The sequence below is a fragment of the Pistacia vera genome, unplaced genomic scaffold (genome assembly GCF_008641045.1).
Source record: "Pistacia vera cultivar Batoury unplaced genomic scaffold, PisVer_v2 Contig650, whole genome shotgun sequence".
NCBI lineage: Eukaryota > Viridiplantae > Streptophyta > Magnoliopsida > Sapindales > Anacardiaceae > Pistacia > Pistacia vera.
The window spans coordinates 316,831-388,919 of NW_022196502.1; the positions used below are offsets into that span (position 1 = coordinate 316,831).

At 34.9% G+C, this 72,089-nt stretch overlaps 3 protein-coding genes and 1 non-coding gene across 5 annotated transcripts in view; 1 reads left to right on the forward strand and 3 right to left on the reverse strand.

Moving 5' to 3' along the window:
* Positions 1 to 10,414: 10,414 nt before the first annotated feature.
* On the reverse strand, positions 10,415 to 11,633 carry LOC116111813 (transcription termination factor MTERF6, chloroplastic/mitochondrial-like). The gene has a single exon (XM_031397962.1). The coding sequence runs from the start codon at positions 11,489 to 11,491 to the stop codon at positions 10,415 to 10,417; it is 1,077 nt and encodes a 358-aa protein (XP_031253822.1). The 5' UTR covers positions 11,492 to 11,633.
* A 4,040-nt stretch (positions 11,634 to 15,673) lies between these two features.
* Positions 15,674 to 44,674, reverse strand: LOC116111815 (probable manganese-transporting ATPase PDR2). Its single transcript, XM_031397963.1, is given in 20 exon segments — positions 15,674 to 15,940; positions 15,942 to 16,220; positions 16,222 to 16,352; positions 16,355 to 16,751; positions 17,563 to 17,679; positions 17,760 to 17,871; positions 18,206 to 18,258; positions 18,260 to 18,358; positions 18,485 to 18,556; positions 18,832 to 18,897; positions 33,438 to 33,566; positions 34,588 to 34,696; positions 35,525 to 35,604; positions 36,914 to 37,036; positions 37,126 to 37,176; positions 37,835 to 38,017; positions 40,144 to 40,344; positions 41,452 to 41,544; positions 41,647 to 41,941; positions 44,405 to 44,674. Coding segments are annotated over 19 exon segments (2,811 nt in total). The 5' UTR covers positions 41,896 to 41,941; positions 44,405 to 44,674.
* Positions 43,999 to 44,138, reverse strand: LOC116111860. Its single transcript, XR_004125133.1, has one exon. It is a non-coding gene; the product is annotated as a small nucleolar RNA snoR143 (small nucleolar RNA).
* A 27,210-nt stretch (positions 44,675 to 71,884) lies between the features above and the next one.
* The window catches only part of LOC116111843 (probable disease resistance protein At4g27220), an 8,782-nt gene continuing 8,577 nt past the window's right edge, over positions 71,885 to 72,089 (forward strand). For both annotated transcript variants that reach the window (XM_031397990.1, XM_031397991.1), the window contains exon 1: positions 71,885 to 72,089. This exon is cut by the window's right edge and continues 2,638 nt beyond it. In XM_031397990.1, the coding sequence (XP_031253850.1) occupies positions 71,953 to 72,089 (137 nt within the window). In that variant the 5' untranslated portion in view covers positions 71,885 to 71,952.

Below are 72,089 nucleotides of genomic sequence, written 5' to 3' on the forward strand. Positions count from 1 at the left end.
ATGTTTGGGCTGCACGAGCTGCTATATTCATATTTCCTGAAGGAAAATGGTCGATACCTGATCAACCTCAGGCATGATCGTTCTCACCTGGTGACTGACCTTCAGTCAAGTGACAAGAACTAGAAGGATCGGTATTTCTTTGTGAGGGGTGAGGCAGTCTTTGGGGAGAGAGGCTAGGGCGATATTCCGAACACTTGGGGAGCCACTGGTGAGAAACCTTTTGTCTTTTGATTACTAAATCTTATTATATTTCTTCTTTACAGAACTTGAGTTTAATCGGGCCGGGTAGAGCAGAGATGGCTTGGACGTGCAGACCCAAAAGGTTCTAACCATTCCTAAGGCGAAAAGGGATTGGCGAGTGGTTTTGGAGAAGGCCAACCTCAGGACCAGCCATCTTTGGGTCGGAGTAGAAGCGATTCAGCGAGGTACTCCCTTCCCTTCGTTGAAGCAGACTTGGAATGTGCTTCTGACTTGTTATTGCAATCATACTACTTACGGTAAGTCTTGGCTAAACCTACTAACTGTTGGAGAGTTTGTTCTTGCAGTAAGGCTAATGAAGAAGCTGATCGTCCCTAGTGCGAGCGAGTCCATCTCTCGGCATTGGGAAAAGAGGAAGAGGGAATCCTTGGCCAGAGAAGAGAGAAGAGTAGAAGATGTGATGGTGACACCACCAAGCTGTCAGCCGACAGACGGAGCCGGGTCATCTCAGACAGCGGCCTTAGATGAAAAGACTGAGATGATCAGCTTCGGGATTCTGGTTTTTGCATCGACCTATTCTAACGCGACTTCAATGAGCAAATTGGCGGACTCCTTCCTGTTCCTGGCAAACGAGGCCCATTTGAACTAGATGGGCACGGTCGCGACCGCTAACTGGGGAGTATCCCGTGGTTGTATACTGATGAAATCATTTTATTATGCAGACATTCACGAGTAGTCTGCATCTGAGGAAGTCCATAGTGGCGCAGGAGAAGAGGATATAGGATGTGTCCAAGGCGAATACCAGTTTACACCAGAGAGAGGCGGCAGCCTAGAAGGCCGAGCAGGAGAGCCAGCAACGTCTGAAGCAGGCCGAGGATGAGTTGGAGAGGCTGAGGAAAGAATTGGCCGAAAAGACTACAGAGGTGGAGTCCCTCAAGAAGCAGTGCCTTACCATTGCTGATGATGCTATTATCAGGGCTCGGGGAGAGCTCATGCTTGAGTACAAGGCTGGGAACACCTCTCACTGGAATCCGAATGAGGTCAATGACTTGTCGATTTTAAGGTGAGGACCCTTCACTCAGTCTGGTTGACTGATTGTGTAGCTTCATGAACCGGACAGGGTCGGTCGAAGGTGTAGATCCATGAATCTAGCAAGGTCAATCCGAAGGTGTAAAACTGTGGATCGAGTAGGGCCGATCCGAAGGTGTAGGTCCATGGATCAGGCAGGGCCAATCCGAAGGTGTAAATCCATGGATCGAGTAGAGTCGATCAAAAGGTGTAAATTCGTTAATCAAGCAGGGTCGATTCGAAGGTGTAAAAAATTCGTGAATCGAGCAGTGTCGATCCGAAGGTGTACAAAATTCGTGAATCGAGCAGTGTCGATTCGAAGGTGTAAAAATCCGTAGATCGAGCAGGGTCGATCCGAAGGTGTACAAAATTCGTGAATCGAGCTGGATCAATCTGAAGGTGTAAATAATCGGTGAATCGAGTAGGGTCGATCCGAAGGTGTAAATCTATGAATCGAGCAAGGTCGATCTGAAGGTGTAAAAATCCGTGGATCGAGCAAGATTGATCCGAAGGTGTAAAAAATTTGTGAATCGAGCAGGGTTGATCCGAAGGTATAAAAATCTGTGGATCGAGTAAGGTCGATCCGAAGGTGTAAAAATCTGTGAATCGAGTAGGGTCGATCCAAAGGTGTAAAGATCCGTGGATCAAGCAGGGTCGATCCGAAGGTGTAAAAAAATCTTTGAATCGAGTAGGGTCGATCCGAAGGTGTAAATTTCTGAATAATACTTCATTAAATTCGGGTCATAAGGTCGACTGTCTATGGGGAGATGGATAGGTCTACTCATCCCTTCTAAATGAAAACAAAAAGAAAAACGAACATGTAGATGAGTTCACCTAAAAGTAGTAACGTTTGAGATGGACTGCATTCCAATTGTTGCTGATGTATTTGCCTTCGGGAGTCTGGAGTCAGTAGGCACCCTTTCCCGCTTCTTTGGTGATCTTGTAGGGGCCTTCCCAAGTGGGGCCGAGTTTGCCAGAGTTGATCTCCTCAGTGTTTTGGAAGACCTTGCGGAGGACCCAATTGCCAGTTTTGAAAGTCCTTCTCCTGACGTTGTGGTTGTAGTGTCGGGCGGCCTGCTGCTGGTAGACAGCGTTACGAATGCTCGCCTGCTCGCGTAGTTCATCGATGGTGTCTAAGTTTTGACACAGGTTCTGGTTGTTGGTTTCCTTGTCTGCCCATTAGAGTCTGGTGGAAGGAACTGGTACTTCGGCCGAGATAACTACTTCAGATCCGTATGTGAGGGAGAAAGGAGTCTCACCCCTGGATGAGCGAGCTATAGTTCGGTAGGCCAAAGGACTCCGGGTAGCTCATCTGCCCATGCGTCCTTCGCTTTCTGCAGTCGCTTCTTTAATGTATGCATGATGGTTTTATTCGATGACTCGGCTTGGCCGTTAGATTGGGGGTTGCGGGGGGTAGATAAGCTTAGCTTGATCCCCCACATGTCGCAGAAATCACTGAAGCCTGAATTGATAAATTGGGATCTATTGTCGGTGACGATCTCCTTCGGTATCCCGAACCTGCAGATGATATGTTTCCAGATAAAAGCTTTTACCTCTCGGTCTCTGACTTGTGTGAAAGCTTCGGCTTCGATCCACTTAGTGAAGTAATCAGTCACAGCCAACAAGAAGACTCGTTGTCTGGGTGCGGTTGGTAGCTTTTTAACTATATCCATTCCCCACTTCATGAACGGCCAAGGTGTGAGAGTGGAGTGGAGTCACTTGGGTGGGAGGTGTGAGACATGGGCGAACCTTTGACAATTGTCACACTTCGTGACATAAGTCGCCGAATCAATGTGTATGGTTGGCCAATAGTACCCAACGGTGATCACCTGGAGTGCCAGGCTACGTCCTCCTGCATGGTTTCCACACTCACCTTCATGGAGTTCGGCTAGAACACGTTTGGCCTCTTCCGGGTTTGTGCACTTGAGGTAGGGACCGAAAAATGACTTCCTAAGGAATTGGCCTTCATATATGGTAAACCTGGCGGCTCTCGCTCGTAGGCGGCATGCTTCGTTTTTGTCAGCCAGAAGCTCATTGTGTTCCAAGTACTTCACTATCGAGGTCATCCAGCAGTTAGCCAGTTTGATGTCCATTGCTTCTTTGGGCGACTTGTTTGTTGGTTGCTCTTTCCAGTTGGCTAGCCGTTGTAAGAATAACAGAGTGATGGATGACTGGGAAGAACATTGAAGGGCCGAGCCGAGGTTAGCAAGGGCGTCAGCATGAGAGTTTTCTGCTCTTGGGACTTGGGCGATGGAGAATTCTTCGAATTGGGTCTACAACTCTTTGACCAGGTTTAAGTAGGCCGTCATCTTCGAGTCGCGTGCTTGGTATGTGCCTTATAGCTGGTTGACCACGAGCTGGGAGTCAGACTTGACCTCCAGCTTCCTTACTCCGATCTCTTTGGGTAGGGAGAGCCAGCGATGAAAGTCTCATATTCGGCTTCGTTGTTTGTGCACTTGAACCCACATCGTATTGCCCACTGGATGACATCACCTGACCTTTATACTATACACATCCACAAAAAGGAAGTCCGTTACATTTGACATTGGTGCCTCTTGGTCAACAAAATCGTGATTTGAGACGAAAATTGCAATCTCAAGATCTTTTTAAGTACATTCTCCGTAGAACATTACACTAAGTTTTGATGTTCATTTCTCTTTGTCAGCAGAAGGGTAAGCACCTTAAAGGCGTTGGGGTGATTGATGTTGAGGATTTGGAAATCAACATTCTCCTCACAAGCACACAAAAAACAGCAGCTACATTCTCCTCACAAGCACACAAAAAATGCTAGGAAATTGTCCATAAAACAGCAGCTCTGCACATCCAGCAAAAAACATTGTAAAGTGGCAAATCAAGATATAAACTAAACCAATGTACATTCAATACACAAATAGTTTCAGAAAACATAAAAAATGGAAAAACTAAGAACTACACTACGAAAATTGCTGAAACAAAAGTTTAGTATCGCTCCATTACCTGCACTGATCTAAACTGGTAAGATAAATAAGTTCCTTCAAAAAAAAAAAAAAAAAAACCCAAAAGTGGTTTATAAAATTTATACCTTAGGAAAAAATTTACGTTGCTCACGCCAATGCAAAGTTTGCTATTTCTCTTCCCCTTTTCTTTCCATGAAATTCATATAACGCATCCAGAACTCAAGATAATTGGCACAAGGAATTAAGCACCTCTCATAGAGTTTAACCACCTATTGTGGACAATGGAAATAAAAAGGAAATGTTACAAATGTTAAACACATAAAAGGGGGAGAAAAAGGCAAGTCCATAACAGAACCACAGGATATAAATCATACCCAGTCAAAATCACCTTGCTTCCCACCAAAAACTAAAGCCAACTTAGAGTTAACAAGAAAAATAGACATAAGCACATAACAGAGCATGATAGATGAGAGCTCTTAAATATGTAGTTACACAGGAAATTCTACACAAGAATTACCCATGCACAATTGAAATCCAAATTCATCACTATAAAATACATAAAACCAACATCATCATGTCCTCTTCACTGAAGATCAATTAATAACATAGCTACAATACAAAAACCTGATATGTCTCCTCCTCACATAAGCATTACCACAAACAGTTAGTATGTAATCAAAATCCATTACTAAAATACACAGAACCTTTGACATCATCTACCCTTCATCCAAACATTAACACAAACATTTAAAGTCTCGTTCATGATAGCTTCTACACCCAAAGCCGCGGCCATGGCCATTGAAACCAACAAGAAATAAAGAAAAGAACAAGAGAATGGAAATGAGTGCAGATAAAATGGCCACTCACCTAACCGCTGCTTGTCTTCACCACAGTCGTTTATCGTTGCCTGTTTTGAATGGTTCAAAAACTTTCACGAACAATACGATGGTGGGGTTCTTGAATATTTCTTGCTTCTCGAAATATTTCTTCGCCTTTTCATTATCACCATGTTCTTCATTCTTCAAAGGACCTGGCTGTTGATGCTCTTCAAATGATCCAACGGGGAAACATAAAATGGAATCGAAGAATGTTGTTTTTTTTTTTTTTTTAATGTTTTGGGGAAGTTACGTGGCATTCCGATGATGTGATAGATGAGGTGACATCTGTCACATAAACTATCATATAAGTGAGTAAGAGAAGAGAGTAAGAATTTAAAATAAGGTTAACATTATTGTAAATTTACTCAAAAATAAATATTTCAAACCTCTGAATTTTTTGTTCGGTGAAAAACAAAGGGTTTTAACCCATCATAATGATTATACGAGAACTTAGCACGATTGACCACCTTTATTTTTGAAAGTTTCTCAAATAACAATGTATTTAGATCGAGTATTGTATTAACCATTCCAATGTTGAAAAGGTATTATATATAATTAATTTAAATGTTATTGTGAATAGGCAAATTGAGCTGAAAACAGCCATTCCAATGTTGAAAAGGTATTATATATAATTAATTTAAATGTTATTGTGAATAGGCAAATTGAGCTGAAAACAGTATGTACGTGGTTTAATTTAAAAATTTGTGGAAGTAAATCTTTCTCTATTTTGTCTCACATAACAATTTTAATTGTGAATTTTACGAATGGGAAGAAGGTTTCTTTCACATGATACAAAATCTCAAATTTCCCAACTAAAATTTAAACCTTAGGAGGGATAAAGTCTTTCTTTCAATCTTATGATGAAATTTACAGATGATGTTATTTATATCAAAATACTATACAAACCAAACAATGAGAAATATAGAAGGTTTTGGATGAAGAAAGATGGGAGATTGCATGCAACTAGTATAGTTTTAAAAGCCTTAGGCTCCACTCCAAGTCCTTTTCAATGTCAACTTGTTCTAGTAAATTTCCAAGCATAAGCCAACGTCAATGTACTAGCCTACAAAGTCGATGCACTCACCATGAAACTTCATCAAAACCTTCTTCAAATCTTATGAAAATTTTATAAAAAGATGTTATTTACATTTCCAAATAAAAAAAAAATTAAGATTTTTACCTTCAGATTTTAAAGTCTTAGTTCCACCATTGCAATAATTCGATTTTAAGTTTTTCCTTCCTACTGTTGTTTTATCTTTTAATTTCATTTGTGTTGATTCAAATTGATGATTAAATTAGCTTATTAACAATTGAATGACATAATTGGAAATTCAATTTGTTGACAATTTCAAAAGGAAAATTTCCTTGAATCCCACAAGTTTTGGGAGAAGTTCTTCAATCACCATATACGAGAAAATTTTGATATCTCAGCCCATCAATTAATGTACGATTAAATCTTAAATTTTTATTTTCTTTTTAACCAAACATGCTTCATGTTGTTTCACTTTCTCGTAAACCAAGCAGATCCCATTACTTTCTTTCTATTTCCCGTTAACTAAACAAATTGTTTAGAGTGTCTTGTTTTATGAATTTTGTATATTTGTTTTTTGTATTTTTGAAAATACTCAAAAAGAAAACACATTTAACATGTCTATCTGAAAATAGTATTTAAAAATGCAAAAAATGAAAATACTTCTAATATAATTGTTTAAAAACATTAAGAAAATAATGAAAAATACAAAAAATTTCTCTTAACCAGTAAAATCCATTCAAAATACTTCTTAATATGTTCGAGCTTTTCACCTTCAATATATCAATTTTTTTATTCTTGTTTCCAATTTTGTGTTAAAAATCTTCATTTAAAATGAGACTTTTGTTTTAACAGATTAAAGAAAAAAAAATAAAAGGAGAAATAGAAGAAATAATTATTTATTAAAAAATTTAAATGTTTATGGAATATATGGGCCCAAGTTTCTCGCTCCCAAAATTCATTTCTCTCATTTTCTCGATTCAAATTCAGTAAAAATGGTAACCGAACAACTTTTTTACGATTTCCAATTAAAAAACAAAGCAGACATTTTCCAATGAACAATTTGACGGAAGTAAAGCAAAATAGACATTTTTAAATGAAAAAACAAAACAGATTTTAAATTTTTTAACTGAAATCTTTATATAGTAAAAAGAATGCAAAATTACAAAGTAAAATAATGAAAAATTTAAAAACTTTATGTTCATAATTTCTTATAATTTATAAAAAAGTTCATAATTCCTTATAATGTATAAAAAAGTTCAAGAAATTTAGAAATATTTAAGAAGTTTTTGAGGATTTTATAATTTAAATATTTTTAATTTTTTTTAGAGAAAATATATAGTGATATGATTAATTATCAATACATATTTTTCACAAAGATGATATGTAATTTCTTAATACTATGAGATAATGAAATCCCAAATCCAACGAAATAGATATAATAGAATGCCATTTCAAAATAATAGTTTTGCAATAATTATAATTCTTAGATAACTTTTATTTTAATTTGTAAAAAATATATATAAATAAATAAAACAAAGAAGGGGAACAAAGTGTGGACATCTCTAATAATTATTTATTGAGAAAATCAACTTAAACCCCCAAGGTATACGCTAGATTATATAAACCCCTGTTGTTTCAGAAATAGCTCCTAAAACCCTGCTGTTTGCATTCTGATACCAGCTCTGCAATCAAATACCATTTTTACCCCTTTTTATTCTTTTTAAAAATTAATTATTAGAAAAGTACAATCTCCACCATCGTCTTCAACTTCAAGACTTCAACTACACACTGCCCGCCCAACGCAAGGCCGTCCCATCACCGACCAACCGACCTTTGATCCCACTGTAAACACCTTACCCACACAAGATACGTGAAACCTATCCCCACCACCATAGAAGTACCACTGTCACTCCACCATCAACATTAAACAAAAACCATTCACCATTATCCAGGAACAAACTCCAAACCACCAACCCAGTAACTTTTTCAGTCCTTGAGTTTGTACACTGTTTTATGTTGCCTCGACTAAACTTTGTTATTTGAAAAATCCGGGGAAGTGAGTAAAGAAAAAACCCAAGAAAATTTTCTTCTATGGCTGGGGCATTACTTTATATTTGTTCTAGCAATACTACTGAATCACTTTGTTTCCTCATTTTGCCTACTCAATTTTCATAAATGATCTATCTTTCTTTATGATGGATATCAGTTAATGAACTTCTACTCTTTAATGGTGAGATTGGAAGATTATTAATTTATTTTCAAAATATTATATTTCAACTTGCTTGTCGGTGTCATTTGTAGATAGCATCTATATCTGTTTGAATGCTAACCAGATGGTTGTTGGAACATTTCGTTGGTTTGATTAGTTTATGAATCTTGTGGTTGACAATACAGTGGAGGTGAATGGCAATGAGAAAACTGATACAGGGGTGGTAGTGAGTTTCTATCTTTTCTTGCTTTTAGCATATAATCAACTTCCAATAGAGTAATGACATTGCAACAATCTTTTCTAATTAATTTTTGTATATAAACTTTGATTTAAATCAGGTGTCACCTGGGCCATTCTTTGAGTTAAAAAGCCTTTTATTCAATTTTGAGTCATGATACTTATCATCAATGGAAATGGGTTGAGTTAATGATTTTTCCTTCTTTTGTCCACACTGGTTTTGTGTCTGCTAAGTGTGACAGATGGTTGGGTGCCGGAGATGGCCAAATTCACACCAAAACTTACACCATCTCGTTCATGTTCTTCCTTCTTGAATAACCAAACGTGAATTACAACACTTCGGAGCAATCCTCCTCTCTAAGCTGAATGTGAGAACCATTGGTCATTTGGAAAATAAGTATCCATCTTCAATCTGGTGGTACTAGAGCTTGGGAACCTTTTCCTGAAATCGAGTTATATACCTCTCAATAAATTTACCCTCCGTAAGTTTTAAGTAAGTGATTGGATAGCAGATGCTGAATAGTAAAACACCTTGGAGCAATCTCTTCTCTAAGCTGAAGAAGAGAACTTCTGGTCATTTTGAAATATCTCGCGACAGCCAACCCATTTTGTTCACTAGGAAGTCCATAGCTCTTGAAATCTTCTGCTCAGATATCAGCATACAATATGGATGCCTTCTAAAAGCAGCGAGAGTCTCTTCCTCAGACCAACCCCACCTCCTATAAACCTCAAACATAGATTCCCAAACCGATTCCCTTGAATTGGTTAAGTACCCCAACTGCCATCACAAACAGTCTAAGTGGGACTGAATCCCACTTTAGAATGTTTCGAGCATGCTGCAAGTGGATAATTAGTCACCAAATAAGAAACTCAAGATTGAGGCACACCAGTATCTTTCAAAAGAGCTATATTTGGACCAAAATTTTCACTCAAACAAATTACAAAATTTTACATAAAAGCTTTACTCTAAAAAACTGTCTTCTTTCAACAGTTAACTTCGGTTAACCATTCACTTCTCCTTACTAAGTCATTATCTGCCACATGTCCTTGTATGGTTACTGTGCCACCAGTGGATCTTCTTACTAACATGTTAATCTATAATAGGTACATAATAACTTGAACGTCACTTATTTTTTTGAATCTTCTAGGTACTCCTCTTCCTTCTTCCCAAAGATCTCCACTGACCAGTAATCTGCATATTTTTTTAACAAATATGCCCTGCAATAGAGCTAGTGAAAATAATTTGCTCCACTGCACGCAAGGCTCCATTTCCATTCTATTGAATCTATGAAGACCTATGAATTGATTCTTATAGTTCCAAGTTCGCAATCATCTCCGGCAATAAAACCAGAATTAGCTTTTGTGTTCTTTTGCAAAACATAAACTAGTACTATTATTCTCTAATAGAGCAAATAAAAGAAACTTTCTAAAAGTCATGAAGGGATCTGAATTGCCACATTTAAGTTAGCTTCTCCACGATATAATCACATGGATGTCAATAAACTTATAACTTAAGAATCCACGCTGTTAGCAAAATTTACTGAATATTTTTAGAACGTTTCTTTTGGTTCCTTTAGATGGGAATAAACAAACACATGACCAACAAAGTGTTCTAATCAATTGGGATCACTCTAGCTTAACAAATTCATTAGTTCAGATAAAACTGATAACATCACATTGTAAATCAAATTAATCAATAGCTATATGCAGAACTACTATTTTGAGATACTATTATGTTCTTTTGATCACTTATCGGTATCAAAATTGTCAAAAGTATCCTATTATATTATTAGACTATAAAACATATTTCATGCACAATCAAGTGAATGGTAATATATTTTGGAAACAGAATATATTACCATTCATATATATTCTGGAAATATTCTGGAACTTGAATAACCAAACACCTGGGAGCAATCCTCTTCTCCAAGCTGTAATTGAGAATTATTGGCATTTTGGAAATATCTCGCGACAGCCAACCCATTTTGTTTACAAGAAAGTCCATAGCTCTTGTAATCTTCTTCTCAGATAATTGCATACAATGTGGATGCCTTCTAAAAGCAGCAAGAATCTCATCCTCAGACCAACCCCACCTCCTATAAACCTCTAACTTAGATTCCCAAACTGATTCCTTCAATTGGTTGATTGCTCCAACTGCCATAACAAATACAGTTTGGGTGGGATTAAATCCCATTTCCTTAACCTTATTGACAACCTTGCAAAATTTAGAATGTTTGGAACATGCTGCGCCTGGGATGTGAGTCACCAAAAAAGAAATTCGAGATTGAGGCACGCCAATATCTTTCAAAAGAGCTATATTTGGACCAAAATTTTTACTCCTTAAGTCCAGCAAAAATACCCATAGCATGCGCTTCAAAACTTTGACAATTTTTTCGTCATGAATAACAACATTCTTGAGGAAATTGTAATTGGGGATAAGATGATTCTTTAAACTGCTAGATAACAATTTTGGACTCCTAGCTATGAAAACCGCTAGCTCATTCCTTGAAAGCCCTATTGAACGGAAAAACTCGATCTTGGGCGAAAGTGTCTTTGCGGGATCAATTGAAATGACTAGTGGGAACCCTCTCACAACTTTAGAGATCTGGGTTTTGGTGAAACCATGGTCGCTGAGAAACCTAAGGACTGAGTCCGCTCTTTCAGTGTTCTTCAATTGAATAAACTTGGAAGCAGAAACAGCAGATTTTAAAGACAACCCACATGAGTTTGTCAAGTATGAAACTGTCAAAGACTCTTTCAGTTCACTTTGTTTAGTTTCTAACGATCCCTTCTCTAAATGCGAAGATGATGAAAGCAACCTAAGGGGGAAAATTTTATTTTGTGAAAAACCCAGTTGACTAGTTGTGAGATTCAGAGCTAAATACTTCTCAGCAAATACATTTCTTGTTGTTCTACAAAGAAAACGAAACATAATGAACTTAACTTACTCAACTTTAATCTGCATTCCCTAAACTCCTTTAATTCAAACTGCCAATGCCGAGACTACGAAAGCTGAAGCTGAGTATAGAGCTTTCAACGTTCAATTCTGAACCGCCATTGTTTTGTAGTGTTACCTAGTGGGTGTGCTAAGTGCTATGAAGTACAACCCTGCCATTTTATAAAGAGTGAATAACAACTCCCACCCAAGGTTTGTTGTAATTACATTTTTCCACCCAAAAACTTTGAGAAAACAGTTTTCCAGCTATCGTTATTCGTTGAGATCCTAATGGTTGGCTGTGTCTTAACTATACTTCTGGGCCGGAGTTGTTTGCTGACCAAGGTAGTTTTTGTTCTAGATCTGGGCTCAAATTGAATGATGTTATGATGAGTGATACTTCTATTGTTTGAAAATCTTCGCCTATTGGGCAACGGTTGGGCTCCTCTCAACCAACTGGACCGATTGCTGGGAAGAGTAGTTCTCCTGGATCTGGGCAGTTTACTGGTACCCCTAATGGTGTGGGTCGGGTTTCCAACCCGGCTGAACCTTCGCATAATGCCCAAGGACAGATTGCTCCTTAGATGGTTGGTAAATCTTCTAGGGGTTCCCAGGAACGAAAACGAAGCTGGGTCAGTGTTGCTGCAGAGCGTCCGCATAGAGAGAAGATTGTGATGGAGTATCACGAACCGATTTCAGGTGGCTATACTAGGAGTTGTCATATTAAAACATTCTCATATAATCTCTTTGAGATTAAAACTCAAATCAAAGCATCAGTTTTTGTGTACTCATACGTAAACCTTTGAGAATATTGTTTTTATCATGTGTTTAAGCTTAAGAGCATCTCCAAATAACTCTTTGTATAACACAAACTCTTTAGTATAAAGAGTCTATCCATAAAAATAAGAGTTCAACAGGCTCTTTATCTTTAAAATATAAATTAGAGAGTGAGTTTGACCCTCCATATTTAGAGAGTCAAATTTCTCTCTCTATCCTAATTTTAATTAATAAAATACAAGTTTCTATACATTTTATTTATTAATTCTCTCTCCCATTAAGTCTTTTTCTTAAAAATAAAAAACGTCTTCATTAAATTTAAAGAATCTATTGAATTTGAATAAAAATTGTGTTCTTTATATTTAAAAATTAATGAAGATGCTTTTTATTTATATGAAAGATACTCTTCAAAATAAAGAGTACCATTAAAGACGCTCTAAGTTAAGAGAATTTTTCTCAAACTTCTTATCAAACACTTTATAGGCAAAATCCTATAAAGTTAGAAGCGAAATCCTGTGAAAACTAATGTAAAGGCAAAATCCGATTCTAATGAAATTTTCAAGATAGTTGCCTTCAAGAATTTGATATAAAAAGTCTGTGGATTGAGCTTAGAACCACTATAAATCTCTTAGCATTTTTTTTCTCTCAACTCATTTACTTGAAACATTATTCTCATACACATATTTATTGCTCACATTCACATATATATTTCTCATATATTGCTTATTATTGATTATTCATATTGTTTGAATCACTCTCATTCGTTGTTTAGCATCATACATATACTTGTTGATGTTGAGAACTTGAGACTTGAGCGTCATCAAAGTGCTTAGGTTGGCGATAGTTTTATTTCCGGGAATATTTTGAAAGCATCCCTCTTCTAGGACTATTTTGCCATATATGATTTTACAACCATCATGTATTCATGCTCATGACTACATGTACACACGTAGAATGCATATATGTTCAGAGCGAGGACTCTAAAAAATTAATGGATGTTACTTTTTCAAGTGTCCAAAGAGAAAAACTCATCACTCAAGCTTTATACAAGTTTTGACGAATTTTAACCACTTTATGATTATATTAAAAAAAAAAAAAAAAAAAANCGGATGATCCACCGGAGCAGCCATTGAACTGCTTGCGCCACCGGAATCTAGGATTCGAAGTGGCGTTGGGCTTCCCTTCTCATTGTCAGTGTCAGTCATGATTTTGGATTGAATTTGGTGTCAAAGTTTGCAGTTTCGATCGAAAATGTGGACTGTATCGCCGAAAATGGCACAGATTTCGTTTAGGGTTAAGGAAATCGATTTTAGGGTTCAACAAATCGATCGAAAATCGTGACTATATCACCGAAAATCGTGACTGTATTCGGTTTAGGGTTCAAGAAATTGATTTAGGGTGCAAATAAAAAAGTGTTCGATCAAAAAAAAAAAAGTCTCCCTTTCGTTCAAGAAATCGCTTTTTGAACTAATGAATTTCGATTAAGCGAGGTGAATAGTTAGTGGGGCTTGTTTTGCGAAATTTCAAATTTTAAAAACTTTCATTATTTCTGATTCGGCCCACATATGTTTTAATCTTTTAATTTTAACCCATTTTACGTGTTTAATTAATCCTAACCATACCACGTCATCTTCTCTAAATTAAAAAAAAATGATGAACAGTTTCAAGGCCATTTTCTTAAATTGAAACTTGGGATGATCGGGCAGCTAAATTTTCTCGGGAAAATCTTCTTGGAGGAAAACAAAAGAGTGGAGGGCGGAGTTTTGGAGGTGAGAAGCTGGCGGGGGAGATTAGGGAGAAATCGGGGTGGATAAACCCAAGCCTGTCGCTTTGGGCCACTGGGAATCCCTCCTTCCGCCGTGACGTCGCCTCCCTCTGCCTTTAATTGGTTTTTGTTTTTTAGATTAATTTAAACCGTTTTGCCCCTACGCTATTTACCATCCGTTTGAATGTGGAGGTATATTCAGAATTTAGTATATTAAATAAATAGGATTAATAAGGTTGAGTTGAGACTTGAGACCATAAATCCGACTCTTATTAGGTTTTATTAATAATTGCTTATTTTTTTTAAATTCAAAAGTAAATAGTATATTATTTAGCATCTGAATTTAGTCAGACATAGTTTTATTTATGAAAACTTTTTTCCTATTTTTTTATTATAATTTTATGGGTATTAATAAAAGGGAAATTAAATAAATTAGCCAAAAATAGGGGTTATATTTTCCTAACTTTTAAGCAACCAAGCATAACTCAAAATAAAAAAATCTCTTTTTCCTCGTTTTCTAACAATCTTTTTTCACAAACTTTCTCTCATAATCCAGCTCTCAATTGGTCAATTTGTAATTAATTAATAAAACTCATGCAGGACCCATGTGGGATCTATTGTGAACTAACTAATTACGAACTGTTGCATGAGAGAAAGTTTATAAGAGAGAATTGTTATAGTAGTATTATTCAATACCCACCCATCTCACAAAAAGACAACCAGCAAAAACTCAAAAGCCATCAATAAAATCCCCTAACAATTCCAAACCCATAAATAGAATCAGAAAAACTTACCCCAATAGAAGAAAAACCCATAAGCCAAGAGCTCCAAATAGATCTGCAAATAAACACTTTTTCTCTAAAATGAAAGCTGAATAAGAATCAAATTCTAGGAAATAAAGATCAGAAAGAACAGAATCTCATAAGAATAAACATAATCAAAATAATATATAATATATAAATATAAAGTTCACAACCTTCTCTTAATCTCTCTGTATCTTTCTTCTTCTTGTTTTTTTGGCAATTATGGGCAAATGGGAAGACAAAGACTTTAAAGCTGTTCTTCTTAGTTGAAAATGTTTTGAACTTACAGTGAACTTCAGTTTGTCTCTTGTAGTTTGTTTCATCTGTATTTTTTTTTTTTTTTTAATAATTAAAAATTGTTCTCAACCATTGAATTAGTTATATATTTTTTGCTAGTAAAATGTTAATATTTAATAATTAATATAATATAAGCTAATTTTTTACTGTTTTGTGCAAAGGATTTTATTAAAGATATATTTTGAGGAAAAAAAAAATGATAAAAAGCATATTTTATATTTCTCAACAGTGGTTGACTTAAAGATTTAATACAATTTGGAATAATTTAAGTAATTTTATACATTGAATAACCTACTACTACGGCTTAATTTAAGTTTTATTTATTGTACATAAACATCTGGCTGAGGGTCTCCTTGAACATGTCTACTCAATAAAAAATGTTTATATGAAAAAGCCTCCTATTTTATAGTGTACTTGAATATATATTCCAAAACAGGCTTTCTTCTACTCATTGCTCACAACATCAACACAAATTATCATGGCCTTTACCAAAGTGCTCGACACACCCGAAAATGACACATATAAGGTTATGGTTGTTCAAACATGCTTCTTATCCGAATTTGCTGCAACCACACTTTGTCGTTTCTTCCAATCTGCAACTCTACCTGGGAATGCCCTCCTCAAAAATTTCTCCCATGAATAACAGCTCAAAAACATGAGAGAAGCCCAAATCAAAAGTTTATCCCTTAATCCCCGTGGCAAAGGCACCAACTTCAACCAGTCATTTAGGTCCCTAAATAGATCAGACGTAATGACTGTGAAGAAACCAACGGAAGCAATCAGAGCGTACAAAAATGGTTTGTTTTTCAGAGATGCTCCGGTTGAAAGGACGGCCCATGTAGTTTACAGCAAAGGTGGCCACCTGGAGCATCATGCTCACCATGTATGAAACTGTATTCACAAGATTGGGATGAAAATCTGAGTCTGGTTCAATGCATTCATCCGGCATGTACTTCTCAGCCTCTTTCACAGAAGACATCAGGAAAAGCAAGTGAATTGCAAACTGTCCCATGAGAGAAAAAAAGACATATAGGCAGAAAATATTAGGATGGGGTCGTGCAGTTGACAGAGTAAAAAGAGGGGCAGGCATGTGAAATGAATAGGAAAAAGGCACCTGTAAAGACACCACTGATTGTAGCCTGGACATCACCGAGCTTGACACCATCCAAATACATAACACTCAATACATATGCTGTAGCAAGGCAATTTAGGCCAGTATTTTGAACATCTGAAGGGTTGTCACAAGAGTATTACGTCCCTGACGAATTATGTCTGTTGTTGGAGCAACTGATGCATGCTTTGCTGTAAATGATGGCGCCATAGAGGCATCCACAAGCTTGACAATTGGTGCAGAACGACCATCACCCTCCTCATTCATCTCATCCATCAGCTTCTGTCGTTGCATCTCAACAGCCGCCTGATAGCGGTTACCTGTGGTGTGGCTGGCAGAAGAGCCTTCTCCATTCTGACTGATAGGTTTGCCAGCAGCTTCTGATGCAGACTTAGATTTCTTTGATTTACCTGACTTTGTGTTTTCATCTTTAGATGTTTCTGATGATGAGGCTTTGTTTTGAGTTGGAGGCACCGCATTCAACTAAGCAACCCCTATGTGTGCCTGAACAAAGAAAGTATTAGATGTCTACTGCTGCAATCTCTTACAACAGCAAAGCAAAAAGTCAACAACACAAATCTCTGATCATCATGCCCAGAAACAACGCAAGAAAATGTGCCTTGTGCTACAATACTGACAAGTTCCATTTCAATTTCAGCAGAACCAATCAGAGAGAAAGATCCTGCCTTGGTATTATTCCATCATGTCCTCTTTATAGCATGCAGAAAAAAAAATATTTAATAACATGATTACTAGTCCTAGCCCTAAACAAGGCTGATTCAAATAAATACAGAACATTGGAGAGGAGAGGGGAGGGGAGGGGAGGGGGGCATGATGGGCCTAGGTCAATTAGCAGCTATAATTCACAGATTGGCCAAGAGAAGAGTCATCTCTGACTAAAAATGAGACTCAAAATGTTCACAGAACAAGGCAAGGCCGCATGTACCACAAGATAACTCTGAACTAAAAGAAAATATTGCTCCCGGTAGAGCAGAATGGAGCAAAAATATTTCACCTTACCCCAGCTGATGCCATTGAATTCAGATTAACACTTGGTACACCGGATTAAATAAATACTCCTATGAGATTATGCTGAAGATTGGGTTAAAATCTAGCTGGCAATGAAGTGATATTCTACTACATTAGGAAGGAAAAGCAAAATTTATATTTGGACTTTGATTCCGGTAAGTCTATAAATCCATGACATTTCAAAAGATCAATAAACTTAAATACAACACTCAAAGCACTGCACTTATCAGGATTGACAAATACAGACATTAACACAAATAAATTTACATCTTCAAAACCACATTACCTGCTTCAGAGCTCCAACATCATTAGTACCATCCCCACACATCAGTGTCATCCTTCCCACTGTTTTAAAAGTAGTCATGACTAATTCTTTTTGCTCAGGAGCAACTCTTGCAAAAACCTGTACAAATATAGCATACATATCATCCAGATGAAGCTATCATCATAACTACATTGAAACAGATAGTATCATTATAAAACCTTCACATAAGGAATGACTCGTAGAACAGCAGATGTCTGTTGTAACATTTCAATGCAGTCACTTCCAACACAGAGATCATGAGTCTCTGATAAAGCTTCAACCTCTTTCTCACTGCAATCAAATCAAGTACATTCCCACTTTCCTCAGTTGACAAAGGAAAGCTTTTTCAGTTATACTTTAATATAAAGAGCTTTAAATTAAATTTAACAAAAAAAGGTTCATTATATCAATGTTCCTGGCTTCGCCTCAATAAGAAAGTCCATAGAGAAATGTAAACGCATATTGAATCAACTATTTGAGGATAAAACAAGTTTTACAATTGTAAGTTCAAGGCTTTTTCTTTTGGAGAAATGTGTGCGTTCATTGCCATTAAAAACTAGTAAAAGATTAAAGGGTGATCTCAACAAATTGATAATGAGGTAAATAACAACAGGTGAAACTTCACCTGTATGGAATAATCTCTGTTTCATCAGACGATATCCATTCATATCCTCTTACCATTCTTCGAGGGACTAAGAATTAGTGCTGGCTTTGAAACAATATGTACTTGGCTAGCAACATAGCAAGCTGTCAATGCTTGGTCACCAGTGATCATCGCCTATCATTAAAAAATTATATCTTCAGCACGCAATATTGCACAAACTAGAGTCAGGACTCCAGATTCAAAGTTCACGACTTTCTAATATACATAATCGCAACCAAGATACACGAGCATATTACTCACCAAGTCATCGGACGAATTCTTTAATTAAGACAAAATGGTGGCCAAATCTGCTCTAATAGGGCAATTAAATACCTGAAATTTATATTACCAGCATTTACAGAACAAAATAAGAAAATGTAAGTAGTAACAAGCATTCATTAATGAATCTGGTTGAAATATCCCAGAAAAAGTGAATAATCAAAGTATGGATTCATTAAAGAATCTGGTCGAAATATCCAAGAAAAAGAGAATAATCAAAATATGCATTCATTAAAGAATCTGGTTGAAATATCCAAGAAAAAGAAAATAATAAAAATATATAAGCAAATCACAAGAAATTAAAGGAAATTAAAGTTTGCGCTAATTACCGCAAAACCAGCAAAAGTAAGGCCACTCTCCACTAAATCTCTATCCAAGCTTCTTGCTTCACTAACCTTCACGTATTTGACAGATAAAAGAAACTCTTTAGCATAAAAGTAGTAAAATAGGTCGATAAATTGACAGAAAATATTGAAGTACTGAATTTGTGTTATCTAAATAAACTATAATTAAATGTCCTAGCAAACATAATAGAGGATAGAACAAAGAGTACAATGGGCAACAAGAGCTCCTGAGCCCAGAAGATATTTGCGAATTTCAACTTAATTGAAACAACCATTGAGTAACTAACTATAATTTAAAGCCTATTGTCAATAAATAACTATAAATAGTTATATGCCTATGGAAATGTAATGCAGATGGAACATGAAAAGCAACAACATCCGCGAAAGCCATTTCTAAGATCTCTTTAGAAGCGGAGAAATTTGAGAAAAACAAATAGTCAAATTTCTTTATAATTTGTTAGCATCCATACCAAAAAAAAAAAACAATAATAATAATAATAATGGAAAGAAAAAGCAGCAGTATGGTGGCCACTTGCTACTTGTTTGTCCCACTTCACATGGTTTATAGAACATATTAATACAGGTAGCAAACATTATGGGTATTTTTGGATGAGTGAGAAGCAGGCAGATTTACACTTGAAGCTAGGGGTGGGATAAATAATCCGAAAACCGAACCGAAAATTAGGTTTTTTTACAAACCGGTTCGGTTTGCAAAATTCAAAAAACCGGAAAACCGGTTCGGTTTTAAACCAGTTTTACCCTAACTATAAAAACAAAAAAAAAAATTTCTTGCCTCTCTATTTCTCTTCACACACAGTTCAGACTCTTCTCTGCGACTCCGCCTCCAAATCTTAAATCTCCACACTTCCAGAGTTCCAGTTCCAGTCTTCCACACCGTGAGCGACAGAGCTACTACATCCACACCATGAGCTACTCCATCCACACCGTGAGCTACTGAGCTGACCCCAGTACTCCACTCTTCAATCTTCATCAGTCACTCCACTGTCCAGTCACCACTCCATCTTCATTCTTCATTTCTTCGCAGTTCGCACGTTCGCCAGCACCCAGCACTCCAGCAGACTCCACTCTCCAGTCAGGCAGTCACACCACTTCATTCTTCATTTCTTCGCAGTTCGCACGTTATTTTGTGGCTAATGGTTGATTTTTCTTGTTAATTTTGATACCCAGAAGCCCTTTTTTCGTGGGTTTCTTATTTTGCTTATTTTACTAATCTTGTTTTGCTTTCTGGGTTTGTTATTTTGTTAATCTTGTTTTGCTTTCTGGGTTTGTTTTAGTGTGCTTTATGAGTCATCAAAATATGGCCTCTTTTCTTAGACTTCTTCAACTTACATAAATGGTTTCCAAGTCTAGGCACTTGCTATGGCGTCCATGGAATCAACGGTCAGACTAGTTGCATCCATACTGTTCTGGCTGTTCAATTTCACCTAGTGCCAGCAATGAAAACAGCCCTCAAGCTAGCTGGTCCACAGAGAGATTAATAAGCGTTGATCATGTTCAACGCAATTTAAGCTACGAAATAGTTGACAACAACATTGGGTTCAAGTCATATGTTTCAACGGTCAAGATTGTTCCAGAAGACAATGAAGGTGAAAATCAAAGTGGGTGTGTGATTGAGTGGGGGTTCACAGTTGATCCAGTGGAAGGATGGGCATTGGATGTTTAGTGAAGAAGTATGATATGGGCCTACAGTGCTTGGCTAAGAGAACGGAGGATGCATGCAATTCAAGTTTAGATAAGTAATTGACATTTGTTTTGTGGTTGTCTTGTAGTTTATCATTAATCTAATATGCTTATTTTTCTTTAGTTTTGTTGAAAACCGGTTTGAAAACTGGTTAACCGATAACCGAACCGAATATTCGGTTCGGTTTACATTCGGTTTTTAATCGAAACCGGTTCGGTTTTCGGTTTTGATAATCCGGGTCGGTTAACCGGATTATCCCACCCCTACTTGAAGCAATAGTGACATCATTCTTTTTTGGAATAGAATTTTTAGTTTCTGGCTTCCCAGTGAAAGAGAATACCATGATACTGCAATTTTCTTCATATACCTAAGTTGTGCTAGTAAAGTGTTAAGCTGATTAGTTAGAAGGTCAACATTATTGACCTGGTTAATCAAGTGTTCTGTTAAATCTGTTACTTCTGTTTAGCTCTAACAGTTTGTTACATTTCTGTTATTTTTCTAAAGTGCTCATCACTATAAATGAGCTACTACTGTACACTACTCTTTAAGCTGAATATACAAAATTTTTCCAGATTCTTCCTTCTTTGTTTTTCCCTATTTTAGCTTGATAACTCACATGGTATCAAAGCCATTGACAAACAGTCACAAATGGTTGATCTCTCTCAATCCTCACTCAATCAAAACAATTCAGGTCACAAATTGACCTTTGAACCTGGAAGTTTTGTAATTACTCCAACCATGTCTTCTTCAACCTTACCTGTCATTTCTCCCAAAATTGACTAAAGATAACTATAGGTTTTGGAAATCGCAAATTCTATTTGCAGTAGGTTCTTACGACTTGGAGGAGCATCTCACCGGTCTAATTTCATGTCCAACTCCCTTTATCAAAGTTCAAAGTGAAGGTTCTGATGGAATCACAGAGAAGAAACCTAATCCAGCTTATAGCCAGTGGAAAAAGACAGACAAGCTACTAGTAAGTTGGCTTCTTGGATCTATATCTGAATCAATGTTTACAATTGTGTCAAAGTGTTGGAAATTCAGATTTAATTGAAATCCCAAGATTCTTGTATTTAGCAATAATTATAGGGATAGCAGTAATCATAAGGAGTAATTATAATCAATTAGCTGTAAATTAGTAGTTAATTGTTTCATGATTTCTGGGGATTAACTTCCTAGAATAACAATTCATTATTGTATAAATTCTTTGTATTTAGTCATGTTTAATAAGAATTAAGAATTTCATAATTCTCTTCATGGTATCAGAGCTTTAGGCTCTTTTTTGGGATTAGAAATCTCATCCTATAGGCCTTCATTGCCAAGATCCTTTGTGCCCTGCTTGTATCCTGTATTTTTCTTATTCTTTTTCTGTTTAGCCTTCATTGCTAAAATATGTCTTCCACAACCGAGAAAACCACTACCTCCCAGTCTGAAGCAATGACTCTTAATCAAACAATAGGAGAGCTACCTACTATTCAATCTGCTTACAGATTGAATGGAAAAAATCATAGGAAGTGGTCTCAAGTGGTACGGACCTTTCTGAAAGGGGAGGGAAAATTGAGTCATCTCCTTGGTATTGGACCCAAGAAGGGAGATCCTAAATTTGACGCTTGGGATGAAGAGGACTCCATGGTCATGTCTTGGCTATGAAATTCCATGCTACCAGAAATCAGTGATACGTTTATGTTTTTGCCAACGTCTAAAGAAATATGGGAAGCGGCAAAAGAAACTTATTCTAAGGTAAGAGATTGTGCTCAAATCTATGAGATTAAAACTAAAATTTCTGGCATCAAACAGGGAGATCACTCAATCACGAAGTATGCCAATCTCTTGCAGAATCTATGGCAAGAGATGGATCATTATCGGTGCATTGAGATAAGGTGCAGCGGCGATGCAGCTGCATTAAAGAATTTCATTGAAAAGGATCGAATTTATGATTTCCTCGCTGGTTTAAATGTTGAGTTTAATCAAGTGAGAGTTCAATTATTAGGAAAAGAAGATTTACCTTCATTGAATGAGACCATCTCTATCATCAATGCTGAAGAAAGTCTAAGGGGAGTTATGCTTTACTCTCAGCCAGTTGAAGGATCAGCAATGTTGGGAAAATCCAATGATCAGAACCTGAAGTTTAATACTGAAAAGACATCTGCCTACAATACTGCAAATTCAGAAATTGGCAAAATAGAGTCTCGGTCCTCAAACAAGGATAACCTCTGGTGTAACTACTGCAAAAAGCCTCGCCATACCAAAGAGCAATGTTGGAAACTTCATGGAAAACCACAAAGTTCTCAATGGAATAAAGGTCCTAGAGTAGGAACACAACGAAGCCAGGAGAATATGACTCAATCTAGAGAGGACAGGTCACATGATTCTAGTGGTGAAAAGCAACATGAATTTAAGAAAGAAGACATTGGAAGGCTGAGGTCACTCCTTGATTCATTAGAAAAGTCTACAAGTACCTATTCCCTAGCAACTTCAGGAAAACTTTATTCCTTATATGCTTTAAGTGCCTCTAGTTCAGATTTTTCAAATTCCTGGGTTATTGACTCCGGGGCAACCGACCATATGACCCATTCTTCACACAAATTTCTCACATACCATCCCTGTCCTAGCAACTGAAAAGTATCTATACCTGATGGATCTCTGGCCACTGTTGTTGGCCAGGGAGACATTATTCTAAGTCCATCCATAACTCTTAAAAATGTACTACATGTACCTAAGTTATCTACAAATCTTGTGTCTATTCATCAACTTATAAAAGATTTAAACTGCAGTGTGGTGTTTTCTCATATTTCTTGTACATTTCAGGACCAATTTACGAAGATGATGATTGGACATGCTAAGGTGAGACATAGTCTTTATTATCTTGAGTTACCCAACAACCAAGTGAACGATGGGAATAGATCACCTTTCTCTTTCTTGTCCAACAACCCTCATTCCAATAATGACCAAATCTGGCTTCATCATCTTAGACTTGGACACCCTTCCTTTAGTATTGTTCGTGTTATGTTTCCATCCTTGCTTAAGATTGTTAATGTAAACGAGTTTTATTGTGATGTTTGTGAATTTGCTAAACATCGACGTGTATCCTTTAACCTTCGAGTAATAAAAGAACTACGGTTCCTTTTTCCTTAATCGACAGTGATATTTGGGGTCCATCTCGAGTTCCCAACATCTCTGGGGCCCATTGGTTTGTCTCGTTCATTGATGATTGCACTCGAGTTTCATGGGTTTATTTGCTAAAACAAAAATCTGATGTGAGCACCATCTTTCCTATTTTTTCATAAAATGGTTAAAACTCAATTCAATGTTGGAATTAAGAGGTTGAGAACAGATAACGCTAGAGACTATTTCAATCAAACTTTATTTCCATATCTTCAAAAAGAGGGAATTATTCATGAATCTTCATGTGTGAACACACCCCAACAAAATGGGGTTGCCGAAAGAAAAAATGGTCATCTTTTAGCCTCTGTTCGTGCTCTTTTGTTTCAAAAGAATGTCCCAAAAACTTTTTAGGAAGAAGCTGCCCTCACTGCAGCTCATCTAATAAATCGTATCCCGTCCCGAGTCCTTGACTTTAAAAGTCCAATGGAAGTGTTATCTCAGTATTTTCCAGATTTCAATATGTCAACTAAGTTAGCCCCTAAAGTTTTCGGATGTGTCTGTTTTGTTCATGTTCACTCTCATGGTCGGAACAAGCTTGATCCTAGAGCTGTCAAGTGTGTCTTTATAGGATATTCCCCTACTCAGAAAAGATACAAATGCTTAAATCCTACCACTAGAAAAACTTGTGTCTGCTGATGTCACATTTGCTGAACCAGAAAGTTATTTTTCTAATCTATATCTTCAAGGGGAGACATCATCTATGGAAGATAAGAATTTGTTTTTGAGAGAACCATCCAGGTTAGTCAAAACATCTCCCATGCAAATTGAACCCAATCCTAAAACATCTCCCATGCAAATTTAACCCAATCCTAAAACTGAAACTGAACACATATCTGCACCATTTCTGAAGTCGAGCCTATTGAGTCATCTATTGAATCATCTCCTGATCCTTCTACAGAACCATCAAACCCTACACTCACACAACCAGTACAGGTTTACTCAAGAAGAATAAAGCCCGTCATCAATCCTGTGCAAGTTCAAGAAACCGAATCGTCACTTGGGAATGAGGTAAGTCCTTCTACTAGAGTATCACCTACTGTTCTTGATTTGGATCTGCCCATAGCCACAAGAAAGGGTGTTAGAAAGTGCACAGAACACCCTTTATCCCAGTTTGTGTCCTTTAAAAAATTATCAGCCCCACATAAAAGCTTCCTTACTCATCTAAACACTATAGCCACCCCACAAACCTTATCTAAGGCACTTGATAAAGAGGAATGGAAGCATGCAATGAGAGTAAAAATGGAGGCCTTGAAGAAGAACAAAACATGGGAACTAGTGGAATTACCAACTGGTAAGAGACCGGTAGGATGCAAATGGGTTTTCACAATGAAATATAAGTCGGATGGATCTATTGAGAGATATAAAGCGAGACTAGTAGCCAAGGGGTATACACAAACCTATGGAGTGGATGATCAGGAGACATTTACACCAGTGGCGAAGATGAATACAATAAGGGTGTTGTTATCTCTTGCAGCAAATTATGATTGGACTTTACAATAGTTCGATGTGAAAAATGCCTTTTTACATGGAGATCTTGAGGAGGAAATTTATATGGAAGTTCCGTCTGGCTTTGGCATAAATCTAGGCAAAAACAAAGTGTGTAGATTGAAAAAGGCATTGTATGGGCTCAAACAATCTCCTCGGGCATGGTTCAGAAGATTCACTAAAGCAATGTTAAATATGAAGTACAAACAGAGTCAGGGTGATCATACATTGTTTATCAAGCATTCTGCTGCAGGGGGAGTCACTGTGTTGATAGTTTACATGGATGATATTATATTGACTGGAAATGATCCAAATGAAAAGGAAGCTCTTCAGAAATATTTAGCAAAAGAATTCGAAATCAAGGACCTTGGGAAGTTAAAGTATTTCTTAGGAATAGAAGTAACTCGGTCCAAGGAAGGAATCTTTATTTCACAGCAGAAATATGCTCTTGACTTGCTAGAAGAAACAGGTAAACTCGATTGTAGACCATCAGACGCCTATTGAGCCAAATCATAGACTAGGAAAGTCTATGGAAGGAAAACCAGCTGACAAAGGCATGTACCAACGACTTGTTGGGAGGTTAATCTACTTGTCACACACACGGCCTGACATTGCATATGCGATGAGTGTGGTAAGTCAGGTCATGCAAAACCCTATGGATGTCCATCTCCATGCAGTATACCGAATATTGCAATATTTGAAAAGCAGTCTAGGAAAAGGTTTCTTCAGAAAAAGCACAAATATGGAACTAGAAGCCTACACAGATGCTAATTATGCTGGCTCTGTTATTGACAGAAGATCAACATCTGGGTTTTGTACCTTTCTTGGTGGAAATTTGGAAACCTAGAGGAGTAAGAAACAACCAGTGGTAGCAAGATCTAGTGCAGAGGCAGAATTTCGTTCGAAGGCACAAGATATTTGTGAGTTGTTATGGCTCAAGATTATCCTAGAGGACTTGAAGATTAAATGGAAGAACCTTATAAAGCTTTATTGTGACAATAAGTCTGCAATAAACATAGCTCATAACCCACTTCAACATGACAGAACTAAACATGTGGAAGTTGAAAGACATTTCATAAAGGAAAAGCTTAAGAGCGGATTAATTTGCATTCCCTACATTTCTACAGAGGGTCAATTAGTAGACGTTTTAACTAAAGGATTGACAAGTTCCGCATTTCAAAGGATTATAAGCAAGCTAGGGATGGAAAATATCTACTCCCCAGCTTGAGGGGGAGTGTTGGAAATTTAGATTTAATTGAAATCTCAGGATTCTTGTATTTAGCAATAATTATAGGGATAGCAGTAATCATAGGGAGTAATTATAATCAATTAGCTGTAAATTAGTAGTTAATTGTTTCATGATTTCTAGGGATTAAATTCCTAGAATAACAATTCATTACTGTATAAATTCTTTGTATTTAGTCATGTTTAATAAGAAGTAAGAATTCCATAATTCTCTTCACAAAGTGTCAATTTTTTGTCAATATGTGGATTGCTGTAGAAAAAGAGTTTCTTACTGAATCAAAGACTAAAAATCTACATATTAAGAACTTATTACAGAATACCAGGAAAGATAGTCTAAGTATTCACGATTATTTCATGAAAATGAAAGGTTTTGCTTAAGTTTTATCATCTAGTGGAATAGTAGTTACTGATGAAGAATTATTGAACTACATTCTTTGATGGCCTGGGTTCTGAATATGACGCTACTATAGTTAACATTACCACAAGACTTGAGTCTAGGCTTGATCCACTCTGTTCAAGAAGCACAATTTATCCTACAAAAGTATGAGTTGAGATTAGAAAAGGCTAACCTAGTGATGACCTCAATTGTAAGCACTAAATTTCAAGGAGGTTCTGTTCATCTCGCCAATCTCACAACTGGTGAAAGTCACAAGAAATATCATAGTGAACAACATCCTTTTAATGTTGAACAATCTTGGCTTGTACCTATGCAACCTCTTAGTTTTACACACCATAATTCGAATACTCATTAAGTTGCCCCTGGACCTAGCCAATTTGTAAACCCAATACCACAACATCAATTTTATTCTCCACAGTTTGCTGGTGGAAGAAGAAGAAGACGAGGAGCTAGAAGAGGCGGATTTGTATGTCAAGTTTGTGGTAAAACTGGACATCTGGCTCTCAACTGTTATCACAGGTTTTGACACAAGTTATACAAAAGGAAACAACTCATTGATCAGACAAAATTTTGCTCCTAATTACCCCAGACCACCAGCTGTCTATCAAGGGTTGCCATACTCTTCTCAGAACACATCTCAGTCTGCTTATAATCCCAATATATCAGCTAGTTTTAACTCCAATCAAATGCCTATTCCAATTGGTTTTTCTCCACCATTTTATACCAATTCAAGAGCTCAAAATACTACTCCAGTTAACTTTCCAGCAAAATCTAGTTCAACCTCTGGACAGACTCAAGTGAATCATGACTCTCCCACATCTACACTTGGTACTCACAATCAGGTGTCTTTGTCTCAAACTCAATCACCACATTACACCAACTCTGCTACCAATTATGTTGCTACACCATCTATTGTCCAAGATGCCTCCTGGTACATGGATTCAGGTGCTACGAATCATGTAACAGCTGACCTCTCTCAACTCACCATCAACTCTAATTACACTGGAAATGGGTAGCTTCAAGTTGGAAATAGTGAGCTTCTACCTATATCTCATACTGGTTTTGCCTATTTACCATGCCAATCTAGGTCTCTTTATCTTAAGAATGTCTTGTGTGTCTCTAATATTACCAAAAATCTGTTGAGTATATCTAGGTTTACTAAAGATAATAATGTTATAGTTGAATTATTTACTGACCATTGTGTTGTTAAGGACAAACAATCCAAAATTGTTCTTCAAGGAAGGCTTAAGGATGGTCTTTATCAACTTCAAACTCCAGCCACTCCAAACTCCAACTTGCCTGCTGATTTTTCAAAACCTACAATCACAGCCTTCAACTCCTCAACTAGAACTTTTAATCAGAATCAGTTTCTCCAGCCTTTATCTTCTTCACTTTCAACAGATTGTAATAATAAAGTCTGTGAGCTTGAAACTCTATTTCATAATGAGTTTTTAAACTCCTCTGCAGATGTATCCTCTTGTGTAAATGCTGCTATTGACAATAATAAAAACATATTTCAGTCTCTTTCTACTGCTAAAACCAGTGGGATGTTATGGCATAAACGTTTAGGTCATCCTAATGCAAATGTTCCTTTTAAAATTCTGCATATCTTAAAACTAAATAACACTATTCAAACACCTTTGATTTCTGCACAGCATGTCAGTTTGGTAAGCTTCACCAGTCTGTTTTTCCTAGAACTAGTTCAAGAGCCTCTCAACCCTTAGAACTGATTCACTCAGACCTTGGGGGACCATCCCCTGAAGGTTTTTGATATTACATTCAGTTCCTAGATGACTACAGCAGATTCACTTTGATTTTCCCTCTAAAAAACAAATCTGAAACACAAAACATCTTCAAACAGTTTCATACCTTAGCAGAAAATCAATTCAACACTACCTTAAAATGTGTTCAAACAGATTGAGCAAGTGAATATAGGAGTTCAATTCCCTATTTTCTTGATCATGGAATTATCTTTAGACATCCATATCCCTATACTCACTAACAAAATAGAAAAGTTGAAAGAAAACATAGGCAAATAGTAGAACAAGGTCTAACTCTCCTTACTTAGGCTAGCATGCCTTTAAAATATTGGTGGCTCTCTTTCCAAACTACTGCTTACCTGCTTACCTTACAAATAGGTTGCCCACACCTGTACTAGTTGGTCTTTCTCCATTTCAGGTCTTGTTTAAACGAATTCCAGACTACAAGTACATTAAAATCTTTGGCTGTGCAGTCTACCCTTACCTTAGGCCTCATAACTCTCACAAATTCAATTTTCATACTAACGCATGCACTTTTGTTGGATATAGTATGCATCACAAATGATACAAATGTATGAATTCTAAAGATAAGATTTATATATGTCAAAGTGCTAAATTTGATGAAAATAACTTCCCTTTTGCCTCTACTAATACTACTGTGTCTAATTCCAAAACCAATTGCCTTCCACAGCCACTACCTTGTGGTTACAGCTCCTTTAGGGTCATCTCTTCTTTGCCTCATAACTATGCTCCTCCTGACAAATCCACATTATCATCTTCTGTACCTATGTCCCCTTCTTCACCAGTTCTATCCACAATTGGTCAGCAAAGGTCAACTGTAGCTCAATTATCACAATTCCCCTTATATTCCACTCCCTTATCTCCATCTGCAGATCCTTCAATCCTACACATTTTCCAAACACACTAGCAGCTGAACCTTTAGTTGAGTCTTCCTCACATTCCCCTAGCACATTAGCAGCTGAAACTTTAGTGGAGTCTTCTCCACATTCTCCTAAAACACTAGCAGCTGATCTTTTAGTCCAGCCTCTCACACATTCTCCAAATACATCATCAGCAGTGCCATCATCTCAGTAACCTTTAGTTCCCAATATCTCCTCTTTACAAGCAGATTGCACCTCTAGTTCTCCTGAATCCATTCACCTTGTTGTGGACCTACCATTTGATGATCACCAGTCCACTCACACCAACGTTGACAACCTTGCTAATCTTGTTCATATTCCAGATGTTTTGTCCAATAGTTCACATTCCTTAAACATTCACCCCATGATTACTCGATCAAAAGCCAAACTCCCTATCTCCATGTTAGTCTCCTCTACCTCTCATCTAGATAAAAGTGAGCCAAAGAGTGTAGCTGAAGCTCTATCTCATCCATCCTAGAAAGCTGCCATGGACAGTGAGTTTAATGCATTAATGTCTAATCACACTTGGGAACTTGTTCCAGCTGAACCTAAGTGGGTTTTTAGAGTGAAACATAACTCTGATGGCTCCATTCAATGATTCAAAGCAAGACTTGTTGCTAAAGGCTTTCAACAAACCTCCGGTGTGGATTGTCTTGAAACATTTAATCCTGATATCAAGTCCTTTACCATTCAAGTTGTTTTTAGCTTGGCTATCACATATGGTTGGGATATCCAGCAAGTTCATGTCAATAACGCTTTCTTAAATGGAGGGCTTAGTGAGACAGTTTTCATGACTCAACCACAAGGTTTTGTGGATGCCAAAAATCCTCTTCATGTGTGCAAATTTGTAAAGGCACTTTATGGACTCAAGCAGGCTCCTCGAGCTTGGTTTGAGAAGCTCAAAAATGCTTTTCTGAAATGGGGATTTACTTGCTCAGTAGCTGATCCCAGTCTGTTTATTTACAGACACAACAATCAGGTTATGTATGTAGTAGTATATGTTGACAATATACTCTTGACAGGCAGTGAAGATAAATTGGTTCAAAATGTTGTGTATAAGTTGAATATTGAATTTTCCTAAAAAACCCTGGGTTCTCTTAAGTATTTTTTGGGTTTTGAGGTACAAAAAACAGCTTCAAAAATTCATATGAGTCAAGACAAATATGCAAGAGACTTGCTAGTTAAAACTAGAATGATAGACTCGAAACCATGCTCCACTCCAATGGTTTTAGGGAACGAGTTGACCTTTGTGGATAGTGAGTTGTTTGACAAACCATCTCTGTATCAAAGTACAATAGGTGCCCTGCAATATCTAACCTTGTCAAGGCCTGATATTGCATTCTCTGTCAACAAGTTAAGCCAATTCCTCAAAGCTCCCTCTCAACTTCATTGGCAAGCATGTAAGAGACTCCTTCGATATTTTGAAGGCACCTCAAACTTTGGAGTTAAGTTCATTAAATTTCACAGGTTTCACCTTGAATGCTTCACTGATGCTGACTAGGCAAGAAGCATTCAGGATAGACGCTCAACTAGTGGCTCCTGTTTATTTCTTGGTTCCAACTTGCTGCAATGGAGTTATAGAAAACAAAAGGTAGTGGCCTTATCTTCCACTGAAGCCGAGTATAGAGCTCTTGCTCAGGGTGCCACAGAAATAGCCTGGTTTCACAGTTTATTCACTAAAATTGGTTTACATCTTCCTGAAATCCATGTTATTTGGTGCGATAATCAGAGTGCTGGTTCCCTTGCATCTAATCTAGTCTTCCATGCTCGAACGAAGCATATTGAGTTGGATGCACACTACATTCGGGAACAAGTTGCAGTCAACAATTTAAAAGTCTACTATGTTCCTATAGAACACCAAACAGCAGATATCTTTACCAAGTCTCTATCCACTTCGAGGTTTGAAGTTCTCAAGTCCGAACTTACAGTTGTTCCTTCTCCAGTACAAGAAGTCTCTTCTTCTACTAAAGTTACTTCCTCTGTACAAGCTTGACAGTTTGCTCAAATGACTCTGCTCAGGATCTGAGTGAAGATTAATTCTGCATTGAAGTTCCTCTTGCGGGTTAGATAATGCTGGTTGTTGATCAGTTTCTTGTTGATGTGAATTGTGTGGTTAAATGCTACTGGTAGTGTTGCAGTTTCTTGTTAATGTGAATTGTGTGGTTTAATGTTGCTGGTAGTGTTGCAGTTTCCTGTTAATGTGAATTGTGTGGTTTAATGCTGCTGGTGAAGTTGATCAATTCTTTGTCCTTGATTGAGGTTGAGTGGTAGTATTGATCAGCTCTCATTATATGGTCAAATGCTGGTTGATCAGTTATGTTGGAAGATCAGTTAATCAGTCTTAAAAAGGGACATTCAGTTGGTTGGTATCCAGTGATTAGTCTGCAGGATAAAGGTTTACTTGGTATATATGGTTTAAGACTACACGATGAAGCTGCAAAGTGCATTACAAAGTACACTACAAAGAGATATGATGCAATTTTAAGTTTTTGTTGCATCTGGTTGAAGACTACAGCAAGGGCATTACAGAGAGATGAAGTTGCAAGTGCAAATGATGTCAAAACCTAACCTAGCTCCATTTAAGGGAGGATGTTAGTAAAAGAATTGAGTCAAAGTGATTTAGTTTAAGAAAGGATGCTAGTGAAGTGTTAAGTGTTAGTAAAAGAGTTGAGTCAAGGTGGTTTAGTTTAAGGGAGGATGTTAGTAAAGTGTTAAGCTGATTAGTTAGAAGGTCAACATTATTGACCTGGTTAATCAAGTGTTCTGTTAAATCTGTTACTTCTGTTTAGCAGCTCCGTTTAGCTCTAACAGTTTGTTACATTTCTGTTATTTTTCTGAAGTGCTCATCAATATAAATGAGCTACTACTGTACGCTACTCTTTGAGCTGAATATACAGAAATTTTCCAGATTCTTCCTTCTTCGTTTTCCCCTATTTTAGCTTGATAGCTCAAAAGTTGGGAGCGAGTTTTAGTCTAAAACAGATATATTAGAATAACTGCTGTTTCTGATAACTGGTGTTATGTCAGCTATCCTTTTTGGTGCTTCTAGCTTTGGACAGTGTTAATACTTGTATAGGTCTCTGTTCTCTTGGGTTAGTCATTAATTTGCCAAATACTTGTTCATTTTGTTGAAAATCACCAAGCCTTTTTATCGAAGCGTAAATAGACAAACATATAAACCAGGGGACAAAATCCTAATGTGTGTGTGTGTATATACAAATAAATAACATGGGTACTAGTCAATACCCAGTAAGAAAACACATAATCAAAAGCAGAAGTTAAAAAAGGGACTCAGACAAGGCTCTCACAAGGCTAAGAATGTCACTACGGCCAAGTCTATTTTTTCTAATATGGGCCTCAGTGGACTATAGTGTCTGGCAATAACATCTGTTCAAACTCCCAAAAAACAAATATTCATTTTCTTTTTATATTTCACATAAAAGCTAATCAGTTAAATCAATTGTGGAATTTCAATTTTAAGAAAGTATCACTTGGTAACTTGCCTACGAAGTACTTGTAAAACAGTGCAAGCAACAATGTTTGCACCAAAATTACCTGTGAAACCATATGATTATTCTCCCAACAACATGTGCAAATGAATTATAATTGCCAATCAAAATGCTCATTAAAGGTACAAGAATTTTAGAGAGACTAGATGTATGTCATCAAGGAGATCTAAGTGCTCACAAGTACAATAAAATGTGCAAATGAATTATAATTGCCAATCAAAAAGCTCATAAAAGGTACAAGAATTTTAGAGAGACTAGATATATGTCATCAAGGAGATCTAAGTGCTCACAAGTACAATAACATGTGGAAATGAATTATAATTGCCAATCAAAAAGCTCATAAAAGGTACAAGAATTTTAGAGAGACTAGATATATGTCATCAAGGAAAATTACATCCAGAGTAAACTTACTGACATGTCTGGAAGGGACTTAAAAGCAAGGGCCAGGACACGAGACCCCTGACATGTATATTTCTCGTAGGTTTCAATATACGAAGGTGGCAAATCTGTGAGTCTACCCTGGATAGTTTCAGGAACACCCTGTAATGAGATAAAAGAATTACTTAATGAAGACAAGTTGATGAATCCCTACCCTGAGCTGTATTATAATGTAATTTCTCAAAAGCAAAAATACAATTGGCAAAGCAACAGAACATATAGATACGCACAGCAATGAATACATTTATACAAGAGAAAAAGGAGACCAGTATTTCACCAATTGAGTGTTCACTGATCTCCATATTTTTACAAGTTGAGATGGTGTATCAGTCAAAAGAAAACAAAAAGAGAGAGGGAGAGGGAGAGATCATTCAGTGTCTAAACATGGCAGGATTATCAGTCAAAGAAACACTTCAACATAGTAGACGGCTTTGCTCATATTTAAATTATGAGAATTCTTCCAATTCATGTCTCTCTTAAATAATCATATCATCTTCCAAAAGCAATGTAACAAGTTTGATTTTATAAAATTCAAGGACGACCTAGAGATTCATTGGGGTATCATTTGATGAACGTTTTAGAAACTTGCAATAAACTAATTGGACTCAATAGGAACTTTTCAACACCAGCTCCTCTGTTAACTCTCATCTTTTTCTTCATGCAATAGTTCTTAATCATACATTTCCAAAGTGTTTATTACCCGCTAAAATTTATATTTGAGTTTTATATACAACTTCACTGCTAATATCAATTTCTATCAGTGTTTCTAGTAAATTACCCACTATGACTTGTGAGATTCATAACAATTTCCTCACACAATTTTGAAATCTTTGACTGCATTGCCTATGTTGTTAATTGCATAACAAAAGAACTACAATTTTAAGAGAGAGAGAGACACATGTTCAAACGATTCTTATAGTCAAAATAAGTTTACTACTATCCTAATTATAAGAGAGAGAGAGAGAGAGATGTTCAAACGATTATTATAGTGAAAATAACTTTACTACTATCCTAATTACACAATCTAACATCTATATAGATAGCGTATCATTAACATTCTGTAGTAGAAAAAGATTGTTGAACTTGTATTGGGCTTTCATGATGCAATAGGCAACTTAGAGACCTTCACGAAAGCGAAAAACTCCTCCTGAATGCGAACAACAACTGCCATTCATTTTAAGCGGGATGCAAAATGGTGTCTGTGAACAATCTGGACAGTATGACTGACTCCCCTGCAATTGAGAAAAAGGCAACCAAAATGACTACATAGTAACCATAAACTAATAAGAGGAAAAAGAAAATGCCGTTAAAGAAAAACAATAAACAACGAAAATATAAAAACCAAAAGAAGCATTAATAACAATATAACTGTTAAACAAATTTGAACTCTGATGCATCTGTCCAGATTAATTTCGTGGAACTGATAGTGGACTGATATTTGTTCCAAGCTAATTTTAGAGTCAAGCTGGGAAGCTCAAAGTTGTCGTATAAACCTTGCTAATTGAAAATCATTAAGTCTTCAGGGGAGAGAACAAAGCTTTAAGGCTGTGGAATTGTGCAGTGATGGCTAGTTTTTGGTGGTTTGGTTAGAAATGAACAAGGAGAATCTCTGCCATCACTTGGAAGAATAGCTATCCTCTTTAAGAGACAAACTTCAATTTTGGGCTTCAACTTTGAGCGAGTGTGACTTCCAATTTTTGGGGAATTCCTCTTTTGGCGGATAAAGCATTTTTGCTGATCACTTCCAAGTTGGTGAAGTTCAAAATGGTAGGCTTTGAAAATGGAAGAAAAACTATACTCTTTTAAGAGATAGTTCAAAAAAGTTAACAAAATTAATCAGAAAACTATAAATCCAACGAGTTTTATACACAAATGTCTATGTGCGATGAACCTCTTCCCACAAAAAAAGTTTTTTGTGGTAGGATTTCTCAAAGAAAAAAAGTTTAAACCACAGATACTTCTAAACCATAAACAAACTAGTACAAAGTTCAGAATATTATTAAAACCAATTAAGCAATTCAGGCTACTAATATCTCTATCCCATGAACACTTGAACTTACTTTTTTGGCAAGGCCTTCTCATCTGATTTATAACTCCAATCAATACCTTTAAGCACAGCCTTCTCCAGAGGATCACCAACCTACAAGCAATCAAAGAATATGACGGAATGAATGGCAGCTAAAGCAACAAATTTTAGACCGATTAACACAATAATCAGCAAGAATCCAGCAGCATAAAGCGAATTTCAACAGAATTGTAATACAGTCATGGGAGCTCAAATACAAAATACCATAAAATCATTACACTTCACAAAGCAGCAAGGATAATAATTAGTATATGTGCAAAGACTAATAGAAGAAAAGTAGAAACTAACATTTAAAATTCTTTTCTTGTACTGTAAAATTTCATTATCAATTTTCACCAGGCATCCGTATAAATTCATTAAGAATCAAGAGTGAACTTTTTCAGGGAGAAAAACCTCGGACATATAGTATGTAGTAGTACAAGGAGAGGCAGAAGAAGAAAAGATAACAATGTGATAGAACACCCTTCTAATATTCAATAAAACAATGAAACAGTAGCAACACAGCAGCAAAGGAGCAAGAAAAGTTGATGGATTTCTCTATTAATATTCAGCAAAAACATTATCAAAATATTGAGCTAACACAGCAGCCAAAGAAAAATAAGATTCAGAACAAGAAAATTGTGCTAGACTTCGAGGGCTAGCTCCTCCTATAATCCTCCTATATTTTTCCTCTCCCTTTTCCAGTCTGCTCTCTCTCTCTTTTTATTCTCCAGCTCTCAATTGTGTAACCGAATTCCCCTGCTGCCCAGCCAAATATCGCCACCTGTCCAAGCCTAAAACCATTCTAAAAATACTACTACTATTAGAAACTTCCTGTAAGCTTCCTTTCTATCTACTACTTGCTACCTTATTTCTCCTTTCATACACCCACATCATCCTGGCCTCATCACAATGTGGGTTGTACTTGGCAAAACCGAATAATTCTTTAACATGGTACTATGCAAGCCTGCAGGTGAAGAGAATTGAATATCCACTGTTTCATTATTCTTGTTTCTTATCATCTATAGGAAAGTGCATCCAATTCATAAATAAGACTTTGACAACAGTCTAGAATTCAAGTCGATCTTTCTCTCCAGAACAGCACAAACTGCAGATGCCTCATCTGCTACAAATTCCCCTCATTTTCTTTCTAATAAAAATTCTCAAAAAGGACAGATCCTCAAAGTTGATTGCAGAAACAGTCACAAGATTGTTCCATCCAAGAAAATTAATTAGGCACTTATACCAATTTATACTATATCTACAACCCTGTACAATTTATACTATATGCATGTACAAATATACAGCAAAGAATAACTGACGGCTAAAACTTCTCTTGCTTCTAAATAAAAAATAAAAAATAAAAAAAAAAATATTAGTATACCAGCTTGTTGTCAACAAACACCAATGCATGACAAGAAGCCAGAATCTCCAGTGTGCGGGCAGGAACTTTAGTCATATCAGCTTCCAACTCAGTATTGCCAGGCAATCCAACCCCAGAGAACTCCTGGAAAGAGCGTAAAAAAAAAAAATCATAATGAGAAAACAAGTTTTAACACATAAATGAGCATAAATTACAGGTCTTGATATGCATACCATGTCATCTGATGTAAGTGTTCCAGTTTTATCAAAACAACATATGTCAACCTGTGAAGGGAAAAACAACAGACAGTAAAGAACTAAATTAGCATATAGATACACTCCTGCACAAAAAGTATTGTCATTGTAAACTGAGATATGGACTACAACTTAACCAAAAAACCAAAAAGAAAAGGTCTACGACTAAAAAGATGTTGTACAAGGACTGCAGGCATATGTGCTTGACAAAGGGCTATGGCAGTGATTGAATAACATCATCTGAAATGTTCAACTTAGATGACAAAAGAGTTAAAAACCTACGGTACGTAGTTTCACATAATCTGTAAAGTCGGTATCTACAAGTACTTGGGGAATTTTCATTTAAATCTGCATTTGTAAAATATTTCCAACAATGTTATTCAGTAATCATTTTGAATTATTATTCTATCTACCGGCTATGAAGCAATTCTAAGAGCTAAGACAAACAGTTTATAGTCTTTTTCTATTTTACAAATCAGTTGCAAATCTTGAAATATGCAAAAGATAATAGCAGAAATTCTAAAAGGACCCATCAATAACAACTGACAGGAAGACGATATAGCCATCAAATGTAGATTATCAGAAAATCAGCAGTTGTCCAAGCAGCATTAGTAAAAAGACTTGAAATCGAAAAGAAACATTCTTCAACGCAAAAAATAAAAGCTTTCTTGAACCTAATCCAACTAACCTTTTCAGTAAATGGAATTCGAAAAGGTTCCGTGCAAAATATTCCACGACGTGCCAGTGCAATCAGTGATGTATTAACAGCTATTGATAATTCCACAGGTAGCTCAGGAGGGATTACAGAAGTAATATTAAGCGAACAGTTTAGGAAAACCTTATACTTGCTCCTAGTGGGATCCTCTAGCCCCTACATCACAATGGTCTTCATCATCATAACAACACTAAACAAAGCATAATTTTCCATAATAACCTCAAGAAAAGCATTTACTCACCTTTACAAGAACGTAACACTTTCCCAGCTGTTAGCAGTAACCTACAACTAGAGTCTAGAGGTGGAGCCAATGGACGGGTTAGACGGATCAATCCTGACCTGGCTCGCATCAAACTGGGTTCAATTTGAACCATGTAAGAGATGGGCCGGTTCAACCTGGTCCGTGTATATCTCGTTGGGCAGGTCAGATCTTCATAGACCAACCCGACAGTCCGGCGGGTTATATATTTTTTTTTTTAAAAAATCATCCGACGCGTTGGACAAAAAAAATTAATTAATTTTTTTTTCAAATACCCTTTTCATCTTTGAAATATAGTCATTTTATAACAATTAGAGTAGCCTTTTTGGTCATTTTCTTTTCCCATTTTTTTCTATAAATAGGNGGGAATGAGAACTAGAATGCAACTATAATAACAAATAAGAATTCAGAAAGGGGAAAAAACTAAAAAGATCCAATAAAAGGAAGCAAGAAGAACTAGCATCTGAAATCATCATTATTGAAAGATTTAAAATATTAGCATATTGATTCTAAGCAACCAATAATGGGTAAAAATATAAAATCAATCACGAGCAGTAATTTTTTTTTTTTTTTCTCTTTTTTCCCTTTTCAATGGACTTTTAGAAGAAATTGGCATCTGAATATGTTTCAATCTTATTAGTTGAATACAACTTTACTGACTCTCACTAAACCTATTAGTGCTAGATAGCAAATGTTGCTTTATTGACTCTCGCTAAACCTATTAGTGCTAGATAGAAAATATTGTTTTATTGACTCTCACTAAACTATCACAGCTAGATAGAAATCAAAGAGTAGCAACACTAGCGGTTATTTTTTTTTTTTTTTTCCTCCATTAACCAACTACATAATGTTTTTGATTAAGCCAAGCACAAAAATACTTTTCTATATAAGAATCAGAATCAATAATAACAATTTAGATAATTACTTTAGCAGCAAATATAGGTTAGTCTTCTTGACTTATTTATGTATAGACTCTCCATGATAACTTGTTCACCAATTTATAAGTTTTCTTCTACAAAAAAAGCATAATTAGTCCTAAGACTTTATAAGCAACAGATGCAGTATGATTGTGCAATTTACACTACAGTGTTATTTATTACTTCGTGAAGATAGAATGAAAGAAATAAACATAAATATCATGATAAAACCAACTCAAATATCCAGAAGTTTGCACAAGAATTCTGAAATAAAATTGCGATCTTTCAAACAAGATGAATAACTCAAAAGAGATAGTTCAATCAATTAAATATTAACACCAATTTCAGATCCATTTTAGTAACACTGCAGAGAACGTAACTTCACTACATAGTAATGAGACTTCTAAAGCAACAGATGCACAATAATTGTTCAATATATACAACTATGACCTTATACAGATGGAAGTTCAACTAACATTAATTCATGAAAATGCCCCAGCAGTTTCACAGATGTCACGAGGGTGATTTTAGGCGAACATTATTCTGTCTACATATCATAGAAGTTTTTGTTTCATCACCCTCAGCTATGTTTGCATTACACAAAAGAGTTTGACCCGTGTCATGATAAAACAGCATAACTGTTATCAGAATATTACTATTATGGGATTTAATAAATTTGTTCCATGTATATATTTGAACCTATCTAAAAACAGCAAGCCCACTGGAATACAACAGCTTTCACAAATATCATACTTCAATGCAGAGCAACAAACAATTTCTCAAAAATGGAACCAGTTAAAAAAGAAAATTAAAGACTCCAGTTGTAAACAAATCAAGAAACTAAATGTGTGTGTGTGTGTGTGTGTGTGTATAAACACAACAAGACCAGACACAAAAAGACCATGACTAGTCGAACCCAATAGCCAGGCTAAGTTCCATTAGAGAGAGAGACAGAGAGAGATAGCAGACTTACTACAGCTGCAAAAAAAAAAAAGGTAAGAGTCTTCTATCATATCATCATTCAGATCATGAAGCAAGTAGAACAATCATAAATATTTGACAAAAGGGATAAATGAGTAGAATAAGTTAGCATAGGTAACTCACACATTCCGACCCCATTTTTCCATAGCACCAGTAACCTTAGCTTCAGAGCCATGACCTGTACATTTGAGATAATATCCAAATGTTTCCTTAGTTGGGTAAGGAAGCTTGATAAAGTTTTCCTTTTCCTTAGAAAAAATGAAGTGTTGCTTTCTAAAATCAAAGCAAATTTCCTCCAAGTACACTGAGGTTGAAGAACCTGTCACCTGTGCAAGAAAAATATTATGTTAGCTAGAAAACAAAGGAAAAATAAATACAGTTAAACACACACAACTCTTATGACCAAATTGTCAAACACAAAAACCACCCTTAAAAAAAGAAAATTGGAAATATAGTTGTTTTGAGAGACCCGATCAGATATATCCTTTCAAATAAAATTTTAACTTGATTTATCTTGTTACATTTAGTTTACTAACACATATGCAAACCAAGCAAGACATGATTGTGGAAGAAACAACACAATCATGTCTGAATGCTTACATATGTACTTGCACTTGTGAATTTAAGAAAATAGAATCAAGATCATGTAAAACTGAGCATTTAAACCAGTGTGCATGTGTACTTTTATATGTTTCAGAACAAGCATTTGGGCAATAGTGTGTATACCTCAGTCTAATTTATCCAAAGATTCTGCTACATAGGACAAACAATTCTTTAACTATCATAATTTATTCTGCTCCTGTCTCAGTTAATCACAGTGTCACCAACAGTCTACTTTATCACAAGTTTCAACAACGTAATTTGCTTTGCAACCATAAAGTTTAATTTATTTATTCATTAAACTCAATAAAACTTATAAAAAACAACCATATGGTGTATAATCAATAAGCCATGAATACTCTAATACTTCCAATAAACCTTAAGCGAGACAAACCAAAGCACATATCATAAAACCTAAATAACAAAGATGATATCACATGTATGCAGAATTTTGCAATGGAAACATCAGGTCAACACCTGAATTTTACAATACAAAATCATAACAAGTAAACCTCAGATCATTAATTCTGCAGAGACCACTTAGCAGCAAATTCAAAGAATAAAACTATAATATGGAAGTAAAAGTGAACCATCATGTGACTGTGACTCTTAATAATTTTACAAATTGCAGCATCCATAGCAAAAAGAAAAAGTATAAGGTTATGAAGCATGCTACTTTTCATTATAAACAGTTGGAGAAAAATAAAAGGTCAAAAAAAGAACGAAATGCTTCAATTCATAATTATGATAAAAAATCTCACACTTCCCATTCTAGAAAAACTCCTTACATATAAAAAGTTAGATTTTAAAAGCAACAACAAAAGTGCACTAACTTGTTTACGAAACTGAAGTGGCAAAATTTCTTTTGAACCACAAAACTTTGCTGGAGTTATTTTGCATGCATCAGCAAGGTGGATATCATTAACCTGCACATGAAGAGAAGCAGCTTAAAACAATGCATCAGAGAGAGAGAATTTACAGACAGCTATTTTTATTATTGTTTACGAAGACATAAGCAAAGTACATACCTTACTAAAGTGGGCAAAGCCTCTAAAATCAACAGACCAAGCCGTGAAAAGAAACACAAGAATATGAAAGGCAACAAGTCCACCAAAAACAATGGCAGCATCAACAAAATCTATGCTAGGAACAATAGTAGTCAGCCACACAGCGTAGAGGATAGCAAAAGGCCAAACATCCAATCGCCAAAATCCATGCTTCTTCCTCAACAAGTCAACTTTGTCCACCACCTTCCCTCCTACATGGAAGCTCGACATCTCAATGCCTTCCCTATCTCCCTAAACTTTGCTTTGAAACTTCACTCTGATCCAACAAAATCAAAAGACATATGTATTAAGTATTAACCCATGCAATCTTTAAACAAGAAACAACTCAAAAAGCATTATCCAAACTACATTTATCTCCATTCCTATGCTTTATTCCACTCAAAGAAGTAAAACCAAATTGACATGTACGCTAAGTAAAACCAAATTGACATGTATGCTAATCAGCACATAACCAGTGCAATTTGGTCTTTTCTATACATCAACACAAAATATTTCTCAGCAGTCAATAATGTAAATCTTACAAGATCATGAGCAAACATAAACAACTTTAAGTGAGAGAATTCATAATTGAGATCATTTCAAGCGTGCAAGGCTATACCACAACACAAAACCCAATTAATGCACATAACACTCATTTCCATACCCTAAATCAGGAAATTCTACACAAAAAACGAAAGCAAGCCAAAAAAGCACACCAGAAGTCAAAGAGATCAAAAGGCCGGTTTGATTATCTGCAGAAGCAAGATGAAGCTCTTAAATAATAATTGATCGAATGCAGTGAATCTACATTTAATAAAAGGAAAAGTGAACACAGATATGTCTTTTAGAGCCGAATCTGAAACAGGAAAGACCACCAATACTATTCAGCGTACTTCAGTACAGTCTTGAACAACAACAAAAATATTTGTAATTACTGATTTCATATACTCTAGGTTTTTCCCGCAGTTTCTCACTAACCAAACAAGATTCAATGCCTGAAAATTTTGGAGGAGATATGTTTTCAAGTGTGCCTACTGCAGAAGCAATAATATTAAAGGTTGGGCAGGGAGATTAACAGGGTTGTGGTTTACTGGTTCTGGAAGGAAAATTTCGAATGCGTGACTGGCTGACGCTGGCACGGATCAAACCTCTCATTTTCCTTTTGTTGAAAAAATAGTTCTTTTTTATTAACCTATGAAAGCCAGCAAGGGTGGAGCCGTGGAGGTAGAAGCCGAGTGGGTCAAAAAGGAACTCGGGATCTTGCTCGGTTAATAGGATTCCAAGTGTAGAGAATCTGTCCTCTTTGGAGGCAAAGGTACAAACCTGAAATGATCCAGAGAAACTAGTGAAAGCTAATCCGAATGGTGGAATTGTTGCAAGGAGAGAGTGGTGATGTGAAATTAATATCTTTAAAAGAATTTAAAAAAAAATAAAAACAAAGAAACGGAAAAGCAGAGGATTTTAGTAAGTATTGGCATACGAATAATTTGATTTAAGAATTTGGGGTGTATTTATTTCCAAGTACTGCATTGCACTGCATCGTATTAGGGGTCTGAACACTGCTGCTACAGTAATTTTTTAAAACCATCTCAATATTTTCATACCAAATCAATTAAAACCTACAAATTTACATTAATTTCATATTTACATTCCATATGAAAATATGGATATTCAAACACACCCCAAATTAATGTAGATTTAATGTTAATTTACATTAATATAAAATCTACATTATTGTAAATATGATATTAATGTAGATATGAAATTAATCTATATTAATGTAGATTTGTAAATATGAAATTAATCTATATTAATGTAGATTTGTAAATATGAAATTAATGTAGGTTTTAATATTTTCATAGCAAAAAGCATTCATATTTACATTCCAGAAATTTTCATACCAAAAAGCCTCCATATTAACCAGCTCAATAGTTTCATACCAAATCAATTAAAACCTTCTAAACATATCCAATCCATTCAGCAACTAAACATTAGGGGCAGTTTTTTATTGTTTACCAACAACTAATTACATGCATATTAATCGTTTAAAATAGTGGGGGGCAATAGCTCTACATAAATTTCTGGGAGGTCCAGGGGCAATTCTTTATAAATCTCTCTAAGGCCCATCACAAAATCTCAAAAGTTTCAGGCGTATTTAGTAAAACCGTCCAATAAAATTAACCAATTAACAATATATGCGATTTATTAATGAATATACAGATAAAATTATCTCACAACTCACATTATATGGCAGAACTTTTCCATGATTAAAATTAGCACAGATATTATAGGCCCTCGAACTTTGAAAACGAAGGAAGAATTTAACAAAAAGATAAATGTGAGATGGAATCAATAGACAAGCGGGATCAATAGACAAGCGGGATTGATTAACCCATCATCTGTGGATACCATCTCTACGGTTGTCTGGCCGCTTCCTAATCACATACTTTTATTTCCAAAAAACAAATTTTCAGTTATTCAATCTTATTTGCTAACACAAACACAATACACACAAATTAATCAACCCATGTTCAACAATGTCCTTGCAAATTTATGACACAAAATCAAAACCACACCAGCAACAAACCAACTCCCAACCCGCCAACCGAAGTTTAAATCAATTTTTCCCAACACACGGAGTCAAATCCGCCCATAAGGCCATAACTTTCATAAATCAGATCCAAACACATCTAAAATAAATCAAATCAAATAAGAATATGGTGAAGAAACAAAAGAATACCTTTTTTCTTTCACTGTTCTTTACTTGTGCTTTAACTGAGAAGTCGACAGGAGGTCTCGATCTCCGACAGAGACAGACCGCGATCCGGCGGTGACAGATGCTGAGGATCGGCGACGGCGGCGATGAATGGTGATTGCGATTGCGAATTTGCTATTTCAGGGAGGAGTAAAGAAGTTTTGGTGTTTTGCGATTTAGTTTAGGTAGTTAGGGTTAGATGGTTGGATTAAAATTAGAATTTGGGGATTCTCGGTTAAAAACAAAAAAAACCGGTTTGGTTAACTGGTTTGCAGAAAAGGCGACCCTATTTGATTTAACTTTTCCATTCTTATTCTATCATACTTTCATATCCTATAAAATAAAAAACGTATTTATTTTAATATTAACTATATAATTTAAAATTCAATCATTTTTTATTCAATTAAAAATATTTAATAATTATTTTTTAATAAAAATTTATAAATTAACAAAAAAATCCTCACTCAGGCACTCACCCAAGCAATAGTTGCTCACTAGCCACCACCGCCAATTACCAACGCCGAAACATCTATTTGTTTTTGGCTAAATCTACTATAGATTCAGTCAAAAAGGAACAAATCTACGACCAAAGATCTAGCCATTGACGGCCAAATCTGGCTGTCAACTATCGATACACTATTTCAGTGACATATGGCCACCGTTCGGTGGTCGTGAGTCATTCCGGTGACTCCCGACCACTGTTCGATAATGGTTGTTGGCTGTCGACAATTAGTTGGATAGATATGGGTATTTTTGTTAATTTATAACCTTTTTATTTGGGGGGTATTAGCTAAATTAATAAATATAGAGAGTAAAAATAATATAAATGTTTTCATAAAATGCTTTCAAAAAATATACCAAATACATTCTCATAATTATATTCTATAATAGAATATTATTAAAAAAGTGTACCAAATGAACCCTAAACCGATAACCAAACTGGTTATTCGGTTAAGCCATTTCTCCTAACCAACACCAAACCGGTTTTGAAAAAAACTAGTTTTTTGGTTTGGTTTTTGGTTTTTTTTGGCCTACCCAACATAATCTGTTTGGCCGAATTTTTTTATGCAGGGAACTGAATAAGAGGCTGTATTAATTATTAAACGTCAGAAAATTGTCTCCAACTCCTCCGTGGATTTATGACATATTGTATTATTTCAAAACATTTTATACAAATTTTTTTTTTTTTTTCAGAAATCAATTTCATTCAAATAATAATTTCAATATCTTAGTTATTTAAAATAAATATTGCAAAAAGTGAAAAGTGAACAAAATGCCTGCCAGATTTATAGGCTTCGTTTGGTTGGATTTTGGGAATACTACTTTTAGTATTCCCAAAAAAGTTAAACAGTAAATACTCAAAACCTCACAATATTATTCAACTTTATTCAACATTTTTTAAACCCGTTAAATTTGTTAATTCAATTAAATACCCCTAAATATTTTTAATGTTTTTGTTACGGCGACTCCGGCCACCCTCCAGCGGTGGTAGCCGGCTCTCCGTATTTGAGGGTGGATTGGGGGTGTTTTTGTTAACTTTTAATGTTTTATTATAAGGGGTGTTTTGTAAAAAAACAAACATAAAGGGTATTTTATTAATTTGTAAATCCTACATCGTAATACCCGCCTAATTCAACTTTTTTCAAAAAAAAATTCTTAAAAACACAAAATTGTGAACCAAACGGAGCCATATTCTTTTAATATTCAAAAATTTTTATTGTTATTTTTAAAATATTTTAACAATATAGAGGATTATTGAGGCTTGGTTTATTTACACAAAAATAGTAAAGGTACAAATAAATTTTGCGAAAATTTAAGTACAAACTAATGTAAGAGAAAATGAATGAAATTTTTTGTATTCACTCTTTCATTTATTTTCTGTTATATCAATTTTTACATAAACCTTTTGTAAGATTTATTTATACCACTATTATTATTTTTATTTATAATCTCGACTCTTTATTTTCATTTTTGGGCTTTGAAATTTCACACAAACTGCATTTTTATTTTAATAGAAATTATATATTTTCTTTCCTTTCATATATTCTTGTATTTCTCTTTCTCTTATTTAATATAAAACCTTTCATTTCAAATCAAGACTTTGAACACAAGAATTGTAAATGAAAATTAACCTCTTAAATTAGAATTACAAACAAATATTAACCTCTTACATATTTAAGATAATCTCTTCGAAACGAACAAAATAAGTGGTAATTTGAAGAAGTTTTACCAATTGCATAAGTGATAAATTTCTATTTTTTATCAATAATGCTAGATCTACAATCTTCTCCCACAAATCTCGATGTGGCAACTCGTCATTATTTAGTTATCAAATGAACAAACGGGACCCATTTTGTGAATAACAATGACGAGTTGTCATTCGGGGGTTGTGAGATTGGATTGTGGACCTAGCATTACCATTTTTTATTATATTCTTTGTGTTTTTTAGACAAACATACCGAACACATTTTCATTTGTTTATTCCAATCATTTCCAATGTTTTCAAAAAAAATAAAAATAAAAACTGGATACATAAAAATTCATAAAATGGCACACCCTGAGTTTTTAATCTAACTAGATGGAAGGCCTGTGCGTTACACATGTATGTTTAGTGATTGTTTTTTAAACGGTTTGTAAATAGCTTTATTGTAAAGTTTTAGTGGTATGCAAATGCCCATGTTTGTGGGTTATTGGTCTGGCCTATCTGGTTTGTAGAAACTGTTCACATTCAATATTTTGTAGAAATCTTTCACATTCACATTAAATGCTGAAATTGTTATTTGTTTATTTATTGTTTAATTTGATAAATAATGATAATTCATATGCATTCAATGTTTTGTAAAAACCTTTGACATTCATATTCAAATTAAATGTTTTTTTTGGTTATATTGTTTATTCCCATAAATATTAAACAATAATACTTCACATGTATTCAATGTTTTGTAGAAACCCTTGACATTCACATTCACAGTATCGTTTTGATGGTTGTATTGCTTTTGTCTATCTGAACGTGAGCGCATTTATATTATTTGTGAAAGGTTATACATGGATGAAATGAATTGAAATATTAACTCATGCCAAACGAGTTTTGGTACCCTAATTCCGGGGGCCACTTTAACCATTCATTGCACTTGTCCTGTTTGCATTGCTATGGATTAAACTGTGAAAAATTTCTTGTTAAAGAAGATTTCTCTCTTATATTCATGATGTGGAACTTGAAATTGGAACCACACATCAAAAGTTATTCCCATCAGAAAAAAGTCATAAAGGGAATTCATGGTAATAAAGTTGGAATCCCATGTCCAAAGTATTGTAGAGGACTGCCATTTCAAAAGCTCCCATGAAAAGATTGTTCACAGCTCTTTAATTTTATCTTTTAACTTCAAGGTCAGATATTTTCCATTCATAAAATCAATCCATATCACAAATCCCTTTCTATTAAAAAAATGGCTACTTTTGTTAGTTTGAAGATTGTTGGAAAGACAATGATGGCAATCTACAGCCATGGATAAGGATGTCTTTTAGCAAAGTGAACTAAAGTCTTAACTCACAAGAAAGATATAGTGAACGTGTCAAGAACAAAATTTTTTGAATTAGTAATCACCCGTTAACGTATCAACAAAAGATAAACATTCAGCCTTAGGAGAATAATAAAAAAAAAAAAAAAAAAAAGCAGAAGCAAACTACAATCTACGCATCATATGTGCAAAGGTTCTCAAATCCCATGTAGTCATGCGCTTCAATCTTCTCGATCATGTTTGATATGCCAACCCCACCTATCAACAAAAGAAAACATCAATTTCAAACTTTGTCCAAGTAAAACGATATTTGAATGAAAATGATATTATCAAGCCAGGCAACAGGGAAATCAGCACCAACCTAAAGATATTGACTAACAAATATTGTAAAGGCTAAAATGACGATGATAAGCAATGCCCTTTTCAATAAAATAATCAATTTTCTCACAATATGCACCCAATTAAAGCAGCAACGGTAGCAACAACAGCAAAGTAAAGAGCTGCCAAAGAAAGTAAAAAATCAATTGAAATTAGATAAACCATAGATCCAACATCTAGATGCAAATTACATTGCGCGTTTATTTGGAAATGTGTTTTTCTGATGTTTAGAAATTACAGAAGTACAAATAATTGTACAATAAGGGACAGGAAAATGTTTCAGAAGGTAATATTGTACAATTGACATGGATGAGGAGAAGACCATAGTAAAGGTAGCAATCGCACTAGATACCTACATAGAAGTCATCAAGAAGATTAAAACTAACAATAGTTAGCAATGCTTTGACTCAAAAAAGGACAAACATGAATCTATACATATAAATAAAGATTTCTTGAGACCTTTAGGATGCCACTATTTAATTGTTATTAATATTTAGGGATTAACATGAATCTATATATCTTTTAATTAGATCTTTGGATGCCCAATACGTGAGAGACATTTGGAATGTCAATGCAATACACCTATATAATTCTTATTAATACACATCCAACACTTCTATTCAGAGAAATGCAGTAAATTGAACTAAAAAGCACCACAGAAAAAACAATGCAGCATTATCCAACGATTGAGAAAATAAAATGTGTAAGCCTAAAAACTGAAACTGAAATCTATATGGAAACCCAACAAATATTAAATAAATAAAAACCAACATCTAACTCTTCAAAAAAATTAATATTAACCACAATTGCTTGGTTACCCAGAAAACGCAAGAAAACAAACGAAAATTAACATAAGCATCATAAACTCTTCATTTTTCGAACCTAGTGGAACAAAAACACAATTTTCCATTATTTTGGACCTAATAACACAAAACCCCCCACTCAATTGACAACAAATCACACTTCAGCTCAGATAATATCAGTTTCCATCAAAACAGGCAAAACACGCAGACAAACACTTATTTTCTCCCCATTGCTACATTTTCTCAGCAACCAATCAGTGACAAATGTACTCAAGAAACAAAACTTCACCAGCATTAAAAGTAACGCCATTTCCAAATCCAACGAAAGAAAACACATCTTTTTAAAACAAACAATCAATGAATCAAAAGTTTAAAAATCAAACTATTTTCAAAGAAAGAAAAAAAGCACCAGAAATGGCCATGGTGAATCCACAACCACCACCGCAGACGTCCTTCCACGCGGATCCCATAGTCGACGGTAGCCTCACAACCACCGACAACCTTTGCAGCAACGCTCCCGACAAGTAACCCCACATAAACACCAATTTCTGCTTATCCTTCTCCTTCACCTCCATCCTCTCGACTCTCTCTTGCTCTTCCTCTCTATTCATTTCGAGAAACAAAAACAAAAATGTCAATAGAAGGAAATGGACTTGCTACGCACAACATCACACATATTGCATCACATATTTGTGAAGTTTCCATGATATGTGATAAAAGAATGTTGTGAGTGAATGCTGAAACGACGTCGTACTGAGTATTAGTGGAACGGTGTCGTTTTTGAGACAACTCCAAGATGATCCTGACCGCTGATTAAGAGAAAATCTAACAGATGAAAACAAGCCACAAGTCAACACTATAAAAGGATTGAGTCTTCGCACAAACGGCAGATCAAACGCAAGAGAAAGAGCCTGTGTTTCGTATTCTTCGATCTATTAGGGTTCTTAATTTTCTGGGTCTGATTTTAGTTGTAATTTGTGGATATCTTGAGTGATTTTGGGTTAATCAGTCAAAGGAAGAACTTATGTGTTCTTGGTATAGGAATTTCCAGGTTAGAGTATTCCTAGGGCAGATTACAGGTTTGAATCAGAGTTGTTTGATTTAGGGTTTTGGGCATATTCTTGTAATCGTGACTATAAGTGATTGTTCAATAATCATAGTGCAACGAACTCCCTTTTCCGGAGTCCAACGTGGATGTAGCTTGCTCAAATAGGGCAAGTGAACCACGGTAAAATCCAGTGTTGATTGGTTGTGTTTTTCTTTATGGTTTGTGATTGTTTCTTGGGTGATTGCATAACAGTGGTATCAGAACCAAAGTTCTAAGGTGTATCTAGGTTTAGAAATTGATTAATTCTTGACGAATTCGAAAATTAGGGTTTGTTCGAAAATTAGGTTTTGTTCGAAAATTAGGGTTTGTCAGGTTTTAGGGGGTTCCTAGAGTCTTAGGTTAATTCGTGAGATTAGATCACAAACACGAGTTAGGGAGAGAAATCTTGGTTATTTCCTAGGGGCTGTACTAGTACTGATCACTTCCGTCTTATCTGTCAAGTTTAAAGGTATATTGGCTGGAAACCAGTAACCGCCTTAAAAACTGCTTGGCAGTACTTGGCGACCTTTGGTATAACAACGCCACTTACACCTTAGACTATCCTGCCCTACCATTACAGTATGATGAGCGCTACCCGTATGGAGATCTCCCAATACGATGGGAAGATCGATTTCTGGAGCTGGAAGAAGAAAATGAAAGCTCTGCTTTCACACAATAAAGTCGGTCTTGCACTGGAGAAGGATCCAAAGAAATGGCCCGAGGAGAAATTGAAGGAGAATGAGGAGATTGACGAAACAGCCTATAATTTGATTGTAATGAACCTCTCAGACAGCGTACTGAGGAAGGTTGATGGAATCGAAACTCCTCTGGGGTTATGGGGTAAACTCAAAACTTTGTATGCTCTGCAATCTGCACCAAATTTAGCATTTCTTAAGGGTGCTCTTTTTTCATATGAAATGGACAGTAACAAGACAATAGAGGAGAACCTAGATGAATTCCTCAAAATGACCTTAATTTTAAAAGGCACAAATAAGGAATTAGAAGAAACTAGTCTAGCCATGATACTGCTAAACTCCATTACTGAGGATTATCTTGTAGTTAAAAATGCACTTCAGTACTCCGATACTATTCTTAGTGTTGAATTGATTGTGGCTGGTCTTAAGGCTAGAGAACTTGAGTTAAATGTCCAAAAACGAAATGGGAGTAACCTGTTAGTTAGGGGAAAACCAAACATCTTTCAATCTGGTAAAGGAAGTCAACCTATCCAGGGGTCCAAAAATAAGAAACGGGGTAAATGGAACAATAAGCATAAGGCAGAGTCTAGAAAATGCTTCTTCTGTAATAAAACTAGTCATCTGAAGAAGAATTGCTTTGAATGGCTTAAGAAACAAAAACAAGGAAACACAAAGAGTAACCTAGCCTCATCCAAACACTTAGTTGAAGAAACAGAGGTGCTTACTGTCTCTGTTTCTGACAATACAAAAGAGTGGGTATTAGACTCTAGGTACTCATTCCATATGAGCCCCAATAGGGACTGGTTTCAAGACTGTGAGGAATATGATAGGGAAACTATTTTCATGGGGAATAACAATGCTTGTAGGGTTAAAGGTAAATGTAGCATAACCCTTAGATTCTGTAGTGAGAAACTAATAAAACTCATCCATGTTAGGTACATTCCAAAACTCAAAAGGAACCTCATATCCTTAAGAACCTTAGATGAGGAAGGGTGTTGTTACAGAGCCAAAAATGGGTGGCTGAATGTGTATAGAAACCAGAATCTTATCCTGAAAGGAGAAAAAAAGAATGGGTTATACATCCTATGTGGAGAATATTATTCTGATTGTCTAAGTTCAGCCATAGTTACCTCAAATATGTCAGTAATTGAAAGATGGCACCTTAGGATGGGACATATGAGCCAGAGGGGATTAGATATCCTAAGTAACCAGGGCATGTTAGGAAAGGATACTGTATCAACCCTAGAGTTTTGTGAGAACTGTATTTTAGGAAAATAGCACAGAGTTAGTTTTCCAAAGGGCATACACCTAGCCAAATGATGCTTAGACTACATACATTCAGACTTATGGGGGCCTGAGAAAGTGAGGTCTCATGGGAGAAATAGTTACTTTATGTCCATTATCGATGATTTTAGCAGGAAAGTGTGGATATACACCCTTAGAACTAAGGACCAGGCCCTGTCTAAGTTTCAAGAGTGGAAAGCCCTAGTGGAGAACCAACTAGACAGAAAGGTAAAAACTCTAAAGACTGACAATGGATTAGAGTGCTGTTACACTAAATTTGATAAGTTTTGTAGTGAGCAAGGAATCCTAAGACATAGAACAGTGAGAAGAACCCTTCAGCAGAATGGAGTAGCTAAGAGGATGAATAGGACTCTCTTGGAAAAAGTTAGATGTTTGTTGTTCACTTCAGGTTTACCTAATACCTTCTAGGGAGAGGCCTTGTCCACTACAGTGTAACGGACCGCCTGGCTCTGATACCCTGCTGGCCCGGCCACGGAGCTCCCTCCACGTGGCAGGTACTATCCCCCCCCCCCTTAAGGGATTTCTCTCGCCTCCCCCATGGCTCAAACCCATGCCCAATGGGCTATAGGCAAATGGGAAGCACCATGAGTACCATCAGGCTAGCTAGCCTGATGGTACTCATGGTGCTTCCCATTTGCCTATAGCCCATTGGGCATGGGCTCGAGCCATGGGGGAGGCGAGAGAAATCCTTTAAGGTGGGGGAGATAGTCCTAGTGAGTCACGCTAGGGCGAGCCCAGAGTGGGCCTAGGGCGAGCCCAGGTATACCGGCCCAGCCCAGGGGTGAGAGATCTGGGCCGTGACATACAGCATATCTGATAAATAGGAGCCCCTCTACTGCCATAAACTTTAAATGTCCTGAAGAAGTGTGGTCAAGGAGAAAGCTTGGTTTAAGTCATTTGAGAATTTTTGGGTGTGCTACCTATGCACATGCTGTGGGGGGAAAGTTAGAGCCTAGGTCCACCAAGTGTGTGTTCCTAGCATATCAAGATGGTACCAAGGGGTACAGACTCTGGGACAGAGATTCACCAGGGGTAAAAATCATTATTTCCAGGGATGTAGTCTTTAATGAAGGGGTGTTCCCTTGTAAAACCACTGGTCAGAACACTGTTAACCACACCCAATCTGAACATACAAAGAATCCATCCGAGATTACAATAATTGAGGTGGAGCCTGTGGGTCAGCAGACTGAACCACCTCAATTTGATGAGGAACAAGCACCAGAAAACCAACGAGGACTAGAGGATCCTGGATTTGATAGTGAATAAGCTGGAGCAGATGCCCCAAAGCCTCAACATGCCCAACTGGAACACTATCAACTTGCCAAAGATAAAATAAGAAGAGAGGTAAGACCCCCTACCAGATTTTCTTATGCTGAACTAATATATACTACTTCGCTTGCAGGTACAGGGATTCAAATAACAGAACCAGATTCATATGAAGAAGCAATGAAATCCAAGGAAAGGGAAAAATGGAGGCAAGCAATGGAAGAGGAAATGAGGTCTCTTGAGGTAAATAGAACCTGGTCCTTGGTTCCCAAACCCAAGGACCAGAAACTAATAAAATGTAAATGGTTGTATAAGATTAAAGAGGGAATTTTAGCTACTGATCCTCCTAGGTACAAGGCTAGGCTAGTAGCTAAAGGTTATACCCAACGGGAGGGAATAGACGTCAATGAAGTCTTTTCCCCTGTGGTCAAGTATAAAACCATTAGGTTAATGCTCTCCATTGTTGCCCATTATAACTCAGAGCTAGAACGGATGGATGTTACCACTGCCTTCCTGCATGGTAACTTAGAAGAGGAGATTTACATGAGCCAACCTCTAGGTTTTATTGACCTTACAAAACCTGACCATGTGTGCATCCTGCACAAATCATTGTATGAATTGAAACAGACCCCAAGACAGTGGTATAAGAGGTTTAACAATTTCATTGTAAGCATAGGGTACACTAGGAGTAGATATGACAACTGTTTTTATTTTAATTTGAATCAGAATCTGCCTGTGTATCTCTTATTGCATGTGGATGATATGTTGTTGGTGAGTGAGTCTAAGGCTAATATTCATGAGTTAAAGGGAAAGCTTAAGTCAGAATTTGACATGAAGGATCTAGGAAATGCAAAAAGAATCCTAGGAATGGACATTACCAGGAACAGGAGTAAACATGAACTAATCATTAGGTAGAAATCATACTTAGAAAAATTAGTGTATAAGTTTGGTATGGCTGATTCAAAACCAGTGTCTATGTATATTGCAAACCATGTTGTGTTAAACAAGAGCCAATGCCCTAAAACTAAATCTGATTTCATCAAAATGGAATCTGTTCCCTATGCAAATGTTGTTGGATCTGTGATGTATGGGATGATCAGTACTAGACCAGACCTGTCCTATTACATTTCCTTACTGAGCAGATTTATGGCAAATCCAAGCAGTGAGCACTGGATTGCCTTAAAGGGAGTGTTAAGGTATATTAATGGTACTCTGAATGTTAGTTTAAATTTCTGTAAAAGGCATAATACACTTGACTTGGTGGGTTTTGTAGACTCTGACTTTGCAGGTGACAAAGACACAAGGAAATCCACCACTTCATATTACTTTACCCTTGGAGGAAATTGCATTAACTGGAAGTCACAGCTTCAGCCTATTGTTGCTCTCTCAACAACTGAAGCAGAGTACATTGCTATTACTGATGTGTTTAAGGAAGTAGTGTGGCTGCAAAGTTTGTTAGCTGAAGCAAAGCTGACTAATGGTAAGGTTACTGTATTCTCAAATAGTCAGAGTGTAATTCATCTTAGCAAGAATCCAGTCTACCATGAGCGGACCAAGCATGTGGATGTTCGTTTCCACTTCGTTAGGGACTTAGTAACACAAGGGGTAATTGACCTCAGAAAAGTATCCACTGAGGATAATCTAGCTGACAAAGGAACCAAGGTTGTCTCACCTGCAAAGTTTAAGCACTGCTTGAACCTGTTGCATGTGAGATAACCTGTGAAGATCATAACTATGAGGGAACTGGCTGGGTTTGCTGCATTGTGAATACTCAACATTCAAGGTGGAGATTGTTGTGAGTGAATGCTGAAACAACGTCGTACTGAGTATTAGTGGAACGGTGTCGTTTTTGAGACAGCTCCAAGATGATCCTGACCTCTGATTCAGAGAAAATCTAACGGATGAAAACAAGCCACAAGTCAACACTATAAAAGGATTGAGTCTTCGCATAAACAGCAGATCAAACGCAAGAGAGAGAGCTTGTGTTTCATATTCTTCGATCTATTAGGGTTCTTAATTTTTTGGGTCTGATTTCAGTTGTAATTTGTGGGTATCGTAAGTGGTTTTGGGTTAATCAGTCAAGAGAAGAACTTCTGTGTTCTTGGTATAGGAATTTCTAGGTTAGAGTATTCCTAGGGCAGATTATGGGTTTGAATCAAAGTTTCTTGATTTAGGGTTTTGGGCATATTCTTGTAATTGTGACTGTAAGTGATTGTTCAATAATCATAGTGCAGCGAACTCCCTTTTCTGGAGTTTAACGTGGATGTAGCTTGCTCAAATAGGGCAAGTGAACCACGGTAAAATCCAGTGTTGATTGGTTGTGTTTTTCTTGTTTTTCTTTATGGTTTGTGATTGTTTCTTGGGTGATTGCATAACAAAGAATAAATTGTCAGAGGAGTTTATGCAAGTACCTGTGGAGATAGTGTTATCAGGAAGCACCTATTAGAAGTGTTCAATCCATTCTCAGCAGAGTGAATTTCTAAGATGAAGCACCAGTAGAAGACCACGCCCCAGTACATATTAGGAATGGTGAGAAGAAAAATGAACATAAAGGAAAAGGATAGTTAAGAACAGATGCCCAAAAGCACAAAAGTCACACACCTTTGAATTCATCCATAAGTATTGCTTCGATTAACGCTTCAATTTCCATCTCCTGCTCCTGTGCATAGTCTGTAAATTAAGATATAGAGAAAGCATTAGAAAGCAAAATATCAACGAATAAAAGGACAAACCAATTCCAACAATATATTAAATCTTGAATAACAACATATATAATGACAATATCAATCGTTTGAATTTAATGAATAAGAGGGGACAAACATGAATATATACATATATATAGGTTTTCTCTAGACCTTTGGGATGCTACTATTTAATTGTTATTAATATTTAGGTAAATGTGGAGGAACTAATATGAATCTATATATCTTTTAATTAGACCTTAGGATGTCCAATATATACTATTAATATTAATAAATATCAATTATAGAGCTGCAACTGAAATGCAATCATATATTAATAGAGCTCCTAAGATCATATGTGGCATCCTATGTGGAATCCACATGACGATCAATAGCAGGGGTGGGCTTCAAAATTATATAGATATGTAGATAATATTAGAATTTGTATTAAAGATTTAAATTAAAGAATATAAGGGATATTTTATATAAAATTTGAATATAAATTTTAATTTTCGTATAATAAATTTTATTAAAAAATTATTTTAAATAAGTTAAAATTTTCTTAAGAATAGTTTTTGAATGATGCTATATAATATAACCCATCTTTTTTTCAAACTAGCTCCATTGAATTTAATTAAGTTCTATGATATAATATAAAAGGTCATATAAAACCCAACTTTTTTTATGTATTTGATTTCATATATCTAAGCATTTTGTTTAGTTTGTAGTTACATATAGGGTGTATTTGGTGTAACGCACAGGACTTAACTAACTTTTTTCGTATTAGACTAGAGACAATAAGATGGAATGATTTGGTTGAATGTAAGTTATAATACCGAATTAAATGTATTAATAATTATTAAATAATCTAATTATTGAGAATAACTAAATTTTTAAATAAATAGTAACAAAATTTTTAAAATTTAAATTAAAGAAAAAATTAGAAGTGACCTATAGAGTCGTCAGAGGCCAAATCTTGTCTCCCTCGCTAGCGGCGTGTCTAACAACAATGTCAATTATACTAGGTTGATCGTCCAACAAGTTGGATATCATTCATACTTTGTACGAATTATCGGCGTACGCTGATGCACTCAGGGGTCCAATAAGTAATTGGGCTTGTTATTGGTTTGTAAACTATTTGGGCCTATGAGAGTTTAGCCTAAATGGGATTAGGTTTATTATTACCCTAAAGTAGTAGTGGAAAACCTAATGTGAGATATATAAAAGAATTGATAGAAAAGAGTGAGTTGTTGATACTTTTCATTATTGCATTATGCAGATTTCTAATACTCAATAAAACTACTATATTTGAATCTTGGATTAGTTTCTTGAAAAGGAACGACCCAGAGTAAATTGTTTGTATTCTGTTATTATTTTTATTCTTTACTTGTGGCGTTTTTGGATTCAGATTAAACATTTGGTATTAGTGTTATAAAAGCTTAGCTGTTATTGGTATTTCAAAATACTAATTGTTTGGATTGTTATGCAATTAAAAGTAATTGCATTTTTTTTTTTTTTATTTGAAAACAAATTGCTTCGATTACTACAATTTAAAGCATGGCAATTCCTTATATTAATTCCGAGTGTAATGGTGGCAATTACAAGGGCTATTACAAAATTAAAGGCTGAGCAGTTTCATTTTTTTAATAATTAAAAAAATGGTTGTTACACTTACATGCAAGAGGCAAGTATAAAAGTGGGTGTTTTATTCTCTTTTATGTAGAGATAATTTTCCTACTTGAGAGAATTCATTTTGCCTCTACATTTTTTATTTTTTCCAGCTCTCCTTCACCACTTCTATTTTATCTTATATTGTTCTAAGCTTCTATCAAAGAGTTCACTTTAAATAGAAGCTCGTCATTATATCCTGGAGGTCGGTCCGCATCTGAGCCATTTGTAATGGGAAGATCCTTCCAGTGGGGTGGAAATCTGATCTTAAGGACAGTACTTTTGCACGCCTTGACGTTGCTGTATCATTGCTATTTTGCTGCTGAGTTTATTGTTGTTTCACTATTGTATCGTTGTTGTTTTGTTGTTGTCTCTCTGCTATTTTCTTGCTATCTCTCTACTGTTTTCCTGCTGTTCTTCCACTATTTTATTGCTATTCTTCTACTATTTTGTTGTTATTCTTCCACTGTTTTGCTGCTAATCTATTATTAAATTTCAACAATTAGAGCTTACGGTTTGTAGTTAAAATCTTTCCTTCATTGAAAACAAATGTGTCATTTTCTAGAGATGTCGACTGGTCAAACTCAAACACATTTGGAAGTTGAGAATTTCGGAGGACATAATTTTAAGTTATGGAAACTGAAGATGGAGGATCTGCTTGTTGACATAGATTTGTGGCATGTTATTGAAGATTCGAAACCACCGATGGAAGAAACTTTGGCATATGCAGATAAAGATTCTACATCAAAGACAACAAAATGGGATCAAAAAGATCAAAAGGCACAATACTTGATTAGAATGTGTCTTGTAGATTCTGTGTTGGTGAATGTTTTGGGTGAACAATTTGCAAAAGATCTCTGGAACAAACCGAGATCTCTCTATCAAAGTAAGTCTCTTGTCAACAAACTATTTCTATAGAAGAAACTGTACAATTTGCGTATGAGAGAGATTTGTTTTTGGCACACTTGAATGCGTTTAATATGCTTATGGGATAGTTGTTGTCAATGGGTATAAATTTAAATGCGATGATGATAAAGCCATTACAATGTTGTGTTCATTACTAGATTCCTGGGATAATATGATTGTTGTTGTTGGTAGTGGAATGAATTCTCTATCATTTGAGAATGTTGTTGCGGATTTATTGTATGAGGAAATTAGATAATAGTCTATGGATGGTCCAACTGGCAGGTCAGACCAGTGACATCAACATAAAACCCTACTATGAAACTTGACGGACATACTCTTGAGAAATAATCATCAGTCTCTATAAGTTTGAAATCCCGCAAACACACCCCTGCATGCAACCTTTTAAATGGACCAATCCCGGCTCAATTCTCGCCCTAGGCCTAGTTAATGGTCTGTTTATTTCAGATTTGAGCCCATGTCATTTTCTATTTTCTATAATTTTTATATCTGAAAATAGATTTTAAATATTATGTCAAAAAAATATCACAAGAAACATTTTTATAAAAAAAAAAACGATTATTTTTTAAGTATATATAATAGTTTAAAAATTATAGTATAGAAAAGCAAATCAGTTTAAAGAGAAAAGTCCAAACACTCCTTTGAGTCCAAGAATAAAAGCGACAAAGCCCAAATCCAGGGAAGACTACAAGAGAAGAAAAACTGAAAGAGGGCAGTGAAGCAATAAAGTTTATCCAAAAATTGCAAGCTTAGAAGAAGCTTCAAATCTTCTTTAATCATCTCTTCTTCTTGACTTTAAATTTCAATCCAACTAATCTCTTAACCCTTTTCTTCCTTTCCTTCTTTCTTCTTTTGTATGTGTGTATATATATATGAATCGTAAAGAGAGAAGGAATTCCAGTTCAATTCCCTCGACTTTTTGAAGGGGTTTTGGTGTGGAGATTCTGGAGAAGGAGGCGGTACTGATGGTGGTGTCATGTGGAGTGATTGTTGCCGAAAGCGACTGGAAATCGGCCTGACAGCAAGCAGTCGCGCGAACCAGCAGATGGACGACGATATACGATCAGCGAGCGCACTTGGCCAGAGATGTTAGAGGTTTTTTCATGGAGGTGAAGGTGGTGCCAATGGTGGTGTAAGGTGGGTGCAACGGCGTTGAAAACAGGCTGGAGATGGTAGGGATTTTAGTAACTCGGTTTAGCCATTAAGTCGGTTGAATCGACGGTTCGACACTATTCCACTGGTTAAACTGCGGGTCAATCAGACTAATGGCTAAAACCGGGTTTAAGGTGTCCCATACTGGAGAAGGGTCGGTCAACTTCTGACCAGTCAAACCAACCGGTCTCGGTTTTAGAACACTGATATGGAGTAGATGAAGTTGTAATCTACGTTTGATTTTTTTTTTTTATGTTTATCAATAATTTTCTACTTGTTCTCTTTTTCAATATTTTGTTGACAATTTTTTTTTTTTTTTAATCGATTGTTGATCTTTCAACTTATCTAGATTAATTAAAGTTCAAGGTTCAACTTATTTGTTTAAGAATTTTTATTAATTTTTGTATATATAGAAATTTAGAAGTTAATGTCCTTTATTTATTTAATATTAAAATAATCAAAATCAAAGTATCAGGGGTAGTATAGTAATTATAGTGCTTGTAGTTGTTTCTAATGACAAAATCCATTAACGTTGAGTAGCGAAAGGTGGAACATTGATGGTTTTTTATTCAAGGGGTACCAAAAAAATTTTCAGGAAACCTTAGGTGGAAAAATGAATTTCGGTCACTTTTAATTGAAGGTTCCAAGCAACTATTTGGGCCTCTGTGAAGAAAAACCCAAGAAACAATTATTTGGACCTAAGAACTAACTATTTGGGATTTATAATGAATAGCCGAAGTGGCCATTTGTGTTGATTAACCCAAGAAGCAACTATTCGGATTCTTGTTTCGAGCAGTCCAAGAATCAACTATATTTGGACTTTCCATTGACTAATCCAATAAATACCAAAATAGGATGAGATTTTTTAACTTAAATTTTTTACGCAAACTTTCAAAAGTGGATTCATTGCAATCCAATGGTGCAAGACTTGTTGAGGTGACAAACAAAATAACTATCTCCAAATTCATTCTCACATCCATTGGATTATAACATATCCACGGCTGAAAATTTATGTTTTTTTTTTTTTTACTTATGAGTTCATGTCTGAGTTGTGTCTTAAAAGTTCTTGATCACCATAAACATTACATTTAATGTTTTGATAGTCTAATTTTAAAGGATAATCTATTCAAGCACTTTTTATTTGTGTGTTGGTGATGTTAAGTTTCGGATACATGCATTGATTGATGACATTCCTTAATGTAATGGAAAGTAATATTATTTGTGATAGCGTTAAAAATACATGTTTAACAAGTGCACTAGTTGTAAGAAGTAATAAAGTGATGAAGTATAGTTCCCAGCCTAAGAGGATAATGCATTAACTACTGAATTCTCTAGTTCTAATACTAATTGAAGCAACAATAAATGGATAGATAGAAAATTAACAACTATTTACAAATTAACAAAATAACAAAGAATGACAATGAAATTAAAGTAAAACCCCTATTCAAACGAATCAAACAATGATAAAAAATGTTAGGGTGTTGATTTCACCTAGCTATGCTAGTTCAATTTATAGATTCTATTACCCAAGCGCTCATTTCTTGATTGAAAATCGAATTTCCTCATATGTTTGGTACTCCTTCTCAGGTTATACCATACCACACATTCATATTAACCTTCTAAACCCAAGAATTGAAGTCTAATATTTATGGGTCTCTTAAGCTTTGTGGAATTCTGTCTAGATTTCATAGATCGCTTTTATCTATCTCTAATTTTTGCTAAATCTATGATGTTTATCTTAGGAAGCACATATCATAAATCACTTTTCAGTCTCATCATGAACAACACAACATTTGAATGGTGAACAAGCATCCAAAGATAATAAGTATAGAAATTAACACTCAAATCATGAAATTACAATTAAAAGCAACTCAAATAATCCCAATCCAAGGTTTACAGCTCAAGTTATCACCAAAATACTGAAGCACATTCCAAAATACATTTTTTCAGTTCGCAAACGTGTCGTTAACAACTTTAAGCCAAGTTTTCATCATTTTCCAGTTAGAATTAGGAAAAACCCAAAACATGAAAGTTGTATATTTGCCTCTTATCTTTCCAAAGATGTTTGAAGTCAGCTTAACAAGCTCAAGTTATGCATTTATATTCAAAGTCTTCATTTATGTTCAAAATCATTGTTTAGGCTTGCAAAGTACAATTAATATAATTAAATAGCAATTATGGCGCAATACATATGAAAAATATCATAAATCCTATTGAAATTTAATGCAAAATCACTATGAAAAATTGGATTATCAATATAGCTTGAAAATCTAAAAACTAAAATTATTTTCTACTCAATCTTTTATCTTGTAGTATTGTTAAGATTATATAGTTTCAGATGCTCCATCATGTTCATGACTTCATGTAGACACATAGGCTGCATATATGTTCACAGCAAGGACTCTAAAAAATTAATGGATGTTACTTTCAGTGTTTTAAAAATTAACACAGGATGAAACCCGGTAAAGTGACTGAGTCTTAGGTATTGATGAGTCAAACTAGTGTTCAAAAGTTTGAAATCTAACCAAAACACCTCTAAAAATTGCGTGTAAGTCCCTACTATTTAATTGATTTCCTTAATGTTTCATTGGTGTAAAACTTGCATTCTTTTATTTTACTATATCAAAAGCTTTGTGTTGCCAGCATATTGATCTTGCAAATGGGAGTGAGAGGCAAAGAGATAGCTAAGATTGCTAAGACAGTAAAGATATTTTTAGTAAAGTTGGATGATGGAGGGGCCTGACTCCCACTTTCCTCGTTTGTTACACCCACTTTCCTCGTTTGTTACACCCACTAACTAATTAAATTGTAGTTTAACGTTAAAGGTTTATTTCAATTAAAGTTAAAAACCTTAGATCATTTCTAAAGTAGGCCTTGAAACATATTTAGAGTAATATTTGTAGACTTATTTCACTTCTGGATATATAATTAAAAAAATGCATTTGTAATAAGTGTTTTAGTCTGTCATTTACGATTAATTGCTACACATTGTCTCACAACGATTTTGGTGACTTGATAGTATCAATGGATTTCTAACTTTTATTTTGTAATTTTGTTAATGTATAACTTTTTAGTTTATAGTTTTATATTTAGGATTAAAAAAAAATACACAATTTTAACCTTAGGTGATAAATTGAAGTTTGATAAAGTTAGCTTAAGGGATGTTAGTGATGAATCTTTGAAAATCTAGGAGTATTGTTTGATTAAATCTACATAAGCTAGCATATATCCATTTATTACTGAAACTATAGGGGTGGTTGGTGATCATCTCCCCTTTTTTATGAACACAAATTGAATTTGAAGAAGCTTAACTGATCAACTTAGAGAAGTTCAGTTGATGATAATTAGTCAAGAAATGCAATTATAAATTTATAACTTTAGCTTTAGCTTTTGGCTCTTTGCATTTCATTTGGGCGGGAATTATTGCAATGGTGGAACCAATACTTAAATAAAAGTCGCGGAAGTCTGCCTTGCTTCATCATCTCCAATAAATATATAATACTTTAAAATCAATGAGATTATTTTTTCCTCTTTATTGTCGGAAGAGTGAGTCATGATTGAATGATGGAGGGGCCTTAGTTTCCACTTTCCACGTTTCTCACAATGCACTAAATTATCAAATTATAGGATTATGCTTCAAATTGGGTAATATATAATTAATTAAGAATAACATTTATGAAAATTTTATTTCAGTTAGTGTAATTGAAAATTGGAGTAAAATAAAGTTTATTTGTATTTTACTTAATTACTTTTATCAAAATAAATTCTTTTATCTTTTTTAATAAATGGAATTAATTAATAAGTGTGCTTTCTAATTATTTCTCTAATAAAGTTGAGACATTCACATTTTTGTTTATAGAGTATAAGGACATTGTTTTAAAAAATTAGTAAAATAATTTGTTAAAAACTAACTGTTAAAGGGTATATATATGTCTTTTTCTTGATGATTAAGAGTGTCTAGGTCAGTTTACACGCACCTTTACTAATCCCTCTTGGTCTTGAAGTTAACGATTGGATAAATTCTCCAGTAGTCATCCCTATTAGCAACCGAGAGAAATAAATTCAAGATCTCTTGAGTAATACATCCAAGGGTGTTTAAAGGGTATATATTTCTTTCTAATCCTTTCTTAAAATTCAAACCCGTATTATTGACTGAAATAGTGGATAGAAATATCCATTTATTAATGAAACTATAGAGGTGGTTGGTGATAATCTGCCCTTTTTTATGAACCCAAATGTAATTTGAAGAAGCTTTACTGACCAACTTAGAAAAAGTTCAGTTGATGATAATTTGTCAAGAAATGCGATTATAAATTTATTCTTTAGCTTTAGCTTTTCCTTTTTGGCTTGCTGTTCTTCATCACCAACAGTGGAATTTTTTGTTAGCTTTCCAACAATCAATATGTGAAAGCATTTTGTCATATAATAACTTTTATTCTAAATATGATTCAAGGCTTACTTTAGAAATGATCAAAAGTAATAAACTTTATTCAACTCTAATTGAAATAAAATTGGAAAAATAGACCTTTGACGTTAAGCTTGCTAATCACTCCTGAATATATAATTAAAAAGTGCATTTGTAGTACGTGTTTTAGCCGCATATGAGATTCAACTACCATAAATCATGACAATGTCACCCCATACATATAGATTTTCTCACATCGATTTTGGTGACCTTGATAGTATCACTGGATGTGTCGCTATGGGTGTTGGTGGCCCTTCACCAACAATGGTTGTGCAATTTTTTAATTCTAATAAAAACTTATTTAATAATTGATTTAAATTAATTAATTAATTATTTTTTAATATAAAATTATTTTATAATTTGAAATATTATACATGGGTATATAGATTTGGAAGAAACAAAAAAATTTTAAACTTGTAAGTCTTCATCCTAATTGTCTTCTCTAATAAATTATTAAATGGAGTGCTACTTAAAAATATTTGAGCTACCTAAACATACTTGAAGAGTAAACAGAATACTAAACTCAGTTAGAACTAAGCTTAAGGTAAAATAGTTCCACGGATAATAATATAGTCATCAACGATAGTGTATCGAATTTATGCATCGAATGACGTGACAAAATCCTGACTATTAATTAATTTTAATTTAATATTAATCAACAATTTTACTACACCATTTAGTGTATAAATTTGGTGTTCCACAGCTGACACTTGACAGACTCTAAAGGATTCACTGACCTGTCCATTAACAACACTAACAACAACCTGACCTGGCACCTTCTTTAATGGAAAAATAAAAAACGTTCCACAACTAGCACTTAACAGACTCTAAAGGTTTTGCTGACATGCCCACTAACACTTAACAACTTACTAGCAACACTACTAGCAAGGTAACCTAGAACCTTCTTTAGTTACAATGAGCGCGTTCTTTTATGAAATTTGTATATCTGTTTTTTGTATTTTTAAAAATATTGAAAATGATTTAAAAAGGTTAAAAATTAAAACATATTCGGCATATTTGTTTGAAAAAAATATTTAGAAACGTGAAAAATAAAAACATATTTATTTTAAATAAAAGTGGAGCCCACGTTTTGTTTTTTTTTTTTTTGGTTAGTAAGTAGTATTATTAGAAAAGAGAAAGAATGTACAGAGAGACCATAAAAAAATCGGTCATCTTACCTCAAGATAGACCCTGAGATAAGAACAAAAATACAAGTCTAATAGACTAAAAACTTAATCTCTTTTCGTTTGTTTATCTCAAGCACATGAAGATAAGAGAGAAGAGGAGAGGAGCAAGCAAATGAGCACAAAGACAAAAACATCTTACCATAGGATATGCCCTGGGATAGAATCCAAAATACACTTAAATAAGACTAAGAATAACTATACATAACATTTTTTTACCTAAGGACAAGTCTTGGGTTAGGAAAATTTATGTACTGTCACATGTTGGTTTCGAAGATAGTCATAGGAGGTTTCTGTACTGTCACATGTTGGTTTCGAAGATAGTCATAGGAGGTTTCGAAGATAGTCATGGGTAATCCTAGTGGAGCCCATGTTTCTCTCTCTTAACTCTCCTTTCCGCTTTTTTTTTTTTTTTTTTGGTAGTTTAAAATCCGGCAAAAATGCTAGTGGCACAAATATTCTGCATTTTCCCATGCAAGGAAAATAAAAATAAAACAGAAAATCCATAAATGAACAACACCAATAAAAAAATAGAATTAAGTAGCAATTATGACACAATACTTATGAAAAGTATCCTAAATCTTACTGAAATTCAATGCAAAATCATTATGAAAAATATGATTATCAATATACCTTGAAAATCTAAAAACTAAAATTATTTTCTACTCAATCTTTTATTTTCTAGTATTGTTAAGATTATATAGTTTCAGATGCTCCATCATGTTCATGACCTCATGTAGACACGTAGGCTGCATATATGTTCAAAGCAAGGACTCTAAAAAATTAATGGATGTTACTTTCAGTGTTTTAAAAACCAACACGGGATGAAACCTGGTAAAATTGACGAGTCTCAGGTTAACCGGTGAGTCAAACCGGTGTCCAAAAGTTTGAAATCTAACAAAAACACCTTTGAAAATTGCGTGTAAGTCCCTACTATTTAATTGATTTCCTCAATGTTTCATTGGTGTAAAACTTGCATTCTTGTATTTGACTATATCAAAAGCACTGCGTTGCCTGCATATTGACCTTGCAAATGGGACTATGGGAGTGAGAGGCAAAGAGACAGCTAAGATTGCTAAGACAGTAAAGATTCTTTAGTAAAGTTGAATGATGGAGGGCCCTAGTCTCACTTTCCTCGTTTGTTACACCCACTTTCCTCGTTTGTTACAACCCACTAACTAATTAAATTGTAGTTTAACGTTAAAGGTTTATTTCAATTAAAGTTAAAAACCTTAGATCATTTCTAAAGTAGGCCTTGAAACATATTTAGAGTAATATTTGTAGACTTATTTCACTTCTGGATATATAATTAAAAAAATGCATTTGTAATAAGTGTTTTAGTCTGTCATTTACGATTAATTGCTACACATTGTCTCACAACGATTTTGGTGACTTGATAGTATCAATGGATTTCTAACTTTTATTTTGTAATTTTGTTAATGTATAACTTTTTAGTTTATAGTTTTATATTTAGGATTAAAAAAAAATACACAATTTTAACCTTAGGTGATAAATTGAAGTTTGATAAAGTTAGCTTAAGGGATGTTAGTGATGAATTTTTGAAAATCTAGGAGTATTGTTTGATTAAATCTACATAAGCTAGCATATATCCATTTATTACTGAAACTATAGGGGTGGTTGGTGATCATCTCCCCTTTTTTATGAACACAAATTGAATTTGAAGAAGCTTAACTGATCAACTTAGAGAAGTTCAGTTGATGATAATTAGTCAAGAAATGCAATTATAAATTTATAACTTTAGCTTTAGCTTTTGGCTCTTTGCATTTCATTTGGGCGGGAATTATTGCAATGGTGGAACCATTACTTCCATAAAAGTTGCGGAAGTCTGCCTTGTTTCATCATCTCCAATAAATATATAATACTTTAAAATCAATTAGATTATTTTTTCCTCTTTATTGTCGGAAGAGTGAGCCATGATTGAATGATGGAGGGGCCCTAGTTTCCACTTTCCACGTTTCTCACAATGCACTAAATTATTAAATTATAGGATTATACTTCAAATTGGGTAATATATAATTAATTAAGAATAACATTTATGAAAATTTTATTTCAGTTATTGTAGTCGAAAATTGGAGTAAAATAAAGTTTATTTGAATTTTACTTAATTACTTTTATCAAAATAAATTCTTTTAAGTTTTTTAATTAATGGAATTAATTAATAAGTGTGCTTTCTAATTATTTCTTTAATAAAGTTGAGACATTCATATTTTTGTTCATAGGGTTTGAGGACATTGTCTTAAAAAATTAGTAAAATAATTTGTTGAAAACCAACTGTTAAAGGGTATATATATGTCTTTGTCTTGGTGATCATGAGTGTTCAGGTCAGTTTGCATGCACCTTTACTAATCCCTCGGAATCTTAAAGTTAATGACTGGGTAAATTTTCCAGTAACAACCCCTATTAACAACCGAGAGAAATGAACTCAAGACTTTTTGAGTAATACATCTAAGGGTGTTTAAGGGATATATATGTCTTTTTAACCCTCTCTTAAAATTCAAATCCGAGTTATTAACTGAAATAGTGGATAGAAATATCCATTTATTAATGAAGCTATAGGGGTGGTTGGCAATAAACTCCCCTTTTTTATGAACCCAAATGTAATTTCAAGAAGCTTAACTGACCAACTTAGAGAAGTTTAGTTGATGATAATTAGTCAAGAAATGCAATTATAAATTTATTAACTTTAGCTTCAGCTTTTCCTTTTTTGCTTGCTGTTCTTCATCACCAACAGTGGAATTTTTTGTTAGCTTTCCAACAATCAATATGTGAACGCATTTTTTCATATAATAACTTTGTACTCTAAAATCTAAATATGATTCAAGGCCTACTTAAGAAATGATCTAAAGTAATAAACTTTATTCAACTCTGATTGAAATAAAATTGGAAAAATAGACTTTTAACGTTAAGCTTGCTGATCACTCCTGAATATATAATTAAAAAATGTATTTGTAATATGTGTTTTAGCCATATGCAGTATGAAATTCAACTTACATAAATCATGGCAATTTCACTAGGTACATGTAGATTTTCTTACATTGACTTCGGTGACCTCGATAGTATCATTGGATGTGTCACTATCGGTGTTGGTGGCCCTTCACCAACAATGGTTGTGCAATTTTTTTAATTCTAATAAAAACTTATTTAATAATTGATTTAAATTAATTAATTATTTTTTAATATAAAATTATTTTATAATTTGAAATATTATACGTGGGTATATAGATTTGGAAGAAACAAAAAAAATTTAAACTTGTAAGTCTTCATCCTAATTGTCTTCTCTAATAATTATTAAATGGAACCTAAACATACTTGAAGAGTAAACAGAATACTGAATTCAGTTAGAACTAAGCTTAAGGTAAAACAGTTCCACAGCTAACACTTAACAGACTCTAAAGGATTTACTGACCTGTCCATTAACAACACTAACAACAACCTGACCTGGCACCTTCTTTAGTAACAATGAGTGTGTTTCTTTAATGGAAAAACGTTCCACAACTAGCACTTAACAGACTCTAAAGGTTTTGCTGACATGCCCACTAACACTAAACAACTTACTAACAACACTACTAGCAAGGTAACCTAGAACCTTCTTTAGTTACAATGAGTGCGTTCTTTTATGAAATTTGTATATCTGTTTTTGTATTTTTTAAAATATTGAAAATGATTTTAAAAAGTGAAAAATTAAAACATATTCGGCATATTTGTTTGAAAAAAATATTTAGAAATGTGAAAGATAAAAACATATTTATTTTAAATAAAAGTGAAGCCCATGTATTTTTTTTTTCCTTTTTTTGGTTAGTAAGTAGTATTATTAGAAAAGAGAAAGAATATAGAGAGAGACTATAAAAAAACCGGTCATCCTACCTCATGACAAGTTATGAGATAGAAACAAAAACACTAGTTTAATAGACTAAAATCTTAATCTCTTTTTGTTTGTTTATCTTAAGTACACGAAGATAAGAGACAAAAGGATAGGAGCAAGTAAAGGAGCACAAAGACAAATATATATTACTATAGGATATGCCCTGTGATAGGATCCAAAATACACTTAAACAAGACTAAGAATAATTGTAAATAACATTTTTTCTACCTCAGGACAAGTCTTGGGTTAGGAAAATTTATGTTCGTCACATGTTGGTTTCAAAGATAGTCATAGGTAATCCCTAGCGGAGCCCCATGTTTCTCTCTCTTAACTCCCCTGTCCTCTTTTTTTCTAGTTTAAAATCCGGCAAAAGTGCTAATGACGCCAATATTCTGCATTTTCCCGTGCAAGGAAAATGAAAATAAAACAGAAAATCCATAAATGAACAGTACCAATAAAAAATCAATATACAATTAAAAGATTAGAAGTTAACGATCAAGCCACCAATTCCAGTAGTGGCCATATGGCCGGCTTGGATCTTGTACGTCTAGCGGCCATATCTATGTCATGTCAGGCCGACCATGGTCATCGTGGGCCCGCTACGGCCACGGTTGCTGGCTAGCTACATGGCTGTTGGCTACTTTTTAATTATTATTTTTTCAATTTTCTTAAAAAGTTTTTCTATATTCTTAAGATGCATTAACTTTTTATCATTTTTTTAATTGATACGTTCACAATTTTATGGATTCTTTTTAAAATTATTTGACTTACAAATTTTATTTTGTAAACTTACAATAATTACCTTAGCTATGTTAAAAGAAACAGTTTTTCACTGTTAATTGTTTCTTTTTGAAAGAAAATGAAAATTATGTCCTTTTAACTCCAAATGCAATTTTTAGTGAGACTTCATAATTTGGATCAGTTTACGCGCATCTCAATTAGTTTTCCTAAGCCTTGAAGTTAACAGCTAAGTAAGTCTCGAGTGGCCTACATTTATTAGTAGTCGTGGAGATACAAAATTAAAACCTTTTGAGTAATACATTCAAAAGTCCCCAACGAACCACCAAACTGCCTAAAGACTTTATATTATTCAATCATAGCTGTTCATCTTAGTAAGTTGGGTCCAATGAATTTGTAAAGACATTTCAATCTTAAGGGTAAATGGTCACTATATTGTTTTTTCTTTTGAACGGAATATTTACTAAATCTTGTAGGTGGGACAATGTGTTTTCCCAACCCTTTTTTTCTTTGTCTTTTACAATCAACTTTATTAAAGAGAAATTATATTTGACCCCACTGTTGTCTCACTGTATTCTTTTATCATTTCAAAGTATACCATATACAGTGTAAATTTATATCTAGGCGATCATCCTAAACTATATACTGAACTTTCTTTTATTGCAATTTAAAAACTTTGATTTACAAGACATGTATAATAAAATAATAATAATTTTTCTAAACAAAATATTTATGACTTGCATAAGTCAGATTTGTTTTATTATTGCTATTCCTTATCTTGATTTGTTATTTTATTATAGAAGTTTATTTATTTTTCCTACGCACTATACCTTATGCTTGAAGGTTTATCTTTTTCGTATAATTTTGTCTGTATAGTGCAAGAGGAATACTACTATTAGTAGTTTTGGAATGAAAATGTTAAGGAGGAGGTGCAGAAAGAGAATGAAAATGTTTTGAAATTTCTGAAGCCCAGAATTATGAAGTTGCTGAAAGAGAATTGTATTATAATTATGGATGAGAATTGTATTAAGTCATTTTTAGAGGACTGATTTATATTGTCTGCCTACTTTTGACTATTTCGAAAGCATTCCATTTCTTTCAAAGTGAATTACCGGGATTGCCAGCTTCTTTTTGACTTGCTTTTTTTTTTTTTTAAAATAAAATATTTGGTAGAAGAGAGTGGAAAGAAAGTTGTGAGTGTTTGAACATATCCTTTCTTCCAATCTTCGTTGGTCTTTACTCACCCAGAAGAAAAGCAAACATAGCACTCTGGTCCTTGAATACAGCTCTTACGCAGATAGAGCGATTGAGGTGCCATTTCCTTAAACTTCGAAAACCAATTCCTTTGAGTACTCTTTACTATTATTAATTCTGTCATTTTATTTGCCCTGCTTTCTATCCAGTATCCATTACTATCTTCAAGCCCCAAAAAAAAAAAAGATTTTATGTTCATCGAGCTTTTTCTCATAAACACATTAGTTTCTGCTGTGTTTTCAATATTATTAATTTTCTGTCATATTATTAGCTTTGCTTTAGATCCAGTATCAAAAATTGTTTTCAACTTCTCTTAATCCTTTTTTGATCATATTCCCCATATTTCTAGTATCTGGATTTTTTTTTTAAACATTAGTTTTAGATTTTTTTTTAATCTCATAAACATTTCTAGTATATCTCTTTCGTCGGTATTTCTTTTTTTCTTGTCCTCCTAAGAAGCGTTTGTCAGTGGCTTTCCTTGTTTAAACCAGAAAGAAAAAAAAGAAAAAAAAAAAGTTGCAAGAAATAGGTAATGGCTGAATTAGCAACTGCTGCTGGTTCCAAAGCTGCAGAAAAAGTTACAGAGACCTTGTATGATTTCATTTGTCGGAAGATTTCCTATGTGTTCAAGTACCAAAAGTATATGGAGAAGGCAAAGGAACAAGTTGA

What these genes read in the sequence shown, in the direction of transcription:
- LOC116111813 (XM_031397962.1), bottom strand. Translation starts at nt 11,491, where the DNA reads ATGTTTCGTTTTCTTTGTAGAACAACAAGAAATGTATTTGCTGAGAAG.